Here is a 70,686-nt window from a genome sequence, read left to right on the forward strand (position 1 = left end):
TCCAGCACCACTGGCCGGGCCAAGGCTTTCAACACCTGTGCTTCACACCTGACCATAATCTCCATCTCCTGCAGCATCAGCATCTTCATCTATGTTACACCTTCCCAGAAAGAGACCTTGGAAGTTCACAAAGTGCCTGCCGTTCTCACCACTATCGTCTGCCCCTTTCTGAACCCATTTATCTTCACATTGAAAAATGACACTGTGAAGCAGGCACTGAAAGATGTGTTGAGGCAGTACAAGGTGTTGGTCACTCAAAAAGCTTGGGGCTCCTTGCAAAAGAAAAGGCCCATTTAAGTAAGTTTGGAGGTGATTCATAGGCACAAGCGGAAAATGGAAGAAGCTAAAACAACATCCAGTTGTTTTGTTTGGGAGTAACTGTGTAGTCACTGTGATTAAAGGGAGGAGAGGCAATGGCAGATGTAGATAAATTCTCTATTTTATTTGTGTAATTTTTTATTTTTTTATGCTTTATTGAAACTTCTCAGTGAGAAAATAAAGTGAATGAATAGAAAAGAAAAACGACAAAAAGAAAAAGAAGAAAACTTGAAATTGTGATAGGATACAAAACATAGGTTTATAAGTAATACTGTATATATACCATTTTGGGAGGGGATTTAAAATTCTCAGATATTATTATTTTAAACCATACACCTCTTATATGAAGTTTGACAGCATATAAATGTAGATGGATTCTCCATGCCCTAACTTCTGCCAAAAACTGATACTGATCATTGCAAGGGTTTGGACTAGATGAGACTTGGGCCCCTTTCAACTCTTCGAGTCTATGATTGGAAAGATAATACCATGGTCCCCTTTGAACAACGGACCAAAGATATGACAACTCTTGCAATGTATGAATGGATTGCTTTTAGATGCTGATGGTATATGGATAAATACAATGGTATTTGGAATGCATTTATTAAAAATATATAATGTCTTTCATATTGTTTGTAAATCTCTATTTCCTTTTAAAAATACCCCCCACTTTAAACATGGTGCATCTGTGTGAAATGCAGTACGTAACTCGAGAAAGGTGAACTTGTGGACTAGCTGACATTGCCTGGCACAAATTCTCATCAGTGATGGTCAATAAGGCCTCAGTGGTCAGGGATTGTGGGAGCAACATTTAGAGGGCCACATGTTCCCTGTCCCTGATATGAATAAACTGACTACAATCAGGCTTCTTCTGGGTTAGGGTGCTGAGGAAACATTGAAAAATGACACTGTGAAGCAGGAACTGAAAGATGTGTTGAGGCAATACAAGGTGTTGATTACAGTGGTACCTCGGGTTAAGAACTTAATTCGTTCTGGAGGTCCATTCTTAACCTGAAACTGTTCTTAACCTGAGGTACCACTTTAGCTAATGGGGCCTCCTGCTGCTGCCACCACCCCAAAATTTCTGTTCTCATCCTGAAGCAAAGTTCTTAACCCAAGGTACTATTTCTGGGGTTAGCGGAGTCTGTAACCTGAAGCATCTGTGACCCAAGGTACCACTGTACTCCACAAATTTGAGATCCATGGAGGGAAAAAAGGCCCTTTTCAACAAGTTTGGAGGTGACTTAGAGGATCAAGGAGAGAATGAAATGAAATGAAACAACATCCAGTTTTGCTTGGGAGTAAGTGTGTAATCACTGTGATTAAAAGGAGGAAAGGCAATAGCAGATGAAGTTAAATTCTCTATTTTTTATTAAAAAAACAAAACAAAACACTTTGACCATGATGCATGTGTGAAATGAGGTATATAAATTAAGGAAGCTGAACGTGTGGACCTGCTTACATTGCTGGACATGAGCTCTCATCAGTACCAGCCGGTTTGACCCAGTGGTCAGGGATTGCGGGAGCAACATTTTGGGGGTCACCAGTTCTCTATCCCTAATATAAATGAACTGACCATGACTGGGCTTCTCCTGGGCAAGGACACTGCTATAACACCGTAGGTCACCTTTTATTGGCTGGTAGCAGATTTAGAACATACCGGATAAAATACTTTCCCACAAAATACTAAACTTCTGGAGCTCACTGGTGTGACAAGTGGTTTTTAGATTGTTTCATAAGGATATGAGGGAGGGAAATCGCAGAACAACAAAAGAGTATTGTTGCTGAGGCAGAGTCCAGGGATGGTGAACCTCAGGCCCAATGACTGACAGCAGCGCTTCATGTCCCTTTCTGGCCCTTAGGACTATTTTCAGGCCACCCCCCTAACCAATCCTGCTTCACAACCTTCTTGAGTGTTTCCCCCCAGCTACAATGTATCCCTGAACCCTGATAAAGTCTCTTGCTAAACTGGATGTAGGATGGAGGTGTCTGTGTGTACAGTGGTAAAATTAACATTCATGGCTCCATCCACTTAAAACTCTTAGCTGACGCATCATTGGTATGTGGCCCTGAGAGGGTTGCCCAGCATTGCATGTGACCTTTGGGCTGAAAAGGTCCCCCATCCCTGGACTACTCAGTGTAGGCCACAAGATTATGGGCTACACAGGAAGCTGTCTTATTCTGAGACAGGTCATTGGTCCATCTAGTTCAGAATTGTCTTCACTGACTGACAGGTGCTCACTGAAGACAACACTGAGCTTGATGGATCAATGTTCTAACACTGATCCATCAAGCCAGTGTGGAGAGCCAGTGTGGTGTAGTGCTTAAGAGCGGTAGTCTCATAATCTGGGGAACCGGGTTCGCGTCTCCGCTCCTCCACATGCAGCTGCTGGGTGACCTTGGGCTGGTCACACTTCCCTGAAGTCTCTCAGCCCCACTCACCTCACAGAGTGTTTGTTGTGGGGGAGGAAGGGAAAGGAGAATGTTAGCCGCGTTGTGACTCCTTCCGGTAGTGATAAAGCGGGATATCAAATCCAAACTCTTCTTCCTCTTCTAATGGGAATTTTGATTTGATGCAGCTGTATATAACTTTCTAGTTTTTGTGTTTTTTAAATCAAGGTCAATACCATATGAAGGCACATGATGCCACCACTGAAACTAAGTAGTGTCTGGTCAGTGGTTAGATGGATTACCACTTGAGAACTATATGCACACGCCACCTTGGATTCCATGATGGAAGAAAGGCAGAATGTACGCATAAGAAAGGAAATAATAAAATTCAGAATTTTTGTTATGTATAGACACAGTGCGGGAACCATGTAGATGCAAGCCTTGGCATGATGACTGGAAAATATACAGATTTGCTAAAAAGCATAGAAATATAGGGAACTGCCTTTCACCAAGTCAGATCCTTGGTCCATCTGGCTCAGTACTGTCCACAGCGATTGGAAAAAGATTCCCAAAGCTTCAGAAAGAGGTTTTCTCCTTGCTCCAATGCAACCATAACTCTAATGCCAGCCCTGTCAGGAGATCCCAAGGGGCAAAACCTGGGACCTTCAGCGTGCACAATATGTGCCCTACCACTGAACTTCTGTCCTGAAGTCTCATTAAATTCGGTGGTAGATGTGCTTCACCTTGTAGGGTGACAAATAATGGACTCCCTTAGCTTCCTGTTAACAAGTAAGCCTTGCCTTGGAATGTTCTTCTGATTGCATCCCTAGAGAAGATGAATAGAATCATCTTAGGAAAGTGAACACACAACGGATTGAGAAAGTAGGCTGCAGAAGGGGAGGAGGGATGAGATTTTGGGTGAGAAAAAGCTTCAGATTTTCCTGTAGAGTACAAATTGAACATTGACTTCTTGTTCAACTTGTGGACTCACCTCACTTCCCATTTTTCCTTTAAATACTTTTGGAATAATGTCTCTCCTGTCAGTAAGTGGACCTTTTTCTGTCTCATTCCCTTTCCTTCCAATCCATTCTGCCTATACATTTTCTATCAATCAACTCCACACAAACAGCATTTGTATTTTAGGAGGAAAACACCCCCAAATGTTGTGATCTCTTATTGAAGAGGATGTTCATTTAAGCTCCCAAAAATTCATGCTTAAAACACTAGTAAGAAGGGAAAGTGCGGACTGACCGTTTCATGCTGTCTCAGTTGTTTTCCTGGAACAACAATATTTCCATTTCTATATGCTTCCAAAATGGATTAAGCTAATGGTAGATTAAGCTAATACTACATGAAGTGGTTTGTGGGAAGTGTGACACTTCAGCCACAAGGGCTGAAGACCAAATGACCTTTGAGGTTCCTTCCTTTCAATGTAGTGATTCAGCAAAGTCATTTCGAACTCAGGGGGACTTACTTCTGAGTCTTACGAATGTGCTGTTAGACAATTAAAAAGAGGATAGATGGTCATTCACCACTAGATGGATACAGCAAAGAAGAAGAGCACCTAGGGTCTCTCATTAAATGAAATGGAACTAAAAGGAACATCACACTGCATCTTGTTCATATGCTAAAGTGAGTATTTTTACACAGCCGTTTTTCACTGTTGCCTTCCATTTATATTGTAGGATGAGGCTAGTCTTTCTTGTGTGAATAATCTGGAGGGTTCTACTAAACAAAAAAAAGTGTACAAACATGTTGATAATGGGAAAGAATGTGCACAAAAAGGGTATTACTTTGTTTTCAGGACAAATCAGAAGTCACTTTGTAAAGTTTGGATTATATGCCACAGTCCCCTCCTCCTGTTGTCCTCTCTAAGCCTCTTGGGTCAATTGTCTTACAGTTTTAAAACCACAATCAGTGAACAAATGCTGTAGATCAGTAGGGGTGCCACGTGTCTGAAATTCCCTGGACATATATGGAATATTGTAGTTGGTAGCATTGTCTGGGTGGAAATTGGCAGAAATATATGGCAAAATCTGGATGTATAGCAACCCATGTCAACAGTGTCATTTTTGCTGATTTCCCATAAAAATGGCTCAACAACTTTTCTGTCTGGATTTTCACTATTTAAAATATGGCAACCCTAAAATAAGGTTGATCAGGAGCTACTGGGAGTTGTGTAGCTGATTTGCAGTAGACCAGAAAGGGTTTCAAACTCCCAATCATTGGGCATTGAGAGCAACAAAATTGCTTCTTCTGCTGAATTGGACTGTGGAAATGAAGAAAGCTAACCAAGAGAGTACTTCTCAGTTTAGCTCAGTTCCACTCAGAGGCACCAAGGTCTCTCAGTCTATTTGGAAGTCTTTTCCACCTGGTTCTGCTTGGTAGATCTTAGGATTATAGTTCATCATCATCATCATCCAAAATAGATCTGACAAGTCAGAAATCTGCACACCCCTGCTGTAGATCATCAGGTTGTGGTTGTAGATGGGGGATGAGGAGGGAGGAAGAAGAAGTACAGTTTTCAATGCTGATATACAATCCTTAAAACTGTATTTGAAATTTAGGCAGCCGAATCTGTATATGATTCCATGGGCTCCCAGATTTCATTAGAAACTTTTAGGCAGATGCTGGATGGAAGCCTTTCAGGGATGGTGTAGCAACACATAGCCTACATCAGCAGGGAGTTGGTCTACAAGATTTCTGAGGTCCCTTCCAACTCTTTGAAACTCAAACCTGTGCTAGAAATTAATTCTATTGCATGCCAATTTATGGAGGCAAATTCTCTTTGTGTTTGTTTGTTTGTGTGTTTTGTTTTGTTTTGCAAGATTAGAGATGGGAAACCACACCGGATATGAAGACTTCATCCTGATAGGTTTTCTGATGCAACGTGAAGCAGAGATTCTGTTGGCAACAGTTCTCATAGCTGTGTACATCTTGACACTGTTGGGTAACATGGTCGTTCTGTTCATTACCTCCACCAACAGCAGCCTCCATACACCCATGTACTTCTTCCTTGGAAACCTCTCCATCCTGGACCTTGCTTTTTCGACTGTGACTGTTCCGAGCTTGCTAAGGGGCCTTCTTTCTGGAGCCAAGACCATTTCTTTTGCTAGCTGCATGGCCCAATCCTACTTCTATTTCTTTTTGGCCACAGTGGAGTACTTCCTCTTGACGTCCATGTCCTATGACCGTTACGTGGCCATATGCAACCCATTACGTTACCCCATCATTATGAATGGCCAGGTTTGTGTCCAATTGGTATTGGTCTGCTGGCTGGGTGGGTTCATCTCTGTCCTCTATCCAACCATCATGATCACCAAGTTCTCCTATTGCAAGTCCCATGTCATTGACCACTTCTTCTGTGACAGTGAGCCTCTACTGAAACTATCCTGTACCGATATAGGCTTGATACAGATAATCACTTTTCTGCTGTCAACAATGGTCATCCTCTGCTCCTTGGTTCTAACTCTCATCTCCTATGTGTACATTGTCTCCACCATTTTGGCCATACCCACTGGCACTGGGAGGAAGAAGGCCTTCAACACATGCGCCTCTCATCTCACCTTGTTCCTAATGGCTGTAAGCATCTCCATCTTACTGTATGTGATCCCATCTAAGAAATCTGCTTTGGGAGCTCGCAAGGTTCCGGCATTACTGAGTAGTATAGTCAACCCATTCCTGAGTCCTTTCGTGTATACACTGAGAAATGATTTGGTCAAGGGCATCTTGCAAGGGATTTTTGGTCAGGGTAAAGCTTCAGGGACTCAGAAGCTTCGGAAGCTGCTCGTGAATCATGCTTAATTTTGTGGGCAAAGCACTGACTTCAGTACATAGCTGGAACTTTCCAATGACCCTCATGTTCAATTCCGCAATATTCTGTCTTCAGCTACACTTTTTCAATGTAAGCTCTTGTTCGCTTGTGAGAAGATCACCAGAAACTTTGTATGATAGAAAGAATTGTGGTGATTTTACCTGCACTTATACCTTACAGTTGAACTAAATGTACTGTAGTGGACCATAACGTCATTCTCTGAGATGAAGAGGGAACTATATAGTCCTAAGACAGGTGCATTTTGTTTAGCAGGGGTGAGCTACCTCAGGCTTGGGAGACAAATGTAGTTCTCCTGGCCTCTCTTTTTGATTTTCAGGACTTTCTCCAAACCACACACCATGTATGAGTGGAACATATCATTGAACTATGATAATGCCTTTTCAGTAGCCAGATTTAGAAGGTGGAGGAGATTTTTAACTGGTGTTATTTTCAGACAGTTGAGAGTCAGAAACTTTTCCTGATCCACTACAAATCAACCAGAGATTTAACAGTAGTTATTCTAATATATCTTCTGCCCATCCCTGGAATTTAATACTATTTATTGATCTATATAATGAATCAACATTAGAATGCACACAGAGAGGTGACAAAATGTACACAGTAATGGAATGCATTTCCTAGACCTTGCAGCTAAGTGCTGCCCTTCTGCTTTGTAAAGTAGCACACACACACACGGTTTCAGGCTTAAATATAGCCTGGTTGAAGGAGAATGATTATTGGCATGTAGTTTAAAGTGGATTTGTGTGTTGAAGGGGTAAGAGTCCAGCTAAGCATGGGGAGACTTGCGATCATATCCCTACTCAGCCATAAGTTAATGAAGTGATTTGTGGATTTCTGCTTCACTCCTTGGAGTAAAAGGAGAATAAAGTAAATTAATGAAATGAAATGCAAAATCAAATGCACCTGAAATACATTTTTGTTCAAGTGCTTGGAATATATTGTGAATTGCACCCAGAAAACTGGTTTTTCCAGCAGTTTGTTGAAACTACTTATTTGGTTGGTAGTACAAACTATGTATTTCGTTGGTAGTACTCAAACCAATGGCTCCAAGTTACAAGAAAGGAGATTCAAACTAAACACCAGGAGGAACTTTCTGAGGGTAAGAGCTGTTCTACAGTGAAATGAACTCCCTTGGAAGGTTGTGGACTCTCCTTCATGGAAAGTTCTATCAAGAACTGTACTCGCAGGAAAGCATGGTTGCTGACACAGCCATTGACGGCATCCAGACTCTGCCTATCTTGGAAGAGTTAGATGTCCTTCCTTCCTCTGATGAGCTGAAGAACACCATCAACTCCCAGGATAAGACAGAATCCCAACAGAAGTGTTGAAGGCCTGCCTCAACTCTTCCCTCAGGGTGCACCTCCACACCTTTTCTTGCAACGTTGGGAAACAGGATCCATGCCACAAGACATGCATGACCCCATGTCAGGGGCTGGACTGAGGAGGAATGGTGGAGGCCAACTCCCTTTCTCCTGAACCTTCCTGAGAACAGGAGGACAGTATAGATTTAGAACAGTATTTAGAAAAAACGCTGCAAAGGGCAGAAGCTGGGAAATATTGGAAGAGGAACAGCAGGAAGAAGAAGCACCAGGAGAGAGACAGCTGACAGACTCAGTGTCCTTGGAAAGCATACCTGACCCCCTCTCCCAGGACCAGGCGTGCATTGAAGGTAGTAAAACAGAGAGCTCAGAGACAGAAAGCTCAGATTAGCCAATGCAGGGATGATGTAGAATAGGGAAGACGCAGGGGGCTGGGACTTTATTTGGAGCAACACCATTCTTAGGGAAGGCTGCATTCCTCTCTGTGAATTGTTGAATAAATTGCTTGGTAAGAACTATCATTTCTCTGATTCTTGGCTGACAACGCAGCCTGACACCGCAGCACGATCAGTCATGATTAAAAACATAGCTTTTTTAAGTGCCCCATTCTTTAACTTGGTAATTTTAGAAAAACTGGAAAGTAATCCCATAAGATTCAAGGAAAGAACTCACTATGAGTTAATTGTTTTTTTGTTGATTTTAAAAAGCAACCTCCCTCCGGCTTTATTTTTTTAAAACCAAATTTATTAATCAGCAAAGGCAAAAGAGATAACTAGATTGAGATATCCAAATAAATACAAAATAGCAAGGGATCCAATACAAACAAATTCAAAGAGGTGCAAATTTCAAAGAATGGCAATGTTTTGGTTCTCACATTATTTCAGAAAGTGTGAATTAGGTTGGCTCATCATGAAATGTGAACTGAAAAACTCTTTCCCCATCACTAATTCTGTTGAGCACATACGATATCCATTCAGAAAAAGCTCCCAGTACATATTGATAATGTGTAGAGAAGACCTGATTCTTCCAAAGATTACAACAGAAAATATCCACAACTGATAAATGTGAGGACTTCCATTAGTATATAGAGTCCCTTATATAACAGCTCTCAAACAGGCTCATCCCTCACTTCCTGGGTTAGGAAAGGAGATTGGTTGTTAAACCACTCCGGAAGGGAAATAGGGGTCTCCTAATGTCAGGCTTCAAGGAATTGGCTTCTTCCTCGCGTGGCAGTAGATAAGCAAAACAAAGAGAGCAGAGTCTCCTTACCAGTTTGAATTCCTATAATAATCACAGCAAGGGATAACAAACATTTCCCTCTAAGAATGGCGGTGCTTCCAATTAAGGCTACCCCCCCATCCCTCCCAATCCATGTCACCCCTACGTCTGGCAACCTGAGCTTGTAGTCGCTGTACTTTCTGTTCGGCAACTTTCTCAGCTCTCCTAGAATGGGGGCGGGGGGATGCTATCCAACAACTGTGAATCTGTTAACTCTCTCTCTTCCAGTGTTTCTTCTCCAAGCTGCTCTTCATCCATTTTCCTAGCTTTTCCCTTCTGAACTATGCCCCTCTGCAAACCACTGTTCTACATCTATACTGTCCTCCTGCTCCTGGGGAGATTCAGGGTCAGGGGGAGGCCGCGGCTCCCACCATGCCTCCTCATTGTAGCCCTCCTCAGCACGGTCCCTGACACCTAACAACTCTAAGAACCCTTAATAAACTACAGTTCCTGGGATACTTTGAGGGGAAGCCATGGGAGTTTAAAGAGGCGCAACACTGCTTTAAATGCATGGTGTGAATGTGACCCATTCCACAAAACAGAATTTAATGGAAATGGTTGCCTATTGCAGCCGGCACCCAAAGGTTCCTGATTTTGATGCCAAATCCTACCCAAAATCAACTTGGAGTCTTACAAAACCTACCAACAAATTGCTTAGTTGTTCCTCTTAAGGCATCCTGGACCTGTCTATTCCTAAGGCAATATATGAAAGGGACGAGAAGAGGGGCCACCACAGTGTTCAGAAGAGCCACCCCTTTGTTGAAAATTAATTCATTGGCGCCTTTTGGTTTTATGTACATGAAAATGCAACTGCCGTAGCCGATAGAGACCACGATGCTGTGAGAAGCGCAAGTGGAGAAAGCCTTTTGCCTCCCTGCTGTTGACGGGATGCGCATGATGGTGGAAATAATATTGATGTAGGATACAATGTTTATAGCCAAGGTCCCGAGGAGAGAAAGAACAGCAATGAGGAGAACCATGAGTTCCAGAAGACTTGTATCTGTGCATGCCAGTTTAATCAGAGGCCCAATGTCACAGAAAAAATGGTCCATGGCATTTGGACCACAAAAGGGCATTTGAAATAATGTAATTGCTGGAGCCATGATAAGCAAAAATCCCCCAGCCCAAGAGCAGAGCACCATCAATGAGCAGGTTCGGCCATTCATTATGGTTGAGTAGTGAAGAGGGTGGCAGATAGCCACATATCTGTCAATGGACATGGCCGCCAGCAGAATAAACTCTGTGGTTCCCACAACCAGGAATAGATACACCTGCGTGAAACAACCAGGTAGGGAGATAGTCCGTTGGCCATTGGCCATGTTGGTCAAAGCTTTTGGAAGGACGGTGCTGGTGAAACCAATGTCCACAATTGCAAGATGTCGGAGGAAGAAATACATTGGGGTGTAGAGCTGGTTATTCACCAGCGTGATCAGAATAATCACTGTGTTTCCCAATATGGTCAGAAAATACGTGATGGAGAGCAGGAGAAAGATCAAGATTTCAAGCCAGCATTTGTCACTGAAGCCCAGGAGTATGAATTCCCTCACAACAGTGTTGTTCCTCATTTCTGGGCACTTCTCTGAAAACAAAGTGAAAGAAAATGAGTCAATAAAGCTGGCCTCTCCAAAAGCAGAAGTCATTTAGTATTGATTCACTCCGATTAAATCAATACTGTAATTCCTCATATATTTAAGAATGGACTTGCTGAAACCAATCAAGGTCTCTATGTGTCAGGGACTGGCTGGATGAGGAAGAGTTTGGATTTGATATCCCGCCTTTCACTCCCCCTTCAGGAGTCTCAAAGCGGCTAACAATCTCCTTTCCCTTCCTCCACCACAACAAACACTCTGTGAGGTGAGTGGGGCTGAGAGACTTCAAAGAAGTGTGACTGGCCCAAGGTCACCCAGCAGCTGCATGTGGAGGAGCGGAGACACGAACCCGGTTCCCCAGATTACGTGACTACCGCTCTTAACCACTACACCACACTGGAGGAGTGGTGGAGACCGCCTGACCAAGAGGCTTCCAGGGAGAGCACAGAAGTAGGTAATATGGACCCAAGTTCATGGTGGTAGAAAACAGGACACACCCCAGAAGAAAGGAACTGGGACATATTGGAGGGTGAGTGTGGCGATCACACAGGGCCCCCGGACGTTTGACGGTCTATTAACCCTGTGCCACCACTGTGATTGCTTTCTTCGCTGCCACCACCCCACTTCTCACCGGGACACACGGAGTCCAGACAGTTGTTAACATTAACACATAATCAAGTTTATTTTTAAATGCAGGAACAAGCATATGGATTCTGTTTATTTTTCTCTTGTCAGTTTCTTAATCTTAGTTCCTAACAACTCCAAACTGATTATTCCAACTATCTATCTGACTCAACCTAACAATTCCTCTCACTCTCTCACAATACAACTCGACCAATGCATTGCCTATTCCTCCCTCTTCCTTCTCCAACTCCCAAATCTCAACTCTCAACTCCCAAACCTCAACTGACTTTCAAAACCTCCCACTCTAACTTTTACTCCCCCCTTGCATTCTCACTGGCCAATCACATCACACCCATTTTAACCCTTTCCTTATGACCCATCCTAGGAGGCAAACGCCACAGTGAGGAACAGGGGGAAGCCAGCAGGTGCACCGGCTCTGAACAGAGGCATTAACCAGATGTGAAAGAGACAGTACCGGAGTCAGTTGATAGTATGTCCCTTGAGAGCCTGCCACATCCCTCTCCTTTCCTAAGACCAGGTGTTTCATCCATGTCACAGAGCAGAAAACCAGGCAGAGACAGAAACAGTCCTTTGGCAACAGCCATAGGCAGCCTGAGGGGGCTAACACATAGAAAGTGATCTGGTGAGGACAGGACACTCTGGGCAACAGCTCAAGCTTTGAGGGAGTAGACTCCATGCGTTTCTGCTTGATACTAATAAATGAACTGAAGAAGAAGCTCGCTGCATGCCTGGTTTCTCTTGACTGTTCACTAAGTGTGTTGCCTGTCAGCTCCCTCGCGACACTAAGCAATCCATCATTTCTTTTCTCCCACAGTGGCAAACCAGATGTCTGAGGACCGTGACCCTCAGTTGTTTGTCTCTAAATTTTTGGTTGTCTCCATGTATCAGTGAATTTTGGTGCCAGTGTAAAGTTATGAGGTCCCCATTTTTCAGTAGTCCAATATGAATTATTTTGGCATGGATGCTTCAAACACAGCTGAATTGTTTGAGGAAGGAGGAAGAAATATGGGCACTGTAAATCTGGAATTTATGTAAATAATATTGTGCGAATATGTAATAATATTACAGAAACTAAGGTAAACTAATAAGTAGTAAATGTGTAGGTAACAATAATATATGAATTGGGGTATGAGTTTGGTTGGGAGAGGAAGAGAGTCTGCTTGGAATGTGGGAAGTGAGTGGTGATTGGGGAAGAATTTGAAAGGGAGTGTGAATAATGGGAAACAGTTCAGAGAAACAATTGTGTGGTAATTGCAGTGAGATATGGGAAGAGAGTGTTTGGGTGGTGGGAGAATTAGTTTAATAAAGGAGGCCCAGCATTTTTATTAGTCACTGTGCTGTATGTAACCAATAAGACACTGTAAAACTAGAAGCATACACTTCTGTAACACTAATCAATCATCATACCTTTTAATATTTGTATCTCAATAAATTATTTTATCATACACACTTGCCTTTTGATTGGTAATGATAGTGGTGGGAAATATATACAGGTACAGTGGTACCTCAGGTTACATACACATCAGGTTACATATGCTTCAGGCTACATACTCCGCTAACCCAGAAATAGTGATTCAAGGTTAAGAACTTTGCTTCAGGATAAGAATAGAAATCAGGCTCTGTTGGCGTGGCGGCAGCAGGAGGCCCCATTAGCTAAAGTGGTGCTTCAGGTTAAGAACAGTTTCAGGTTAAGAACAGACCTCCAGAACGAATTAAGTACTTAACCCGAGGTACCACTGTACTTACTATCTGTTGTAGCAGACGTGGTTGGTGGATGGATGGCAGCTAATAGATTGAGGTTGAATTCTGACAAGACAGAAGTACTGTTCTTGGGGGACGGGGGTGGGTGAGTGTGGAGGACTCCTTGGTCCTGAACGGGATAACCGTGACCCTGAAAGACCAGGTGTGTAGCCTGGGAATCATTTTGGACTCATAGCTGTCCATGGAGGCGCAGGTCAATTCTATGTCCAGGGCAGCTGTTTACCAGTTCCATCTGGTTCACAGGCTGAGACCCTTCGTGCCCGCAGACTGTCTTGCCAGAGTGGTACATGCTCTGGTTATCTTCCACTTGGACTACTGCAATGTGCTGTATGTAGGGCTACCTTTGAAGGTGACTGGGAGTGGCCGCCAGGACCATATAATACCTGTTCTAAAGGATCTTCACTGACTCCCAGTACGTTTCCAAGCACAATTCAAAGTGTTGGTGCTGACCTTTAAAGCCCTAAACGGCCTTGGCCCAGTATACCTGAAGGAGTGTCTTCACCCCCATCGTTTAGCCTAGACACTGAGGTCCGGAGCTGAGGGTCTTCTGGCAGTTCCCTTACTGCGAGGTTATAGGGAACCAGGCAGAGGGCATTCTCAGTAGGGGCGCCCTCCTTGTGGAACGCCCTCCCATCAGATGTCAAGGAAATAAACAACTATCTGTTCTTCTAAAAGGCAGCCCTGTTTAGGGAACTTTTTACCTTATTATGTTGTAAGCTGATGATGATGATGATGATGATGATGATGATGATGATGATGATAATAATAATAATAATAATAATAATAATAAAATTCACATGTAACTCTCAGAAACCTAGCCCCAAGCTGCGTACCTTACAGAGAGAAGGAGAAGCTGCTAGAAGAGAGTTGCTGTGTTATATTATTTATAACACAGCCATTCACCATCCAGATATGAGTTCTCTGCAAAGTACTAACCAGTTACAACCCACACTCACCAGAGGGCTTCAGCATATTCTCCTTGGTCCTCTGCAGAATGGTGCCTGGACCCTGATTTCTGCAGATGGCAAATGAGTGCCTAGAACTTACAAGCTGCAGCTGTTAAAGGATCTTAAATGCAAGACTCAGTTGTGCTGAAGCTGATTTCCTGCTTGCTTCCCAAGCAAAGATAAAGGCTAAAAACTGCTCACTCTAACAGAGCAAGGCTCAGTATTATAGGGGATTTACTCCCAGTTTAGAACACATAGGTTTCCCAGTTCCCATTGTTCTCAGTTGACTATGCCTCCCTGAATATTCTTTGCTTCCTTGCTTCATATAAGCTTATCAGCATGACTGTATGTATTTCTACATCTCTTTGCATCAGGACTGAATCAGCCTCTCAGACATAGTGGTGCATGCTGACATCCCTAAGCACAAAGCATAAGAGATATTGGGTCTTTACTAGGTAGGCTACACAAGAGACGTTTGTTCTAATTCTCTGAGGAGCAGGAAACCTACTGTACAACTGATGAATAAAGCTAATTTTGTAACATATTAGTCTGTAAGGGTCATAGGTTGTAGATGTGCATTCCATGTGCATTGGCAAGTTCTTTTTAGTTATTTCATCGTATTATTTTTGTAGATGCAAACCAATATGCTCAACCTTTACTTACCTCCTTGATAGTTTATTATCTGTTCCCTTTAGGAGTCTTTTGGTGTGTGCTTATTTTGTTGCTTTTTCATTTTGTAGTTTTAATCTTTGTATTAGCTTGCTGGAAAGCAATGTGTGCAAAGCCTAGAGTGAATTGTATCATGTGAAAAGTTACTCATACAACTTAAAATCTTCATTGGTTTACATGAGAATTACATATACAGTGGTACCTCAGTTTACAGCCATAATCCGTTCCGGAGGTCCGTTTGTAAACCAAAACAGGTTGTAACCCAAGGTGCGCTTTCGCCAATGAGGCCTCCCCCCCAAATTGTTCGTAGTCCAGAAAAAAGAAAAAAGAAAAAAAGGGTTGTAATCCAAAAAAAAAGGTTCCAAACCCAGACATGCACTTCCGGGTTTGACGTGTTTGTAATCCAAAACGTATGCAAACCAAGACGTATGCAAACCGAGGTACCACTGTATATTGGCAGTAACTAACAAAAGAAAACCATTTTCTCCCAAAACTTTGCTTTCTTCCTTCTTTTACCCTCCTTTTTATTTTATTATTTCAGCAATTTTCAAGTTTTTTTGCCAACCATTCACACTGAATGCCTTTGCGTATGTTGCCAGAATATCAGTTGAACTGAATGCCATTGGGAAACAATGAGAATTCATTCTGCTGGTAACAAGTTCAAACCTGAGACTGGATGCTCTTTACCTACATTGTTTTAGTCACTGATACTATGTAATGAACACTGTTGCTGTTTGATTCAGAGGGGAGTGAATAGAAGGAGCAGAAAGAGGAAAAGGAAGGATCACCATTAGCAAAATAATAACAGGGTTTGTCTGGGCAGAACATCCACCTTTTGTGTGGTGGTAGCATGCATTCGACTGAGCACACAAAAGGTCACTGGTTCAATCCCTTGCATCTCCAGATAGGATTAGGAATGTCCTCTGTCTGAACCCTTGGCAAGCCTCTACCCATCAGTATAGAAAATACAGGGCCAGATGCACTAAAGGTCTCTCTCAGTACAAGACACCCTCCCATGTTTCTAAAACCTTTCTACAGTCCCTTTTCAAATCATCAGTGCTTGGAAATCCCAGAAAACTTAATTCTCTGACCAATGACATCTTTCAGGGCCTCCTTGACCTGCTTGTTCCTCAAGCTGTAGATGAACGGGTTGAGTAGCGGAGACACCACATTGTTCAGAACACCCACCGTTCTGCTGAGGTCCAGTCCCCCACTCTGCCTTGGTTTGACATACATAAAAATGCAGCTTCCATAGGTGATGAAGACAACCAGAAGGTGGGAGGCACAAGTTGAGAAGGCTTTCTGCCGCCCTGCCTTTGAAGGGATGTACATGATAGTAGAAATAATCTTAAAATATGAAACTATGGTCACAGTTAAAGTTCCCAGGACACTAAAAGTGGCCAGTAGAAAATCAAGCAATTCTAGGGACTGAGTATCAGTGCAAGCAAGCTTTACCAATGGCAGATTATCACAGAAGAAGTGATTGATGACATTTGGGCCACAGAAGGGTAAACGGAACAACAAAATAAGAGGAACAATAAGGTATAGGAAACTGAATATCCAAGAACCCAACACTAAGTGGGTACAGAGACGACTGTTCATGATGGTTGTATAGCGAAGTGGATTACAGATGGCCACGTATCTGTCAAAGGACATAGTAGCCAAGAGGAAGAATTCAGTGGTCCCCAGTATGAAATAGAAAAAGGACTGAGTGAAACAGCCTGCAACAGAAATGGTTTTGTCATCAAAGGCCAGGTTGAGCAAAACCTTGGGGATGGTGGAAGAGGTGAAACCAATTTCCAAGAGAGAGAAATTTCTGAGGAAGAAATACATGGGGGTCTGGAGACGATGGTCAAGCAAGGTGATGGAGATGATGAGGACGTTCCCACCAATGGTCAAGAAGTAGATGATGAGGAGAAGTACGAACAGGAGAAGTTGTAGCCACCGGACACTGGTGAAGCCCACAAGGATGAATTCCGCAACTATGGTAGACTTGTTTTCCATTGTAGGCATTCATCATTCATTTGTAGGGAAGGTTTTCTAGAAAAGAAAAGAAATCCAATTGGTAATGGAAAACTCAAGATGTCTCCAGTCATTGTTATAATGTCTAAAGGCAGCATTGACAGCAATCTGTAGGAAATGCTGAAATATGAGCAACCAAGAATAAAGCAATTTCGAAAATGAAACAATGGGAGGAATTAATCAGTGTATGTTAAGTTAAACATTTATATCTTTCTCAAATAGTCAACACATTGACCTTCAATCTTTACAGATCCAGGATCTGCTTTTAAGGCAAATATACATTTATGGACCTATTTCTTAATATTTGCCATATATTTTCTCCTGTTGCAATCCACCTTGGAACAGGTCATGATCTATTAGTGGGTACTGACCCACTAGCTGAAGATTGGTTGATTATTTAATTTATTCTCCACTTAATATATTAAAAATATCTCTAAGCAGTGTACAAAAATCTCAAGCAACCACAGACAACTTAAACAAAATATTACAAAAATATACAGTTGCATATAACAATGTTACATTAATATAACTCTCAGCCCCCAGGTTTTCACCCAGGGTCGAAACAAACTCTCACCTCACCCACAAAAGTTCCACAATGATAAGAGTTCCAGGAAACAGCAGGCATTGCCCTGGTCTCTCACTCTAGACTTGTTTCTTATAGGCAGGCCCAAGGTGGATGGCTCTTCCTCAAGCTGCCCAGAGCAGTGTCCCATTCAGGCCAGTGGAACACACAGAAAGAAGGAAAGAGCGGCAAGAGGAAAATTTGTGGAGACTGGGGTGGGAAAGAAAAGGAGAGATAAATCTTTCAAGCTGCTTCTTGTGCCTGTATAAATAATGATCATCTTTCTTGGTTCAATAAGAATGACATCATCATGCTTGCCAAAGTTTTTCCTCCTTTGCTCTTGTAACTATTCCCATTGAGGTTAATTGGTGAATACCATAACTAAATTCACTAGAGAATTCACTTTGTGTACGGGGATGTGGGAGGCAGGGACTGTTTTACTTCAAAGCTGGGATTCATTTAGTTTATTTTACCCCTATTCATGAATCACTGCCTATAAAATATCTAGAATATATTTTATAATAAAAGCACTGATGATAAAACAATTACAACAGTTTTGTATGTAAAACATTTTTTTAAATGCCATATATAGAGACAATTTCAAATTCAATGTAGATACAGCCAGGGATGATAAAAATCTCCACTTAAATGCCTTGAAAAAGAAGGTCATCAGTTGGTGCTTTGAAAACAACACAGGTGGTCTCTGTCAGGCATGAAATGGGAGAGAGGAGTGCCACCACACTAAAGACCTAATTTCTACATCACACGGAACTGACATCTTGTTAGGGTGGTATCAGTTGGCTATCTAAGGAATGCAAAATTTTTGTTGGGATGCTTTGTTAATTTTGTTTGATTTGGCCAATGGACCAATGGACAGTGCTGGCCCTACCATTGGCTAGAATGAGAGGGCCACTTCATGCAAGGATGGTGAGCAGCAGGGAGCAATGATGTCAGAGACCAGGCTGAGGAATACTGCTCTGATGAGGAATGGTGGGAGCCGCCCCCTGCTCCTGACCAGGACTGTGCAGCTGCCCAGGAGCAGTGGAGCAGTATAGATTTGAAGCAGTGGTTTGCAGAGGGGCATAGTTCTGAAGACAAAAGTTGGGACGAACTGGGGGTGGTGGTGGTGGTGAACAGCTAGGAGAAGAAGAACTGGGAGAGAGAGAGAGTTATCTGACTCTCTCGCTTGAAAGCCCACATCCGCCCAGCCCCAGATCACAGTGAGCAGATAAGGTGGCAGCCCAGAAAGCGAAGCAGTTGCAAGGCGCGGAAGTGACTAGAGAGGAAGTGGGTGGAAACCTTAATTGGAAACACCATCATTCTGAGAATGGCTGCTTTGTTCTTTTGCTGTGATCATTCAAGACTCTTTAAATGGTACGCAACTCTTTTTGCTTTGTTCTGCTTATCTCCAGCCAAAGCGGGGAGGAAGCCGAGTCCCCAAAGCCTGACAAATGGTGAGGTGTTGAAGGACTAAACTTTGTGTGCCACATGGTCTTTCCTTTAACCTCCTAAACTAGCACAGTGCCCTCAGGTGACTGAACAGACATTTCTAACAAATGCTCCATTCATAACAATTGAACAAATAGTCAGCCTTGTTTTCTATGTTGTCCTTCAACTTAGGGAAGGTGTTTTTCAGCAAATACTGTATCGTGTTTCTCTTCTAGCTCCCAACATCATGTCTCATGCTGTTCCACAGGGTCTTCCAACCTTCTAGAGCAGACTTGAAGGGAAGTATGGGACAATGTAGAGAGAAGGAAAGAACAGGAATTACCTTCTCCTCCCCTTTGATGAAATATTCCTCAAAATCAATAAGCCTTCTGCAAGCAAAGACGCATCAGTATGTTTGTGGAACTCAAGTGACCATTCAAGTATCACTTTTCCCACACAGCATCAAACCCCAAAAAGTGTCCACTGTCTCACGCCTATGAATTATGTATGCACATATGTAACTATGTATGTATGCATTTTCTGTCTTTCTTCATGGAGCTCAAGGCGATATATGTTGATTCTCCTCCACACTTTATCCTCGCAAGAAGTCTGTGAAGTAGGTAAGGCTAAGAAAGATTGACTGGCCTAAGGGTCACACAGGGATCTTACAAGTTGAGTGCAGATTTAAGCCTGAGCTATCCAGTCCCAGTCCAATACTCTTAATTACTAAACCACACTCCTTACAAACTTCATACCATAACTTCCTGAATTCCTGTTTTGGAATGTAGGCTAGTGGGGAGTTCTGTGTCCAGATTATCTGTATTTGCTCTTTTCTTGAAAATGTCTCACATTTCCTGAATACAGTGTTGGTGAATCAGTGCTCTCTCTCTCTCTCTCTCTCTCTCTCTCTCTCTCTCTCACACACACACACACACACACACACACACACACACACATTTCCCACATACATGTTGGTGGCAAGGAAAAAAATATGGTATTAAAAGGAGAATTCCTTCAATGCCAATATCCAGATTTGGGGCAAGTACTCTTTGGTGAGAGAACCGCAGCAGAGATTTAAAATTGCAAACTGTGCAGCAAAGTAAAGAGTGGAAATATAGGCCATTAGACCTTTAAAATATGCCCTTGTGAGTTCCTTCCAAAATTTCCCTCTTCCATTATGATAGAAAAAGACCCTGCGTCTGGTAAGTTAAAGAAATTGTTTAATTACAAACTTTCCAAAGGTCAGGTTCATGTGCTTTTCCATACAGCATTAAAAAAAAATGTAGCACAGGCAGTAAAACTTGGCTTAGTTACAGTGGTGAAGTTTCTTAAATAATTGGTATAGGAACACAAGAATGTCTCGTAAGAGCCACACAGTCTGAACTTGGAGAAACTAGTTCAGACCTCTTTCACCACTGAACTTCTCTGGTTGACTGAAGTACAACAGTAGGCCTGTGTGAGGTGGAGGGAACTAAGACTGGCAGGACAGCTTACACCATGGCATTAACCCCTTCATGCATTAATTTAACTTAAGCATATTGCTTATATGAAGCTGGTTATCCCACAATATATTACCAGCATATAAATGACATTGAGTTCCTAGAAGTTGACAAAAGAAAGTTAGTTTCTAAGTACAGCTTCAGCAACCATATGTATCAATACTTACTGTTTAGTATTATTTTTTTGCTCTGATATACCTGAATCACCCTTCCAAAATGAAACAAGCTGTCTAATTGTTGCTCTCAAAGCATCTTGAACCTGTTTATTCCTCAGGCAGTATATGAATGGGATCAGAAGAGGAGAGACAACAGTGTTTAGAACAGCCACCCCTTTCCTGAAGCCTAAATCACTGGTCCCTCTTGGTTTTATGTACAAGAAAATGCAACTGCCATAAGTGATGGAGACCACAGTGAAGTGAGAAGCACAAGTGGAGAAAGCCTTTTGCCTCCCTGTGGTTGACGGGATGCGCATGATGGTGCAGATAATATTGATGTAGGACACAATGTTTATGGCTAAGGTCCCAAGGAGAGAAAGAACAGCAATGAGGAAACTGAGGAGCTCCAGCAGACTTGTGTCGGCACATGCAAGTTTCATCAGTGGTCCATTGTCACAGAAAAAATGGTTGATGGTGTTTGGGCCGCAAAAGGGCATCCGAAATAATACAACTGCAGGAACGATGATCAGCAACAATGCCCCAGCCCAAGACCAGAGCACTAGCAATGAGCAGATCCGATTGTTCATGATGGTAGAGTAGCGAAGAGGGTTGCAGATGGCCACATACCTGTCAATGGACATTGCTGCCAGCAGAAGGAACTCTGTGGTTCCCAGGACAAAGTACAGAAAGAACTGTGTGAAGCAACCAGCTAGAGAGATAGTCTTCTGGCCAATGGCTATGTTGGCCAAAGCTTTAGGAACAATGGCACTGGTAAACCCAATCTCCACAAATGCAACATGTCGTAGGAAGAAATACATTGGGGTGTAGAGCTGTTGATTTGCCAGTGTTATTAGAACAATCAGTATGTTTCCCATTATTGTCAAAAGGTATATCCCCATTAGCAGTAGGAAAAGGATAATTTCAAGTTCATGGTTGCCCGTCAAGCCCAAGAGTGTCAATTCTCTCACCATGGTGTTGTTCCTCATTTTAGGCACATCTCTGTAAGTAAAGGGACACCATTCATTTCAATACTGACCATTTAAAATAAGGACAAGTTGTTCAGCTTTGATTCTTGCATTGCCACTAATATCATGAAGTATTGGATCATCTCAGGGGTTGCAGCAATGGACTTTGGGCTTTCAAATTTCAGCAGCACCCTGTGTGATGCTGAAATTTGGCACCCCACAACCTCTGGCCTTCATTATAAGTTATTGCTGTGGTGCCCTCTGTGCCATCCTCTCAGCTCAGCATCCAATGTGGATGAACTGGTCGTGCTCCCCTGAATCCACCTCTGTTGGTTGTCAGATACAGGCAAGCTGATGGCTGTTCTCTGTTGTGTCTTTCCCTCCACCCACCCCATATCTGGTAGTCAATGATCTGCTGTCTCTGTCCAAAAGGACTCATAAATACCATGTAAACCAGCCTTCACCAATGTGGTGTCCTCCAGACTTTTTGGACTACAGCTCCCATTATATCCGGCAAGCACATAAATGTACCATAAAGCCTTAATCAGTTTCTCTTCTCATTTATTCTTCCAGCTAAAGATGCAGGTTGTTTTTGTTTTGTATCATGCCATTCAGCATTTATTTATATACCATATATTTCAGAAGAGTCTCTCTCATATAGAATGTGACAGTCCTTCAGATACTTTGCTCTCAGGCTATTAAGAATGGTATGGATTAGGGATGGGGAACCTGTGACTCTCTCAATAATGTTAAGACTCCCGCTCCAATCTTCCATGACTATTGGCCATGCTGGGTGAGGCTGATGGCAGTTGGAGTGCAGCAACATCTGGAGAAAAACAGGTTTCCCTTACCTGGAATCCAAAGCAGAAGATTTTTATTGCACATGGGGGGGTCCTGTAAATATTAAAAGTTGATGTTCCATCCCCAGCAGACCAATGAATTAGTGCAGGACCCTCTTGGTCACCATCCAAAGGCTCATCATAATCAATTCCACACATGATCTAATCTAAATGATGTTGTAAATATGCACGCATGTACAATCAGTTCCCTTTTTAATTTTTTTGCAATACTTTGCAACACTTCTTGGACTGCCAAAACATGAGGTTGTAGTGAAATACTCACCAATTAGCAGTAAAATCAAATTAGGGAGCAGAGACTGTGCTCTTATTTTCACAAATGCAAACCAAGTTGTTGGAACCTGCAGGTTGTGATGGTGAAGAGTAAACCATCCATTGTGATGGTGGCAATGTTCTCCTGATAACTAAGTAAATGGAGCTTCGGCTCCCACTCCCTGTTTCCACAACCCATTAACATGCCACATCCTTAACGCTTTGTGGAGGATTACTTGCTTTCTTTCTGCACAAACTAGTTACCTTAGTAATATTTTGCTGCAGGGGTGAAGACTGAAGCAATCTCTAGGTGCTGGTTCATGTTCCTAAACACATGATGCAAGAGGTATTCACTCTTTGCTTGTTAGGATACACAAGGGACATGCATATTGCTTCTCTAAAGAGCAACAGACTTATTGTACGTTGTATGAAAATTGCTCAGGAGGGCTTCCCATAGGCACCTGGTTGGACTAGATGGGACTTTGGCCAAATCCATCACATGCTCTAATGTTCTGCAAATGACATGTAGTGTAATGGCTTGGGTCTCTCTGACACACGCAAGACGACTCTGGCAGTTCATTATTTCAGATTTATTAATCAAATAACAAACCCTGGGTCAGAGCTCAGCTAGGCTTCAGCGTCATCCGATGGCACAGTTGCCGGAACTAAGCTCTGCCCCCTTTTCACCCAACAGGAAAACCCCCACCTTCTCTTCCTTTCCTTTTTGCGCTTCTCGTAAAGTCTCGTGACCATAAGAGATTTTGGAGAGAGCATTGCTGGTGTTCTTGTGTCCAAGTCCATGTCTGAGCTGACAAGCTGCATTCTTTCACTCTGGCTCTCCCTTCCGTTATCTCTGTGCTCAAGAACAAGTTACTGCTGCTCTCTGCGGATTCTCCCCCCCCGTACATTCCATTCCTAGCTGCTCTCTCTCTCTCTCTGTTATCTTCCTCATTCCCTGTCAGCGAAGGAGCGTAGCTGACATGTAGGTTGCCTGCCTAAGCTTCAATTACCTATACTGAGCTTGTACAATACGACATGATTCCATGAATATTGTCATAACCAGGCCTTCTATGGCCCATTGCGTTCAGTTTTATAATCCTCCTCCAGCCCAGAAGTAAAATAGACATTAACAAAAATAAAAATAAAAAAAATAAGATGAATCTGTTAGAATTCCTGCTCCATGATTGCAGTCATGGGATTGTTGTCTTTCACATGACGTTATATGTTTTGACTTCACAGAGTGGGAAGTGACGGAGACAGGATGTTTGTGTTACTGTGTTCTATGAAGTGGGACTATTGTCCTTTGTTCTTTTTTCTCTCACTTTGCTGTCTGATGCTAGAGAGAGAGAGGGAGCTTTGTTGCGAACACGACCTGACATTGTCTATGATAGAATTACAGAGACGAGAGAAATTTGAGAATTGGGGAGCATCTGAAAGTGAGAAAGACAACCTGATAGATTTCCTTACAAAGGAACTAACAGACTTTTGGCAACAGGACTTGGAGAAAGAAGAATTTAAGATAGTGAATGCATTTAGACTTGGTAAAAGACAAGGAAAGAATAAGGCAAGAGACTGTTTGATTACCTTAAGAACGAAAGAAGAAAGAGACAAAATTTTAAATCTACACTATCAGAGAACGCTGGAAATTGAAGGAACATCTGTGGAGATCTTCAAGGATATACCTAAATATATTTTGGATGCAAGGGCCTACTATAGAGATCTGGTGGCTCTATTGAGAAGAAACAAAATACTCTTCAGGTGGGAATTTCCCCAAGGTTTGTCTTTTAAATATAGAGGAAAGAAAATAAGAATAAGGACAGTAAACGATAAAGACAAGTTCTTGAAAGACCACGAGGAAGACCTACAGAAGGAAGTGGAGTCTGGTGAGGAGTCATACGCACCAGGAAAAGGAATTTTAGACATAGCAAACCTATCATTTGGACTTTCTAGTCCAGGGAGAGACAAACCACCAACAGAAGAACAACAACTTGGAGCAGTTGGAGGGAAAATTAAGTAACTTACAATGGCGCTGCAACTCTTAAGTTGGAATTGTAATGGACTGAACTCTCCTCGAAAAAGAAAGTGTTTTTCACATTTTAAGAAAAGAGCAATTGGACTTGATATGTTTACAGGAAACACATGTAATGAGGCTTCACAGGAAAATACTTATTAACAAAAGATTGGGACAAGAGTTTATTTCGTCTGACAAGGTAAAAAAGAGAGGAGTGGTGATTTATGCAAAGGAGAAATTTTCACCGAAATTAATCTTTAAAGATGAACAAGGAAGATATTTGGCAATTGAAATTCAACATCAAGGAGAGAAATTTTTGATTGTAGGGGTATATGCACCGAACGAGGGGAAATCTGACTTTTTTAAGAAGCTGCATGAGACTCTTTTGGACTATATGGACTACAATGTAATCCTGATGGGGGATATGAATGGAGTGGTATCTACAAACATGGACAAGGCACAAAAACAGGTAGTTACTAAAGATGGTAGACTACCAAAAACTTTTTTCGAAATGACTGACAATATGGACTTGATTGATATTTGGAGAACTAAGAACCCCCTGGAGAGAGAGGGAACTTTTTTCTCTGAAGCCAAGTTGACATGGACTAGAATTGACCAAATTTGGATTACTAGAGGAATGGCACCAAAGATAAAAAAAGTGGAAATCTGCCCTAAAACTTGCTCTGACCATAATGCTGTAAAGATGGAGATGAAGCAAACAACAACCGGCACCTTTAGATGGAGGATGAATGACGCTTTGTTTAGAGATGAAGAAGTATACAGGAAGGCCCCAAAAACTTTGAAAGACTATTTTGAAATAAATATGTCAATAGATGTTGAAAAAAGAGTAATCTGGGACGCAAGTAAAGCTGTGATGAGAGGGTTTCTGATACAACAGAATGCAATAAAGAAGAGAAGTCGAAATGAGAAAAAAGATAAAATTTTGGAAAAAATAAAAGAAGGGGAGAAAAAAATTGAGAGTAAAGCCAAAGTTGCAGGAGATTTTGAGAGAAATAAAACTTTATCAAGTACAATATATGGAATTAATGAACCAGGAAATAGAATGGAAAATTAAACAAATGAAACAGAAGACATTTGAATCAGCGAACAAATGTGGGAAACTTTTGGCTTGGCAACTGAAAAAAAGACAAAAACTAAACACCATCACAAATTTGGAAGTAGAAGGAAAAGATATACATAACCCAAATGAGATTAGAAATTGCTTCCAGAAGTACTTCAAACAACTATATGCACAAGGGCCACAGAATGAAATGGACATTGACTGTTTTTTGAAAACAAATGGATTACAAAAAATTTCGCAAGAAAGTAAAATAATGTTGAACTGTAAAATATCAGACCAGGAGATAGAAGGCGCCATTCAAAATATGCAACTAGGCAAGTCTCCAGGGCCGGATGGGCTGACCTCCAGATACTATAGATCTTTGAAAGAGTGGTTATTGCAACCATTGAAGGAAGTCTGTAATGAGATTTTGGAAGGAAAAAGGGCACCAGAATCGTGGGAAGAGGCTTATATTACACTAATACCGAAAACAGAAACTGAAAAGACTCAACTTAAGAACTACCGTCCGATATCCTTATTAAATGTGGATTACAAAATTTTTGCTGATATCTTGGCCAAGAGATTGAAAAAAGTTTTGATGAAAGAGATTCACAAGGACCAAGCGGGCTTTCTCCCAGGAAGACACTTGTCAGACAACTTGAGGAACGTTATTGATATTTTGGAAAAATTAGAAGTGAATATAAACACCAAAGCAGTTCTGATGTTTGTGGATGCGGAGAAAGCCTTTGACAATATTTCTTGGAGTTTTATGAAAAAGAATTTACAGGGTATGGGGGTAGGCCAAGGTTTTGAGAATGGTATAGGTGCAATATATTCTGAACAAAAGGCTAAACTAATTGTAAATAATGTGGTTACGGAACAATTTAAGATAGAGAAAGGGACACGACAGGGATGCCCAATTTCCCCATTGCTTTTTATTTCGGTCCTGGAGGTCCTGCTAAACATGATTAGAAAGGACCGGTTGGTTAAAGGTATACAGGTCGGAGCTAAACAGTATAAGTTGAGAGCATTTGCAGATGAATGGGCACAAGACATTGGTCATGACATCATGTTTGCTGACTGGGAACAGTTATGGACCACCGGTATAAAGTTTACGGCATGTAATGCCTTAAGAGAGAATATTATGAAAATGATTTATAGGTGGTACATGACCCCAGTCAAGCTTGCAAAAATCTATCATTTGTCCAATAATAAATGCTGGAAATGTAATGAAACTGAAGGTACTTTCTACCACCTTTGGTGGACGTGCCCAAGGATTAAGGTCTTCTGGGAAATGATCTATAATGAAATTAAGAAGGTCCTCAAGTGTCCCTTTCATAAGAAACCAGAGGCCTTTCTCCTGGGCATGGTAGGCCAATTGGTGTCAAGGAAAGATAGGACGTTCTTTATGTATGCTACAACAGCAGCAAGAGTTCTTTTAGCAAAGTATTGGAAGACACAAGAACTACCCACGCTGGAAGAGTGGCAGACGAAGGTGATAGACTATATGGGACTGGCTGAGATGACTGGCAGAATCCGCGACCAAGGAAAAGAGACGGTGGAAGAAGATTGGAAGAAATTTAAAGTTTATCTTAAGAACTGTTGTAAAATCAATGAGTGCTAAAATGTCATGGGTAACGTAAAACAGAATTGCAGCGATAAATGATTGGGTAAGAGAAAAAGGATTAAAGAAAGTGAATCATAAGTAATTGAAATTAGGGGTTGCTGAAAAAGTTTAAAACAGGGATGCAGAAAAGGGAGGTATGGGGAAGTCGTTGAAATAAGGCTTAAGAAAAAGAGGTTATGAAATTATACGTGTTTATATGTTTGTTTGTCTATGTATTGTTAGTTGTAATGTGTTTTAATTCATGTTGGAAAATCAATAAAAATTTATAAAAAAAAGAAAAAGAGAGCATTTGCAGATGACCTAGTTTTGACCTTACAGGAGCCTGAATCTAGTACGAAAAGAGTTTTGGAACTAATTCAAGAATTTGGCCAAGTGGCAGGATTTAAATTGAATAAGTAAAAAACTAAGGTTTTAGAGAAAAACCTAACACCGATTGAAAGAGAGAAGTATCAGAACGAAACAGGTTTAACAGTTGTGAATAAAGTGAAATACCTGGGGATGAATATGACAGCTAAAAATGGGAATCTATTTAAAGATAATTATGAAAAATGTTGGATGGAAGTGAAAAAAGATCTAGAAATCTGGTCAAATTTGAAGCTTTCCTTGTTGGGTCGAATTGCAGTTATAAAGATGAATGTATTGCCTAGAATGTTGTGACAAGGTTAAAGCACATAAAGCATTAAAAAACCATATCGTCAGGAGAGCATTGTTCAATGTTTGGATAAGATACAAAGATTTATTGGAAAATAAAACCCCAAGGTGGTTGTCACCAATGGAAGCGAAAGCTCAGAAAAAGCTCAATATGGAGGCCAAATGGCCGAAATATTGGGAGATTTTGGAACAAGAAGGAGATAGATGGAAACTTCAGAGTTTTGAGAAATTAAAAAATAAAGTGCGAGACTGGTTACATTATTTTCAGATAATGGAGGCTTTTAATTTGGACAAGAAAATCGGCTTCCAGGTGGAAAAATCAAAATTAGAAACAGAACTGTTAGAACCCAAAACTAAGATTATGTCAAAGATGTATAACTTGCTGTTGAAATGGAATACTCAGGATGAAACGGTGAAATCTGCTATGATTAAATGGGCACAAGATGTTGGACATAACATTATGTTTGCTGACTGGGAACAGTTGTGGACCACAGGTATGAAATTTACGGCATGTAATGCCTTAAGAGAAAATATTATGAAAATGATATACAGGTGGTACATGACCCCAGTCAAGCTTGCAAAAATATATCATTTGCCCGATAATAAATGTTGGAAATGTAAAGAAAATGAAGGTACATTTTTTCACCTTTGGTGGACGTGCCCTAGGATTAAGGCTTTCTGGGAAATGATTTATAATGAATTGAAAAAGGTATTTAAATATACCTTTGTGAAGAAACCAGAGGCCTTTCTCTTAGGCATGGTCGGCCAATTGGTGTTAAAAAAGGATAGAACTTTCTTTATGTATGCCACAACAGCAGCAGGAATACTCATCGCAAAGTATTGGAAGACGCAAGATCTACCCACTCTGGAAGAATGGCAAACGAAGTTGATTGACTTTATGGGACTGGCAGAAATGACTGGCAGAATCCGTGACCAGGGAGAAGAGTCGGCAGAAGAAGAATGGAAGAAATTCAAGGACTATCTACAAAAATATTGCAATATTAATGAATGTTGAATGATGCAGGATTGAAATTAATTGGTTTCTAGCTGTAATGGCAACAAGATTATGAAAAAATGGTCCCTTTTTTCTTTGTATATAACCAAGAGTTTAAGTTACAATAATATAAGAAGATGGATAGAAAATAAGGGGTTTAATTGTAATGCTGGGAGATAAGGATTTGCTGGATAAACAATTCGAACTGGAATACAAGAAGGGGAGGTATGAGGAGGTCAGTGAAAGATGTTATTGAAAAATAAGCTTTGAACTTTATGTGTTTTTATTATTTTTTCTTTTTAATCTTTTCTTTTGTTGTTTGTATAAAATGGAAAATGCTAATAAATATCTTATAAAAAAAACAAAGCCTAGAGTGAATTGCATTATGTGAGATGTTACTCATACAACTTAAAATCTTCATTGGTTTACATGAGAATTACATATACAGTGGTACCTCGGTTTACAGCCATAATCCGTTCCGGAGGTCCGTTTGTAAACCAAAACAGGTTGTAACCCAAGGTGCGCTTTCACCAATGAGGCCTCCCCCCCCCCCAATTGTTCGTAGTCCAAAAAAAAGAAAAAAGAAAAAAAGGGTTGTAATCCAAAAAAAAAAAAGGTTCCAAACCCGGACATGCACTTCCGGGTTTGACGTGTTTGTAATCCAAAACGTATGCAAACCAAGACGTATGCAAACCGAGGTACCACTGTATATTGGCAGTAACTAACAAAAGAAAACCATTTTCTTCCAAAACTTTGCTTTCTTCCTTCTTTTACCCTCCTTTTTATTTTATTATCTCAGCAATTTTCGATTTTTTGCCAAACCATTCACACTGAATGCTTTTGCGTACGTTGCCAGAAAATCCGTAGAACTGAATGCCATTGGGAAACAATGAGAATTCATTCTGCTGGTAACAAGTTCAAACCTGAACCTGGATGCTCTTTACCTAAATTGTTTTAGTCACTGATACTATGTAATGAACACTGTTGCTGTTTGATTCAGAGGGGAGTGAATAGAAGGAGCAGAAAGAGGAAAAGGAAGGATCACCATTAGCAAAATAATAACAGGGTTTGTCTGGGCAGAACATCCACCTTTTGTGTGGTGGTAGCATGTATTTGACTGAGCACACAAAAGGTCACTGGTTCAATCCCTTGCATCTCCAGATGGGATTAGGAATGTCCTCTGTCTGAACCCTTGGCAAGCCTCTACCCATCAGTATAGAAAATACAGGGCCAGATGCACCAAAGGTCTCTCTCAGTACAAGACACCTTCCCATGTTTCTAAATCCTTTCTACAGTCCCATTTCAAATCATCAGTGCTTGAAAATCCCAGAAAACTTAATTCTCTGACCAGTGACATCTTTCAGGGCCTCCTTGACCTGCTTGTTCCTCAAGCTGTAGATGAACGGGTTGAGTAGCGGAGACACCACATTGTTCAGAACACCCACCGTTCTGCTGAGGGCCAGTCCCCCACTCTGCCTTGGTTTGACATACATAAAAATGCAGCTTCCATAGGAGATGAAGACAACCAGAAGGTGGGAGGCACAGGTTGAGAAGGCTTTCTGCCGCCCTGCCTTTGAAGGGATGTACATGATAGTAGAAATAATCTTAAAATATGAAACTATGGTCACAGTTAAAGTTCCCAGGACACTGAAAGTGGCCAGGAGAAAATCAAGCAATTCTAGGGACTGAGTATCAGTGCAAGCAAGCTTTAACAATGGCAGATTAACACAGAAGAAGTGATTGATGACATTTGGGCCACAGAAGGGTAAACGGAACAACAAAATAAGAGGAACAATAAGGTATAGGAAACTGAATATCCAAGAACCCAACACTAAGTGGGTACAGAGACGACTGTTCATGATGGTTGTATAGCGAAGTGGATTACAGATGGCCACGTATCGGTCAAAGGACATAGTAGCCAAGAGAAAGAATTCAGTGGTCCCCAGTATGAAATAGAAAAAGGACTGAGTGAAACAGCCTGCAACAGAAATGGTTTTGTCATCAAAGGCCAGGTTGAGCAAAACCTTGGGGATGGTGGAAGAGGTGAAACCAATTTCCAAGAGAGAGAAATTTCTGAGGAAGAAATACATGGGGGTCTGGAGACGATGGTCAAGCAAGGTGATGGAGATGATGAGGACGTTCCCACCAATGGTCAAGAAGTAGATGATGAGGAGAAGTACGAACAGGAGAAGTTGTAGCCACCGGACACTGGTGAAGCCCACAAGGATGAATTCCGCAACTATGGTAGACTTGTTTTCCATTGTAGGCATTCATCATTCATTTGTAGGGAAGGTTTTCTAGAAAAGAAAAGAAATCCAATTGGTAATGGAAAACTCAAGATGTCTCCAGTCATTGTTATAATGTCTAAAGGCAGCATTGATAGCAATCTGTAGGAAATGCTGAAATATGAGCAACCAAGAATAAAGCAATTTGGAAAATGAAACAATGGGAGGAATTAATCAGTGTATGTTAAGTTAAACATTTATATCTTTCTCAAATAGTCAACACATTGACCTTCAATCTTTACAGATCCAGGATCTGCTTTTAAGGCAAATATACATTTATGGACCTATTTCTTAATATTTGCCATATATTTTCTCCTGTTGCAATCCACCTTGGAACAGGTCATGATCTATTAGTGGGTACTGACCCACTAGCTGAAGATTGGTTGATTATTTAATTTATTCTCCACTTAATATATTAAAAATATCTCTAAGCAGTGTACAAAAATCTCAAGCAACCACAGACAACTTAAACAAAATATTACAAAAATATACAGTTGCATATAAAAATGTTACATTAATACAACTCTCAGCCCCCAGGTTTTCACCCAGGGTCGAAACAAACTCTCACCTCACCCACAAAAGTTCTACAATGATAACAGTTCCAGGTCTCTCACTCTAGACTTGTTTCTTATAGGCAGGCCCAAGGTAGATGGTTCTTCCTCAAGCTGCCCACAGCAGTGTCCCATTCAGGCCAGTGGAACACACAGAAAGAAGGAAAGAGCGGCGAGAGGAAAATTTGTGGGGACTGGGGTGGGGAAAAGAAGGAGAGATAAATCTTTCAAGCTGCTTCTCGTGCCTGTATAAATAATGATCATCTTTCTTGGTTCAATAAGAATGACATCATCATGCTTGCCAAAGTTTTTCCTCCTTTGCTCTTGTAACTATTCCCATTGAGGTTAATTGGTGAATACCATAACTAAATTCACTAGAGAATTCACTTTGTGTACGGGGATGTGGGAGGCAGGGACTGTTTTACTTCAAAGCTGGGATTCATTTAGTTTATTTTACCCCTATTCATGAATCACTGCCTATAAAATATCTAGAATATATTTTATAATAAAAGCACTGATGATAAAACAATTACAACAGTTTTGTATGTAAAACATTTTTTTAAATGCCATATATAGAGACAATTTCAAATTCAATGTAGATACAGCCAGGGATGATAAAAATCTCCACTTAAATGCCTTGAAAAAGAAGGTCATCAGTTGGTGCTTTGAAAACAACACAGGTGGTCTCTGTCAGGCATGAAATGGGAGAGAGGAGTGCCACCACACTAAAGACCTAATTTCTACATCACACGGAACTGACATCTTGTTAGGGTGGTATCAGTTGGCTATCTAAGGAATGCAAAATTTTTGTTGGGATGCTTTGTTAATTTTGTTTGATTTGGCCAATGGACCAATGGACAGTGCTGGCCCTACCATTGGCTAGAATGAGAGGGCCACTTCATGCAAGGATGGTGAGCAGCAGGGAGCAATGATGTCAGAGACCAGGCTGAGGAATACTGCTCTGATGAGGAATGGTGGGAGCCGCCCCCTGCTCCTGACCAGGACTGTGCAGCTGCCCAGGAGCAGTGGAGCAGTATAGATTTGAAGCAGTGGTTTGCAGAGGGGCATAGTTCTGAAGACAAAAGTTGGGACGAACTGGGGGTGGTGGTGGTGGTGAACAGCTAGGAGAAGAAGAACTGGGAGAGAGAGAGAGTTATCTGACTCTCTCGCTTGAAAGCCCACATCCGCCCAGCCCCAGATCACAGTGAGCAGATAAGGTGGCAGCCCAGAAAGCGAAGCAGTTGCAAGGCGCGGAAGTGACTAGAGAGGAAGTGGGTGGAAACCTTAATTGGAAACACCATCATTCTGAGAATGGCTGCTTTGTTCTTTTGCTGTGATCATTCAAGACTCTTTAAATGGTACGCAACTCTTTTTGCTTTGTTCTGCTTATCTCCAGCCAAAGCGGGGAGGAAGCCGAGTCCCCAAAGCCTGACAAATGGTGAGGTGTTGAAGGACTAAACTTTGTGTGCCACATGGTCTTTCCTTTAACCTCCTAAACTAGCACAGTGCCCTCAGGTGACTGAACAGACATTTCTAACAAATGCTCCATTCATAACAATTGAACAAATAGTCAGCCTTGTTTTCTATGTTGTCCTTCAACTTAGGGAAGGTGTTTTTCAGCAAATACTGTATCGTGTTTCTCTTCTAGCTCCCAACATCATGTCTCATGCTGGTCCACAGGGTCTTCCAACCTTCTAGAGCAGACTTGAAGGGAAGTATGGGACAATGTAGAGAGAAGGAAAGAACAGGAATTACCTTCTCCTCCCCTTTGATGAAATATTCCTCAAAATCAATAAGCCTTCTGCAAGCAAAGACGCATCAGTATGTTTGTGGAACTCAAGTGACCATTCAAGTATCACTTTTCCCACACAGCATCAAACCCCAAAAAGTGTCCACTGTCTCACGCCTATGAATTATGTATGCACATATGTAACTATGTATGTATGCATTTTCTGTCTTTCTTTATGGAGCTCAAGGCGATATATGTTGATTCTCCTCCACACTTTATCCTCGCAAGAAGTCTGTGAAGTAGGTAAGGCTAAGAAAGATTGACTGGCCTAAGGGTCACACAGGGATCTTACAAGTTGAGTGCAGATTTAAGCCTGAGCTATCCAGTCCCAGTCCAATACTCTTAACTACTAAACCACACTCCTTACAAACTTCATACCATAACTTCCTGAATTCCTGTTTTGGAATGTAGGCTAGTGGGGAGTTCTGTGTCCAGATTATCTGTATTTGCTCTTTTCTTGAAAATGTCTCACATTTCCTGAATACAGTGTTGGTGAATCAGTGCTCTCTCGCTCTCTCTCTCTCTCTCACTCACTCACTCACACACACACACATTTCCCACATACATGTTGGTGGCAAGGAAAAAAATATGGTATTAAAAGGAGAATTCCTTCAATGCCAATATCCAGATTTGGGGCAAGTACTCTTTGGTGAGAGAACCGCAGCAGAGATTTAAAATTGCAAACTGTGCAGCAAAGTAAAGAGTGGAAATATAGGCCATTAGACCTTTAAAATATGCCCTTGTGAGTTCCTTCCAAAATTTCCCTCTTCCATTATGATAGAAAAAGACCCTGCGTCTGGTAAGTTAAAGAAATTGTTTACTTACAAACTTTCCAAAGGTCAGGTTCATGTGCTTTTCCATACAGCATTAAAAAAAAATGTAGCACAGGCAGTAAAACTTGGCTTAGTTACAGTGGTGAAGTTTCTTAAATAATTGGTATAGGAACACAAGAATGTCTCGTAAGAGCCACACAGTCTGAACTTGGAGAAACTAGTTCAGACCTCTTTCACCACTGAACTTCTCTGGTTGACTGAAGTACAACAGTAGGCCTGTGTGAGGTGGAGGGAACTAAGACTGGCAGGACAGCTTACACCATGGCATTAACCCCTTCATGCATTAATTTAACTTAAGCATATTGCTTATATGAAGCTGGTTATCCCACAATATATTACCAGAATATAAATGACATTGAGTTCCTAGAAGTTGACAAAAGAAAGTTAGTTTCTAAGTACAGCTTCAGCAACCATATGTATCAATACTTACTGTTTAGTATTATTTTTTTGCTCTGATATACCTGAATCACCCTTCCAAAATGAAACAAGCTGTCTAATTGTTGCTCTCAGAGCATCTTGAACCTGTTTATTCCTCAGGCAGTATATGAATGGGATCAGAAGAGGAGAGACAACAGTGTTTAGAACAGCCACCCCTTTCCTGAAGCCTAACTCACTGGTCCCTCTTGGTTTTATGTACAAGAAAATGCAACTGCCATAAGTGATGGAGACCACAGTAAAGTGAGAAGCACAAGTGGAGAAAGCCTTTTGCCTCCCTGTGGTTGACGGGATGCGCATGATGGTGCAGATAATATTGATGTAGGACACAATGTTTATGGCTAAGGGCCCAAGGAGAGAAAGAACAGCAATGAAGAAACTGAGGAGCTCCAGCAGACTTGTGTCGGCACATACAAGTTTCATCAGTGGTCCATTGTCACAGAAAAAATGGTTGATGGTGTTTGGGCCACAAAAGGGCATCCGGAATAATACAACTGCAGGAACGATGATCAGCAACAATGCCCCAGCCCAAGACCAGAGCACTAGCAATGAACAGATCCGATTGTTCATGATGGTAGAGTAGCGAAGAGGGTTGCAGATAGCCACATACCTGTCAATGGACATTGCTGCCAGCAGAAGGGACCCTGTGGTTCCCAGGACAAAGTACAGAAAGGACTGTGTGAAGCAACCAGCTAGAGAGATAGTCTTCTGGCCAATGGCTATGTTGGCCAAAGCTTTAGGAACAATGGCACTGGTATACCCAATCTCCACAAATGCAACATGTCGTAGGAAGAAATACATTGGGGTGTAGAGCTGTTGATTTACCAGTGTTATTAGAATAATCAGTATGTTTCCCATTATTATCAAAAGGTATATCCCCATTAGCAGTAGGAAAAGGATAATTTCAAGTTCATGGTTGCCCGTCAAGCCCAAGAGTATTAATTCTCTCACCATGGTGTTGTTCCTCATTTTAGGCACATCTCTGTAAGTAAAGGGACACCATTCATTTCAATACTGACCATTTAAAATAAGGACAAGTTGTTCAGCTTTGATTCTTGCATTGCCACTAATATCATGAAGTATTGGATCATCTCAGGGGTTGCAGCAATGGACTTTGGGCTTTCAAATTTCAGCAGCACCCTGTGTGATGCTGAAATTTGGCACCCCACCACCTCTGGCCTTCATTATAAGTTATTGCTGTGGTGCCCTCTGTGCCATCCTCTCAGCTCAGCATCCAATGCGGATGAACTGGCAGTGCTCCCCTGAATCCACCTCTGTTGGTTGTCAGCCACAGGCAAGCTGATGGCTGTTCTCTGTTGTGTCTTTCCCTCCACCCACCCCATATCTGGTAGTCAATGATCTGCTGTCTCTGTCCAAAAGGACTCATAACTACCATGTAAACCAGCCTTCACCAATGTGGTGTCCTCCAGATTTTTTGGACTACAACTCCCATTATATCCGGCAAGCGCATAAATGTACCATAAAGCCTTAATCAGTTTCTCTTCTCATTTATTCTTCCAGGTAAAGGTGCAGGTTGTTTTTGTTCTGTTTTGTATCATGCATTTATTTATATAACATATATTTCAGAACAGTCTCTCTCATATAGCATGTGACAGTCCTTCAAAGACTTTGCTCTCAGGCTATTTAGAATGGTATGGATTAGGGATGGGGAACCTGTGACTCTCTCGATAATGTTAAGACTCCCGCTCCAATCTTCCATGACTATTGGCCATGCTGGATGAGGCTGATGGCAGTTGGAGTGCAGCAACATCCGGAGAAAAACAGGTTTCCCTTACCTGGAATCCAAAGCAGAAGATTTTTATTGCACATGGGGGGGGGGTCCTGTAAATATTAAAAGTTGATGTTCCATCCCCAGCAGACCAATGAATTAGTGCAGGACCTTCTTGGTCACCATCCAAAGGCTCATCATAATCAATTCCATACATGATCTAATCTAAATGATGTTGTAAATATGCACGCATGTACAATCAGTTCCCTTTTTAATTTTTTTGCAATACTTTGCAACACTTCTTGCACTGCCAAAACATGAGGTTGTAGTGAAATACTCACCAATTAGCAGTAAAATCAAATTAGGGAGCAGAGACTGTGCTCTTATTTTCACAAATGCAAACCAAGTTGTTGGAACCTGTAGGTTGTGATGGTGAAGAGTAAACCATCCGTTGTGATGGTGGCAATGTTCTCCTGATAACTAAGTAAATGGAGCTTAGGCTCCCACTCCCTGTTTCCACAACCCATTAACATGCCACATCCTTAACGCTTTGTGGAGGATTATTTGCTTTCTTTCTGCACAAACTAGTTACCTTAGTAATATTTTGCTGCAGGGGTGAAGACTGAAGCAATCTCTAGGTGCTGGTTCATTTTCCTAAACACATGATGCAAGAGGTATTCACTCTTTGCTTGTTAGGATACACAAGGGACATGCATATTGCTTCTCTAAAGAGCAACAGACTTTTTGTACGTTGTATGAAAATTGCTCAGGAGGGCTTCCCATAGGCACCTGGTTGGACTAGATGGGACTTTGGCCGAATCCATCACATGCTCTAATGTTCTGCAAATGACATGTAGTGTAATGGCTTGGGTCTCTCCGACACACGCAAGACGACTCTGGCAGTTCATTATTTCGGATTTATTAATCAAATAACAAACCCTGGGTCAGAGCTCAGCTAGGCTTCAGCATCATCCGATGGCACAGTTGCCGGAACTAAGCTCTGCCCCCTTTTCGCCCAACAGGAAAACCCCCACCTTCTCTTCCTTTCCTTTTCGCGCTTCTCGTAAAGTCTCGTGACCATAAGAGATTTTGGAGAGAGCATTGCTGGTGTTCTTGTGTCCAAGTCCATGTCTGAGCTGACAAGCTGCATTCTTTCACTCTGGCTCTCCCTTCCGTTATCTCTGTGCTCAAGATCAAGTTACTGCTGCTCTCTGCGGATTCTCCCCCCCCGTACATTCCATTCCTAGCTGCTCTCTCTCTGTTATCTTCCTCATTCCCTGTCAGCGAAGGAGCGTAGCTGACATGTAGGTTGCCTGCCTAAGCTTCACTTACCTATACTGAGCTTGTACAATATGACATGATTCCATGAATATTGTCATAACCAGGCCTTCTATGGCCCATTGCGTTCAGTTTTATAATCCTCCTCCAGCCCAGAAGTAAAATAGACATTAACAAAAATAAAAATAAAAAAATAAGATGAATCTGTTAGAATTCCTGCTCCATGATTGCAGTCATGGGATTGTTGTCTTTCACATGACGTTATATGTTTTGACTTCACAGAGTGGGAAGTGACGGAGACAGGATGTTTGTGTTACTGTGTTCTATGAAGTGGGACTATTGTCCTTTGTTCTTTTTTCTCTCACTTTGCTGTCTGATGCTAGAGAGAGAGAGGGAGCTATGTTGCAGTGCTCCGTGTGTGTTTATATGTAAATAAAGTAGATTAGCCAAAACGCTAAATTGCTGAGGTCTGTCACACGAAATGCGCAAACTCTGCGGATCCCTAAGTGTGCCGGTGTTGGTTGGCATCGGTCGCTGTGATGTTTGGGCTGAAGAAAGCTTATGAAGCTCCCGAATGATTGACCAGCAGGGAGGGAACATGCCAGTCGGGCATGTGTCTCTGCCAGGGTCCTACTCAAGTGTTGGCTGAACTCCTGACAGAATCTACCCCACACAGAGGGACAAATTTGGTGGTGGAGGATATGAATGTCACCAGTAGGTGTGAATGTCATGAGGAGAAGGGCTTATGCTTTTGGGCACACTGAAATGGATTGGCTGTACCTGAATGTTCATTAAATAATGGCGGGGGTGGGGAAGCTGGTTATCCATAGGCAGGAAAGGACTGAATGGGCAATGAATGGAGAAGGAGAAACACAAGGGAATGTTTAGTGACTGAAGAGAAGGCTGGATTGGGAAGAAGTAGGGAACTAATGGAGCAAGAGACCAAGAAGAGAGGGAAATCTGAGGGAAGCTCACAGCACTTAATGTCTGTAGGCATTGTATGCTAAGGTATTTAGTTGTGAGAGGCAAGCATATCAGAGCTTCCTAAGGCCACTCAAAGTGAGTGAGGTTAACTGGGACACAATGCATTGTGCATAAAAAGCAAGGAATTCCACAAATTTACACATTTTCCTGTCTGAGAAAAGGAGAAGATGGGCCAACCAGATTCCACACACAGAACCTTATCAGATCTATTTCAACATTATATATGGGACAGCAACCTCCACTGTGTCCAAGTACAGCCATCTAGGTTAGCAAATGAAGAGCAGGCTAACGTCTGGGACTCCGGGGGAATGATGGATGGACTACACAAGCACCCAGCATCTGGTACCTGAGGCAGATTCCTCACACTGTCTAGTAGTAGGGCCAGCTCTGAATGGTTTGAAATATCTTACTAGTTCTTTAGCTGCAAACTCCGGTTTAATAGATTTTGCTGGCTTTCGACATCATGCCTCAATGCTTCTCCTTTGGAGTCTAATTCTGATAAACTTCTGATTATTTTTCATGACTACATGGCTCACTTTTCCAGTTGACATTGCTGGAGTAAGATTTCAAAATCAATTCTGTACCTGTGGGAAATTATTTATTTGTTTGTCTTTAATATACAAAATCAAATATATATAATACCATAATAATGTATTTTGTTACATAGAATCAAAAGACAGAAAAAGAATTTTAGTTTATTATTTACTTATCATTTGCTATTTAAAGCCTTATCCTAATTCTGGCTGCATAAAGTTCCTTACAAAATATACAGGTCAATGTTATCTTGCAGTTTGTTCCACCCATAGTTAACAAAAAGGGTTCAATTTTTCAATAAATTGATTACTGTGTTGTCTTCTTCCTCACATGTTAACCAGATCTGTCAATTTAACCATATGAACATCCTCTCATAACAGCATTAATCTATCAGCCAGTGTCAGAAAACAAAGATTATTCTCACTGCAGCTGATTATTGTACAGGCAGCTTCTTGTAAATGAATGGCCATCTCTCAATGCAGTAAAATAAGTCAATAATAAACATAACCAAAAGGGATTAGTTGGCAAAACATAGTCTCTCATTTCATTTATTACATGAATTATCACCTTCCAAAAAGAATGTATGTTTTGCATTTGCAAAAAATTATATTGAATTTCATCTGATTTTTCTTATTTGATTTTTCTAAACAAAGGTATATATTTTATTCATGTATGGTACTAGAATATAACTGGCATTCAGATATTGAAAGAAATCTAGTATTCCGATTTCGAATGGGTGTCTCCATGATCAGTGCTTAATATTAATGTTTATTCTGGTGTCAATTGAACCCCAAATCAACTTGAGTCCTTCCTAATGGCAACAAGCTGTCTACATGCTCCTCTCAAGGCATCTTGGACTTGTGTGTTCCTAAGGCAGTATATGAATGGGACAAGCAGAGGAGCCAGCACAGTGTTCAGAAGAGCCACCGCTTTGCTGTAGTCCGATTCACTGTCATGGTTGGGTTTTATGTACATGAAAATGCAACTGCTGTAAGTGATGGAGACCACCGTGATGTGAGAAGCGCAAGTGGAGAAAGCCTTCTGCCTCCCTGAAGTGGATCGGATGCGCATGATGGTAGAGATAATGTGGACATAAGACACAGTATTTACAGACAAGGTCCCAAGGAGGGAGAGGGTAGCAGTGATGAAATTGAGGAGATTCAGCAGACTGGTGTCAGTGCATGCAAGTTTGACCAATGGCCCATTGTCACAGAAAAAATGGTTGATGACGTTTGGGCCACAAAAGGGCATCCGGAATAATACAACTGCAGGGACGATGATCAGCAACAATGCCCCAGCCCAACACCAGAGCACCAGCAATGAGCAGACCCGATTGTTCATGACGGTTGAGTAGCGAAGAGGGTTGCAGATGGCAACATACCTGTCAATGGACATTGCCGCCAGCAAGAGGAACTCTGTAGTTCCCAGGACAAAGTGCACAAAGGACTGTGTGAAGCAACCAGCTAGAGAGATAGTCTTCTGGCCAGTAGCCATGTTGTCCAGTGTTTTAGGAACAATGGCACTGGTATACCCAATCTCCACAAATGCAATGTGTCGTAGGAAGAAATACATTGGGGTGTAGAGCTGTTGATTCACCAGTGTTATTACAATAATCAGTATGTTTCCCATTATCGTCAAAAGGTATACCCCAATTAGCAAGATGAAAAGTATAATTTTAAGTTGATGGTTGTCCGTCAAACCCAACAGTATAAACTCTCTCACCATAGAGTTGTTCATCGTTGTTGGCACTTCCCTAAAATGAATGGGAAATCAAACCTTAGAGCTGTGTTAGCCTTTAAAAATTCAATTTTAACTCTCTGCAATTGCCTGAGTGTGACTGTTACTGATATCATGAAGAATTGGATCAGACCAGTAGATCTGTTTCAGTCCTTTAGAGACCCTACTCCCAGACTATTTAGATCAGAGATGGCCTTCCAAATATTATTGGACTTAAACCCCCATCAGCCCTGGGTTGGAGTCCAGTGACATGTGAATAATCACGCTTACCATCCCTGGAACAGAACCAAAGCAACATATTTTCATTGAACTTGGATGGGTGGGTGGGACATGGGGATTGTCTGCAGTGATATTTCCACCAAAGCAGGCCCTTGCCAATTCCCATCCAAATGCTCTTCAAAGACATCTCCATATATGATGCATCACAATAACAATAACCATAGCTAAATCTAAATGATTCTGTGAATAAGCATCTCATATGCAAAATCATTTTATTTTACAAAAGCAAATACTTTGTATCACCAAAGGCTGTAGCAAAGTACTCACCTCTTAACATCAACTTAGAAAAGGGGGTGGTGTTATCATTTGTATAGATGCAAAGTTGGTTGCTAGAACTTTCAGGCCATGGTGATGATGCTGACATTCTTCCACTAACCAGGGAGATTGAACAATTGTAAAGATTTCACTCCTTAAGCCTATTTTTCTGTGTGGCCTCTGAACATGCAACGTCCTTAACACTTTGCCAAAGAGTCTTTGCTGTCTTGGCTCACAGACTAGTGACCTCGGCGATATTTTGCTACACACATTTCTCCTTCTCTTTGCCCCAGGAGTGAACACCAAAGCAACCTGGCTCATGTCCTTAAGTGCTAGTTTGTGTCCCTAAGCATATCTCACAAGAGATATTCAGCCTTTGCTCGCTAACAATACACAGTAGACATGAATGCTGCTTCTCTAAGGTGCAACAAACTTATTGTGCGTCATATGAAATAGGCTCAGGCTGAAACCAATTTTGTGTGTGGGCTTCACATAGGAACCTGGTTGGCTGTTGTGGGAACAAGATACTGGGCCACAGGGGACTTTGGCCTAATCCGGCATTGTTCTTCATAGAACTGTCATATTTTGGAAAGCCAGATACAGGGCATGACCCCATAAATAATAAATAATAAATGATGATGATGATGATGTGGTGTTGTGGCCTGCTATCGCCAATTGCAGCCCAAGGGAATCAAGAGACCTGAGAACTCTCTTGCCGGCTGGAGGACTTGAATTTGGCCCACCTGCCATTGGCATCTTGCTGGGGAAGGGGCTGTCACATGGTGTTGGTGAGTGGGGAACCAAACATAATGGATACATAGACAAAATTGACACCACCTCCCCAGCACTGTGATGGATCCTGCTCCTACAGGGTGACTGTGGTGGGTCATCTGCATCCCTGATTCCTATTGGTTGGGTAGTGGACAGGGGCATGAAAATAACATAATTGGAAATTTAAAACAAAAGTCTATATGCCAGATCTGCAGTATCTGCAGTGGCCTCAAAGGGACGAGACACACTCCCCAAAACAAATCTATGTTCAATGGACCCTTTGCATGGGGCGGGGGTAGGAACCACACAGCACGACTCCATACATCCAAATGCGTAACGTATATATGGTAGACCCCCACCCGCAGGCATGGCTTACACAATAACATAAAACAAACAAAAAACAATATAAAATTTATTTATGAGAAATTGATATCAAGTGATATCAAATTTATATCAATATGTAAGATTTCAAGGAAAACGGGTGGGGCTTCTGCTACTTTAAGTCTGATGACTGGTAATCCCTTTATTTTGCTTGCCATCCCTGCTGTAGATAAGATAAAAAAAAGATCAAATGTTAAGTGGCTTTTCTGCTCCTTCAGGGACCAAAGCAAAGGTCCTTAGAGCATCATAATGAACTAAGAGCTAATATCTGTTGCGCTAAATGCTTGCTTAGGAACATGAAGCTGCACCATTGCCTATAAGATGTTGCGTCTGAGAAGTAAAGACTGAATATCCTTTGCACTATCTGCTCAAGGATCTGAATGGGTACAATGGAGATAGCCAGGCAATAACATTGCAGAGATTGCTGGAATGCAGATTGCTGAGAATATAGTTATGGTCCTTTGGTTTTGCTTAGACAGAAAGAGAAGGTCTCTCCTCCATTGGACCTGAGAGGTCATAGCTCATATTGCATGCAGAAGGTCCCAGGTAGGCATAGATGGGCCTTTTTTCTTTCCATGTTGAATTTGGACATATTGCCCTGATCCTGTAGGCTATTCTTACATTGTTATGGTTTTATGTTCCTATGTTCTTAAGTCATTGCTTTTATTTTGCAGAGAGAAGAATGTAGATGCAAAACTTTTGGAAACCAGGAAAAGATGGATGTGAACATTTCAATTAGGTCAGTTGGTTAGAAGGTAAAGGTAAAAGGTAAAGGACCCCTGGATGGTTAAGTCCAATCAAAGGTGACTATGGGGTTGTGGCACTCATCTTGTTTTCAGGCCGAGGGAGTTGGCATTTGTCCACAGACAGCTTTCTGGGTCATGTGGCCAGCATGACTAAGCCACTTCTGGCACAACAGAACACCTTGATGGAAACCAGAGCCCCCAGAAACGCCATGGACCTTACTGCTGCCTATTTATCTACTTGCACTGGCATGCTTTCGAACTGCTAGGTTGGCAGGAGCTGGGACAGAGCAACAGGAGCTCAGTCCATTGCGAGGAATATGGCCATGGGTTCAATGTCCATATGGGCCTCCTGCATTGCAGAGGATTGGACAAGATGACCCTCTGGGTCAATTCCAACTCTACAATTCTATGATTCTATCATCTTCCAGTTCTATGATTCTATGATCTTCCCGTTAATGTGAAGTGCAAGAGGTGTGTAGTTTACTCTGGTTTCTCTTCAGATTGTATAAATCTTTGGCCTTTGCTGATAATTTACTATTGAGTGTCAATGGAGATGACTTTAAACTTGTATTTAAATATTGTGATCCAAAATCAGTTACTGCATAGAAAATAGGACATTCTTGTTTTCTTTCTTGGTAACTAATTGTGAAGCGTATGATTATTTAAAGCACTGTTTAAAAGAGGCATTTTTGTGTCTGCACTGTGTCTTTTGCTATCAAATTGCATGAGATGAGCCAGGTTATGGCCAAACTAGATGGCATGAGAGAGATGTGAGGAAAGCATTCTGATTCTGACTTAACTGAAAAGCAGGTTGAGAGGTTGTGGTCGGGGGAGAACAGTGGTGTAGACAGAGGCATCACAATTCTGGTTACAAAGTTCTAGAGGCTAACTAAGAATGGACATGACTTAGCATCTAAACTATAGATGGATCTAGGTCTGTTCCAGCAATCACCTATTCAATCTCCTAGCAACTGTACAGCAGAGACCTGATGGCAAAACAAACAAACAAACAGCTACTTGAATTTAAAATGACTTATAGACATTGAATCCAGACTCTTCATTTCTCTTCATTTTACTTCTAGGAAAGTGCCAACAATGAGGAACAACACCATGGTGAGAGAATTCACACTTTTGGGATTTACAGACAGCCGACGAGTTGAAATTTCCCTTTTTACCCTCCTGCTTGGCATGTACTTTTTGACAATAATGTGGAACACTGTGATTATCACAATCACACTTGTGAATCAACAGCTCAAAATCCCAATGTACTTCTTCCTAAGACACTTTGCAGTCTTGGAGATTGGATTTACCAGCACTGTCCTCCCCAAAGCATTGGGCAATATGGCCAATGGCCAACAGACTATCTCTCTACCTGGTTGTTTCCTACAGCTGTATCTATACCTGAGTGTGGGAACCACAGAGTTCCTTATGCTATCAGTCATGTCCATTGACAGATATGTGGCGATCTGCAATCCTCTTCGCTACTCAACCATAATGAATCATCAAACTTGCTCATTGCTGGTGCTCTTCTCTTGGGCTGGAGGATTTTTGCTCATGATGGCTCCTGCAATTACATTATTTCAATTGTCCTTTTGTGGCCCACATGCTATAGATCATTTTTTCTGCGACATTGAACCACTGATTAAACTTGCATGCGGGGACACAAGTCTCCTGGAACTCATATTTCTCCTCAGTGCTATACTCTGTCTCCTTGGCACCTTGGCCATAAATATTGTCACATATACCATTATTATTTTCACCGTTTTGTGCATCCCATCAACCACAAGGAGGCAGAAGGCCTTTTCCACTTGTGCTTCTCACATTATAGTGATCTCAATCACTTACGGCAGCTGCATTGTCATGTACATTAAACCCAGAGGCACAGATGAATTCGCATTTACCAAAGGGGTGGCTCTTCTTAACACAGTTGTGTCTCCTCTTCTGAATCCCTTTGTTTACTGCCTGAGGAACAAACAGTTCCAGGATGCCCTGAAGGCTGGATTTAAGGCGCTTGTTGGATTTTCTAGGACAAGGGAATAGAACCAACCTCAAATCACACATGAAAATCAGAGATCAACTTTGGAGGAAATTGGAAATGCTTGAATTCCCTGGATTTCTTTCAGGGGTGAATATCAATTGGAGACTGATGTTGTGTGTCAGAGAATGTGTGATATGGTCCATGCAGAGGTGGATTTAGGGGAGCACGACTTGCTCAGTCACAATTGGTGCAGAGCCTCAGCGGCTTCACAGTGGGACATGGCAACAATGATGTAGAATGGAATGATGTGAGAGATGGAAGAACACAGAATTTTGGCATCACACTGGGTGCTACTGAAATTTGAGAGCCTAGGGTCCACCACTAGTCCATGTCAGCTGTTTCAATTTACACTGGTGTTTAAGAGGATCCTATTTATCTGCCATCTGAGAAGCTTTAAAATATGGAATTTTTGTAATCTTTCTTTGCATTTTTGTAACATTTTTTGAAAGTAAATCACATAGAACAGATTTTTTGAAGTATGAAAAATGCGAAATAAATAAAACAAGTAAAGCTATGTAGCCTGACTGTATTGTATTTATTACAGAAGGGCCCTAACTCAGGGGTGGAGCACTTGTTCTGTATGAAAAAGGTCTGAAGTTCAACCTCAGACATCTCTTTTTGATTTTTTTTACTGATTTCCCCAAAATTTTACAAATTTACTTAAATTTCAATATATATTTTTCTTAAAATTTTAACTTCCCATCCTTAACTCCATGTTTTTATTCCCACCTTATACCTACTGCTTTATATAACATACTTTTATCTAATACAATTATTCTCTGTTTCACTTATCAATATTTTCATTCCACTGCTCATAATTCTCATATATATATATATATATATATATATATATATATATATATATTCATTCTGTTTTATAATTTAGAATATTCATTTAAACAACCTTAAAATATCCATGACTTCCCTTCTTCTCTTTCCATGGTTTATTTTGCATATCATAAATCCCTGCATATTTTACATGAACTAAACCATTCAGTATTCCATTATTACATCCATCAAAACTTACCGTATTTTTTGCTCTATAAGACTCACCTTTTCTCTCCTAAAAAGTAAGGGGAAATGTGTGTGCGTCTTATGGAGTGAATGCAGGCTGCGCAGCTATCCCAGAAGCCAGAATAGCAAGAGGGATTGCTGCTTTTGCTGCGCAGCGACCCCTCTTGTTGTTCTGGCTTCTGAGATTCAGAATATTTTTTTTATTGTTTTCCTCTTCCAAAAATTAGGTGTGTCTTATGGTCTGGTGCGTATTATAGAGCGAAAAAATATGGTATTTACACTGTTGGATTTATCTTAATGCTGCCCATGTTTTCAAGTGTACACAATTTCCTCTCATATATTCAATAAACATTTTCCAGTCTTCTTTAAACAAATGTTCTTCTTGTCCTCTTATTCTATATGTTAGGTCCACAAGCTGCGCATATTCCATCAGTTTAAGTTGCCATTCGTCTTTAGTTGGGACCTCACTTGTTTTCCATTTTTGGCCTAGCAAAATGTGGCCTGTAGTATGGCCTACATAAATAAACTTTTTTTGACACTTGGGAATTTCTGTCTGAATTATCCCCAGCACTCTGGGTTTTTTTGGGGGAAAGTACTTTTAAGCATTTTTTTTCCAATTTGTTATGGATCATTTCCCAATCCTCTTTTACCTGTTGCTCATAATTCAAACCCTGCCTTCATTTTAATTTGACTGTAACAGTTCTTCAAATACTCCCCAAAGGGTCTCCACCCTTCCGTGAACAGTTCTGCTCTTTTATCTCTTATTGTTGCTGTCAATCTTGCCATTTCCACACAGTGCATTAACTTTTGAAGCCATTCCTCCTTGGTTGGTTCTTCTCCTTCTTTCCATTTCTGCGTGTACAGGATTCTGGCTGCTGTTGTTTCATACATAATTACAACCTCGGGTGTCTCCAGTTTGGGCTGAAAGAAAAACCCCTGCCTGAAATCCTAGAGGGTTCATTGCTACTCAGTACATTGCTACTCATTACAGTGGTACCTCGGGTTAAGAACTTAATTCGTTCTGGAGGTCCGTTCTTAACCTGAAACTGTTCTTTATCTGAGGTACCACTTTAGCTAATGGGGCCTCCCGCTGCCGCAGCGCGATTTCTGTTCTCACCCTGAAGCAAAGTTCTTAACCCGAGGCACTATTTCTGGGTTAGCGGAGTCTGTAACTTGAAGCGTCTGTAACCTGAAGCGTCTGTAACCCGAGGTATCACGGTATAGAATACTGAGCTGGATGGACCAATCTTACCAGATAGGGAAGTTGGTACCTTCTGTATCCAGAACAGATGCTCTGCTACTGAAAAGATGCTTGAAAACTGCCTCAATTTTACAAAGGGGTTTGGGGCATCAAATGCTTACATATTCCTCAAAGTGTGGTTGACGGTTGGCTACTCTGAATGGGATGGTGGTGGTACACATACGACAGCTACAGACAGATTCAGGTCTACCTGACTGTAGAGCATTTTGAAGCTCTAACAATCAGATACCTATTCAGCACAAGTTGGCACAATTCAGACTGAGCCTTTTTTATATTCAGACAAATTATGAACTAGTGTTCCATGGTGGCTGTCAAACTCTGTCAAGCACCAAATGGCAGCTAACAGATATGCAAACTAATTCATTGGCTAAAAAGCACACCTGTGGCATGGTGTGGTGGTTAGAATGTTTAGACTGTTGGACTAGGACCTGAAAGTTCAGGGTTCAAATCCCACTTAGCGATGAAACTCCCTGGGTTCCTTGGTACAGAAAATTAACCTCAGCCTGCTCGACCTCACAGGGTTATTAGGAAGACAATTTGGGAAGGTTAGAACCATGTGCACCATCTTGAGCTTCTTGAAAGAAAGGTGAGGCAGAAAGGCAATAAATATATAAATAAATGCTCAGTGAACCTTCGGCAAAATATTCATGGGATATCCCAGCCAATACCCGAGATCGAAACTCAGAGGAGAAAGGAGACGGTGAGAAGGAGCAAAGTGATTTCAACTCTAGATCACAGAATAATAATCAGCCACATAGTAGCCACATAGGCATACCTTGTCCCTTATGGTCTAGTTTGTGGTCGTGTGATGTGAGCCTCTTGCATCAGATGTTTTTTAATGCTCTTCTGGGAAGCAAAGCTAAAGTCCTCCTTGGTGTATTCTGACAAAATTAGAGCTAATCGATCTTGTGGTGAATGCTGGCTTGGGGATCACTATTGCCTAGAAAAGGCCACCCTCAAGCATCAAATCTGCACTATCTGCTTAAGGAACAGAATGGGTACCATTGCATATCATAAGATTCTTCATTGTAGTGAAGGTGGAGAAATGCATGACATAAAATTTGCAGGGCTTGTTTTATGAGGTACGGAAGGGGGGATTTTCTTGAAAGCATGGAGGGTATAGGCACCACTCACTGGAAAATTTATATTCCGTATTGTAATGTATTTTGTACTGTGGTTCTAACTTTATTTGAATGTTTCATTTTTAGTTGCTAGCCTCCATATGCTCATGAGAGAGGAAGGGGAGACAATAAGAATTCTTAGTTAAAAGCGGAGTCCAAAAAGTTATACTCCTAGGACAAGTACTTCTGCCTGTGCAAAATATCCATCTTGTGCTTTAAACTGAAAATGTATCGCAGAATTCAGAGAAGTGTGTCCTCTGATCAATAATTCCCCATGAATTAGATTGCAGAATTTCCCTACATCCGCAGCCCCAGATTCAATAGTCAGCACTTCCTAATAAAAGGATCAGGAAGCAGATGACGTTAAAGACCCCCAGATAAGAGCTTTGAGGGCCATTGCCCTCCAACTTGCAAAGCACTGGGCTAGATGGAGAAAAAGTCTGACCTTGTATAGGGCAGCTCCCTGATCTGCTTCTATAAACGTAAAACACTTTACTGGAATAGATGTGCATGGTTGGAGGCAGTAATATTTTTGCCAGTTGCCATTGAGGGCCATTGGCCTGATTCATCAGGGCTCTTCTTGTGTAGTTAAGACCTTGTTTTTATTCCACAGAAGGAATAAAGTAGATGCAAAACTTCCAGAAACCGGGGGTGGGAAGAAAATACAGTAATGTGAATATCCTCCGGTTAATGTGAAATTCAAGAGGTGTGTATTTAACTCAGAACTGACTTTTGAGTTTGAATGTAGATGGCTTGAAACCTGTATTCCATATCTTGCGCTCCTAATTTTTTTATTGTTTTCCTGTTTGCATATGTGCCTATAAGCTTATCCACCTTTGATTCCCACTCTGCCCTCGGCTCACCTGTGGCTCCTATAAGGGAAATGGTTTCTACTGGCTGGCTTAACAAGGGAGGGTAGCCAGTGGTCTTCAACCTCAACGAGTTAGAAATTTCCCCTTCATGTGAAGACAGGTTCTGGTAGATTGAGCAGATAAGACCAACAGTGGATCCAAAAGTCAAGAAGGTGGTGACTGCATGTGTTGTAGAGGGAACTGAGTGGCAGATGGGGCTCATCCACCTGGGAAGGTAGCCCAATCAGAAGAAGGAAAACTCTGGTCCTAAACCTCCACTGTCTTGTGGCTACATACGCATTCATGAGAAAGGCTTTGGGAATAAAACCAGCGGAAATATTCATACCTGCTGCTTTGATGGACATCACTGGGCGATCCAAAGGTACCTTTGCCATTCTTTATGCTTTTGATGTTTGAATATTATTAGCAACTCAGTCTGCCTTACTATTTCCACCTTATGATCACAGCCAGCATATCTTACCTCACAAGAAATTCTTTTCCATTGCTGGAGTAATGGTTGGTTTACTTTCAGTTCTTTCATCTCTTTAGTGGCAAGCAACAGGAAAATGGTTAAAGATTTTTCACGCAGCGGATTCCCTCATCTGTTTATAATTTTTATTGTCAATCATAAATCAGGCATTTTGCTCTACCTTAGACACTTCAATGTCCACTTTTCCATTGTGTACTTCTTAATGACAGAATGTGGCAGATACAAATTTTCAGACTGTAAGTTTTCACTAGCAGGTAGAGGGGTCTCTCCAAGTTATACTTTTCCTTGTCCCAGAAGTGCTTAAAGAAGGGAGGGTGTGCGTATTTCTACCTAGAGAAGGTGTTTATGTGACTCCTCAGCTTGCCAGCTCATTCTAACTTCTGTCCGAGCCACCAGGCACAGACAGCATAAAAAGCCTCAATCAAAGCATTTGAGGTTGCTCACAAATCCCTTCTCTTTCTGAGTGATTAAAGGTCAGCCCATCTCTCTATTATCAATCACCACAAAATTATCTTCTGTCAGGGGTGAGCTAACAGACAGACAGCTGAACCGCAATTCTTCTCTCTTGAAGTCGCCACCTGGAACTGATTGTATGTGAGGCATATTATTATTCACAACAGTTTTGACCTGATTTTTTTTTAATCAAAATGGAGTAGCAAAATATATTTAAAGTGGATTTGAAAATTTTGTTCCTATTGGTTGATTTTTATTCACTTTAGTTGCAGGAATGTGCCCAAAATGTGGAACCATAGCATGGTGAGAGAATTCGTACTTTCGGGCTTTACAGACAACCGAAGAGTTGAAATCTTGCTTTTTACCTTCATATTTAGCACGTACCTTTTGACAATAACGGGGAACGCTGCGATTGTTATAATCACTTGGCTGAATCACCAGCTCAACACCCCAATGTATTTCTTCCTCCGACACTTTGCCTTCATGGAAATTGGATTCACCACCTCTATCATTCCTAAAACATTGGCCAGCATGGCCGCTGGCCAGAAAACCATCTCTCTACCTGGTTGCTTCACACAGACCTTTTTGTACTTTGTGTTTGGAGCCACAGAGTTCCTTCTTTTGGCAGTCATGTCCATTGACAGGTACATGGCCATATGCAAACCCCTTCACTACTCCACCATGATGAATGCTCGGGTCTGCAAACTGCTGGTGGTCTGCTCCTGGGTTGGGGGGTTGCTGTTTACTATGGTCCCAACAGCTGTGCTGTTTCAGATGCCCTATTGTGGCCCAAACACCATCAATCATTTTTTCTGTGACAGTGGACCACTGATGAAGCTTGCGTGTGCAAACACGAGCCTCCTGGAACTCAGATTTCTTCTCATCGCTGCACTCTGTCTCCTTGGGACCTTGACCATAAACATTGTTTCCTACATCAACATTGTCCTCACGATCCTGCGCATCCCTTCGACCACTGGGAGGCAGAAAGCTTTCTCCACCTGTGCTTCTCACATCACCGTGGTCTCCATCACTTATGGTAGTTGCATTTTCATTTACATAAAACCAAAAGGTGTTGGTACTTTGGACTTCAGCAAAGGGGTGGCTGTTCTTAACACGATTGTGTCCCCTCTTCTGAATCCATTCATTTACTGCCTGAGAAATAGACAGGTCCAGGATGCTCTGAAAGCTGGATTTAGACAGTGTGTTGGGTTTCATTAGAAGCCAAGATGATTGCCATCAGCTGAAACCTTAAAATCAGATATTAACTGTGACAACACTGTGTTAGGAAAACATCAAACGTCAAACAAATTAGATCAAATTTGTTGTCAAAGAGCATAGAATGTTCACATCAGAGAGTATAGAACGTTCACATCACAGAGGAGTTTCAGCTATACATAAACAGGATACCAAGTGTTAAATGTCAGGTGCTATTCAGTAACCTAGACTGAGGTTGGGAGATTCGTTTAAGCATGGAGTCCACATTACATTCTGGGTACCTTACCAGTGGTTGGTGGAGCCGAATGGTTGGTAGGTGGAGCAATCAATGAAAATGTTACCTTTGTGCAGGAGACTAGTTTCTACACTTACTCCCACATCTAAACATCCATATCCAGGCAAGCAAGAGGCATTATCAGAGTTCAAGTATGCCTCCCAGATAGGCAGATACACTCATGAAATGTGTGAAGCAGGGACAGTGAAGGATGTGGCCCAAGGAAAAGATCTGTGACTGGGGAGAGCCCTGGGGACCAGCTAGAGAGGCATGGAGGGCTACATCTGACCCTCAAATCTGAGTGCCCCCGACTTGCACAACTCCAGCCCTTAGCAAAGGCAAATCAAGCAGGATGATCAGAGCTGAGGAATAAACTTGCCCTTTAGTGGCAAACGCCTTAGAAATCACAGAATTGTAGAGCTTCAAGAGACCATGAGGGTCATCTAGTCCAACCCCCTGCAATGCAAGAATCTTTTGACGAATGTGGGGCTTGAATCCAGAACTCTGAGTTTAAGAGTCTTATGCTCTACTGATGATGAGATGTGCTTAGATCTGAGATTCTAATGGTTGGGTTTAATTAAGTAAGTAATCATTGTATATTTACATCTCACTTTTCCTCCAGGGAGCCCAAGGTGGCACACATGGTTTTCCTCTCTCCCATTTTGCCATCACAACAACCCTGTGAGGTAGGGTTAGGCTGAGAGCCAATGAATGGCTCAATATCACACAATGGGTTTCATGGTTGAGTGGAAATTTGAACCCTCATCTTCCAGGATCAAGTGAAACCATTTTAGTATGAACCCATGGCTGTCCTCCAAAAATATGAATCTTCATGAACCATTGATCAAAATGAGAACCCACAAATTGAATAGTGGGCTGGATATTTCAAAGCAGTGGTTGACATAGTTCCATAGACTACAGATGCCCTTGGCTCAGAGTATGCAACTCTGATCTGTAACCACAATTAAATTTCACTCATTTCCATTCTAACTGAGCAGGACAGGGGCATTTGGGAGACGTTAGCAGGGACCTCCAGGGTTGGGATGTCTGTTATTTTGTCCATCCTGTCAAATGTATGAATGCATATTTGGTGGGTGAGGATGATTTTCTATGTTGTGTTTCTGAGTTTTAGTCTGGTGCTATATAAGAGGACATCTGACTTGCCATTAGTACGTGTGAAAAGGATCTAAGGATCTTAGTAGACCACAAGTTTAATATGAGTCAACAATGTGATGCAGCAGCAAAAAAAAAGGTAATGCTATCCTAGGCTACAGCAACAGAAGTGTAGTGTCCTGATCAAGAGAAGTAATAGTAACACTCAGTCTTGCTTTGATCAGACCATGCCTGGAGTCCTGTGTCCAGTTCTGGGTGCCACAATTTAAGAAGGATTTTGACAAGCTGCAACATGTGCATAGGAGGGCAACTGATCCTGGGTCTGGAAACCAAGCCTTACGAGGAACAGTTGAAGGAGCTGGGTATATTTAGCCTAGAAAAGAGGAGAGTGAGAGGAGATATGATAGTCATCTTCCAATATCTTAAGGGCTGTCACGTGGAAGACAGAGCAATATTGTGTGCCTCCCCCTCCAGCTCTGGAGGCTAGGACTCAAGCCATTGGCTTCAAGTTACAAGAAAGGAGATTCTGACTAAACAGCAGGAAGAACGTTCTGACAGTAAGAGCTGTTTGATAGCGGAATGGACTCCCTTTGAAGGTGGTGGACTCTCCTTCATTGGAGGTTTCTAAGCAGAGGCTGAACGGCATTCCTGCATTCCAAGGGGTAGGGCTAGATGCACCTTAGGGTCCTTCGAATTGTACATATTTTATGATTCTATGAAATTATAGACAGGTATCTTCAAGTTTGTTGTTCTAAACACACACACACACACACACACACACACACACTTAGAACTGCACTTGTAATGTCACACTGCATTTGTAGTGTTTGTACACTGAGCATATAATATACTGGGCTGCGTACACTGCACTCACACAGACCCACATACAGACCCACAAACCCACAGCCACACATGGAAGTTCTAATGACAATAGGAAAAGAACAGTGAACAAAACTGGAAATAAAATGCAAAGCTGCTGTCAAAATGTGGTGGAAAGGAGGTTAGGAAAATGCCACTATCTGACAGGACCATACCAGGAGTAAATCAGACTGAGCAAGTTGGAGTTAACTCTTTATAAGCAAAAACAAGATCTGCACAGGAGTGTCAGGCCTACTGAGCACAGCAACTCATCTCTGGCAGGTCTTGCCCCATGAAGCAGTTGCTGGAGGTCCCCATCTCCTCACCTAAGTCTCTTCTTCTCCATTGTTTTACCCAAGCAACTTGAGACTATGCTGGCATGAAGCTAACTTCTCCTCTGCCCTCTTCATGCCTTTCCTGGATCTGGGAGACCAGTTGGGAGGGGAACTTGTTGCAGCAGGAGGGGGAGACACCTGTGCCTCTTCACCAGCCTGACTCATCTCTGCCTCTTGGCTTCCCTCTTCCCTTGTTTCTGCTTCTGTCACAGATTCCCCACATAGACCACAGAGGTAGCACTTCTTGCCTGTCCGTAATGTTCTTCTGCGGCAAGTGAGTTCATGTCTAGCAAGGTCTGAAGGCCACCAGAAGTTCTTTTCACATAGACCACAGAAGTAGGAATTCTTGCCTGTCCTTAATGTTCTTCTGTGGTAAGCAAGTTCATGCCTAGCTTCTGACACCTCCTCCCAGTCTGCTGCCTCTTCTCCCTCTGACTACTCATCATCTTCCCACCACCAATCCCCTGGTTCGGAGCCTTCTTCCCTGTGTCCAACCAGTCCGTGACACTATCTAAGACACAAACAACAAATTATTGTTTGATTATTTATTTATTCAATATATGGATGGGAGTGGCAGGGCTGGTGAGAGAGGGTTTGTGGCCTTGTTGGGGGGGGAAATGGGGGGGGGCAGCAGGAGCAGATCAGCCAAAGACCTTTTCATGGGAGTTGTATTGATGTGCAAGAAACAAAAAAACAAAAACAAATATGCACGATAAATTTGGTGTCTTACTTTATTATAATGTGGGACGCAGGTGGTGCTGTGGTCTAAACCACTGAGCCTCTTGGGCTTGCCGATCAGAAGGTCGGTGGTTCGAATCCCCACAATGGGGTGAGCTCCCGTTGCTCGGTCCCAGCTTCTGCCAACCTAGCAGTTTGAAAGCACGCCAAAAAGTGCAAGTAGATAAATAGGTACTGCTCTAGCGGGAAGGTAAACAGCGTTTCCGTGCGCTGTTCTGGTTTTGGTGTTCTGTTGCGCCAGAAGTGGCTTAGTCATGCTGGCCACATGACCCGGAAAACTGTCTGCGGACAAACGCCGGCTCCCTCAGCCTGTGAAGCGAGATGAGCACTGCAACCCCAGAGTTGTCTGCGACTGGACTTAACTGTCCTTTACCTTTACCTTTACATTATTATTATTTCCACTATCATACACATCAACCACAAGGAGGAGGGAGACTTTTTCCACTTGTGCTTCTCACATCATCGTGATCTCAAACACTCACAGCAGTTGCATTCCCAGTTATATAAAACCCAAAGGCACAGGCGAATTAGCATTTACCAAGGGGGTTTCTCTTCTTGACATGGTTTTGCCTCCCCTTCTGAACCCATTTGTTTACTACCTGAGGAACAGACTGGGTGCCTTGTAATCTGGCTTTGGACAGCGTGTTGGGTTTTGTAGCAACTCAAGGTGCTTGAGCTCAAACATCAGCTCAAACATCAAAAACATATGTCAACCTTGCAGCCAACTGAATAAACCTTGCCTTTCAGTAACACAGGATTTCCTTCAAGGAAATCCTTCAAGTTAATGATGTCAAGTACTGAATATTCTGTGTTGATTGTCAAGACCTATTCAATGACAGAAATCAGGGTTGAGGGACCATGAAACTCACCAGGTGCTCATGGGCCAGTCACTGCCTTTCATCCTACCTCACCTGACAGGCTTGTTGTGTGAAAAGTGAGGAAAAAAACCAAAAGGCACTGGTACGTTAGACTTCAGCAAAGGGGTGGCTCTCCTGAACACTGTTGTGTCTCCCCTCCTGAATCCATTCATTTACTGCAGATGATCTGGTTCTAACTTTACAGGAGCCGGAATCTAGTATGAAAAGAGCTTTGGAATTGATTAAAGAATTTGGTCATGTGGCGGGATTTAGATTAAACAGGGTAAAAACTAAAGTATTAGAGAAGAACTTAACTCCAATGGAAAAGGATAGGTTTCAGAATGAAACAGGTTTAATGGTGGTTAAGAAAGTGAAATACCTAGGGATAAATATGACTGCGAAAAATATGAACTTATTTAAAGAGAACTATGAGAAATGTTGGTCAGAAGTTAAAAAAGACTTAGAAATTTGGTCTAACTTGAAGCTTTCCTTGTTGGGTCGAATTGCAGCTATAAAAATGAATGTATTGCCAAAAATGTTATTTTTGTTTCAATCCTTGCAAATTTTGGACAAGATGGACTGTTTCAAGAAGTGGCAGAGAGACATTTCTAGATTTGTCTGGCAGGGCAAGAAACCTAGAATAAAGTTTAAAATTTTAACTGACGTAAAAGAAAGAGGTGGATTTGCCCTGCCAGACCTTAAATTGTATTATGAATCAGCAGCATTCTGCTGGTTGAAAGACTGGCTGCTTCTTGAGAACACGGACATTTTGGATTTGGAAGGTTTCAACAATGTTTTTGGGTGGCATGCATATCTGTGGTACGACAAGGTTAAAGCTCATAAGGCATTTAAAAACCATATTGTCAGGAAATCTCTGTTTAATGTCTGGATAAGATATAAAGACTTGCTAGAAAGTAAAACCCCAAGGTGGTTGTCACCTATGGAAGCTAAGGCTCAGAAAAAGCTCAATATGGAGGCCAAATGGCCAAAATATTGGGAAATTCTGGAACAAGAAGGTGACAGATTGAAACTGCAGAGTTTTGAAAAATTAAAAGACAAAGTGCGAGATTGGCTTCATTATTATCAAATAAGAGAGGCCTATAATTTGGACAAAAAAATTGGCTTCCAGGTGGAGAAATCTAAATTGGAAACAGAACTGTTAGAACCAAAAACTAAGATTTTGTCAAAAATGTATAACTTGCTGTTGAAATGGAACACGCAGGATGAAACGGTAAAATCAGCAATGATTAAATGGGCGCAGGATTTAGGTCATAACATTATGTTTGCTGACTGGGAGCAGTTGTGGACCACCGGTATGAAGTTTACGGCATGCATTGCCTTAAAGGAGAATATTATGAAAATGATTTATAGGTGGTACATGACCCCAGTCAAGCTTGCAAAAATTTATCACCTGCCTGACAACAAGTGTTGGAAATGTAAAGAAGCTGAGGGAACATTCTTTCACCTTTGGTAGACATGCCCAAGGGTCAAGGCTTACTGGGAGATGATATATAATGAACTCAAGAAGGTATTCAAAAGTACCTTTCCTAAGAAACCAGAGGCTTTTCTCTTGGCCATAGTTGGCCAATGGGTGCCAAAGAAAGACAGAACATTTTTTATGTATGCAACAACAGCAGCAAGAATACTTCTCGCCAAGTATTGGAAGACACAAGATTTACCCACCGTGGAGGAATGGCAGACGCAAGTGATCGACTACATGGAGATGGCTGAAATGACTGGCAGAATCCGCGATCAGGGAGAAGATTTGATTGAACAGGACTGGAAAAAGTTTAAGGACTATCTACAGAAATATTGTAAAATCTTGGAGTGTTAATATGATGTGGGAAGTGAAGGTAACAGGGTTTGTGTGACTTGGTTAAAGGTGATTTAAAAGAAGAATGTTAAAAAGGATAGGGGGTTATGAACAGAACATTATTATGTCATAGTATATAAGAGGAGATATGGATTAAAAACAAAGACATAATAACTAGAAGAATGTAAAATTAAGTATGGCTCAAATAAGGTTTTGAATTTGCTGAATTGGATTGGAATAAAGAGGAACACAAAAAAGGGGGATGTGAGGAGGTCAAGACAGAGGGGTATGGAACTTTGGAAATTTAAGAAAAAGGGTTTTTCATTTTTCTTTTCTTTTTTCTATTTTTTTATTCTCTGCTATATATTTTTGTTTTTATACTGTTTTTGCTTTTTATATGAATCTTATTTATGGAAATGATACATTTTGAAATGATGAATTTTTTGTTTTGTAAAATCTTAATAAAAATTTATTATAAAAAAAATAAAATAAAAAAAAGAAAAGTGAGGAAGACAAAACCACATGCACCACCTTTAGTTCCTTGGAAGAAAGGTGGGGGTAGATATATAAGAAGGGGGGGGGGGAGGAGCACAATAGTTTCAACTCATGACCCCAGGATAGTAACCAGCCACGTAGAAGCCCTATGTACCATGACTCTTCCATCGAAGCTTGCAGTAGTATGACAGTAGCCTCTTACATCAAATGTTCTGTAGTTTTTTTCTGCTCCTCTGGGAAGCAAAGCTCAATTCCCTGTTGCGAGAAAACAAACTAATATCTCTCATGCTAAATGCTGCCTCAGGAAAAAGAAGCTGCATTCTTGCTTAGGAGAGGTTGCAACCAAGAATCAAATAGCTCATGTTCTGTCTCCCTTAAAGAACAGAGTGGGTACCATCGCTTCTCATAGGGTGTTTCCCTTTTGCAAAGAAATGCATGTCCTAGATTGCAGAGTTTTATGTGGTAAAGAAGGGGGGAAAACTTTCTAGAGACCACTGAGGCTACAGACATCACTGTCTGAGATATTGTATGCTTTGTTTTATTTTATTCCATTATTTCAACTGTGCTTTAAAATTGCATTCCAAATGATGTGCTATAAAATTACATCCTGTTTCAAAAATGGGAGAATTATATTAAAAGAATTTTTTGCCTTTTTCCATCACAAATATGTTTATGTTCCTGTTTATGGAATATTAAATAAAATTCCTTTTTAATGTACCATTTTCTACTTGGGACCTGAATGTGAAGTATACAACACACCTTATTATTCACAGCACTGTGGACTTGATTGCCAGAAAAGGAAAAACAACACTTGCTTAGTATAGTTTATAAAACATTGATACTAATGAATGATTTCTATTCACTTTAGTTGTAGGAATGTGCCCAAAATGAGGAACAGCACCACGGTGAGAGAATTCATACTTCGGGGCTTTACGGACAACCGGCAAGTTGAAATCTTGCTTTTCACCCTTCTGTTTCCCATGTATCTTTTGACAATAACAGGGAACACTGTGATTGTTATAATCACTCGGGTGAGTCCCCAGCTCAACACACCAATGTATTTCTTCCTTCGACACTTTGCAGTCCTGGAGATTGGATTCACCACCTCTGTCATTCCTAAGACATTGATCAACATGGCCATTGGCCAGAAGACCATCTCTTTGCCTGCTTGCTTCACACAGTGCTTTCTGTATTTTGTCCTGGGTACCACAGAGTTCCTTCTGCTGACAGTTATGTCTATTGACAGGTATGTGGCCATCTGCAACCCTCTTCACTACCCAACCATCATGAATGATCACTTGTGCTCACTACTGGTACTCTGCTCTTGGCTAGGGGGGTTGTCACTCATTATGGTTCCAATAGTTGTCCTTTTTCAGATGCCCTTTTGTGGTCCAAACACCATCAACCATTTTTTCTGTGATAGTGGGCCACTGATGAAACTTTCATGTGCAAACACATCTCTATTTGAACTCCTCAGTTTCCTCATTGCTTTGCTCTCTGTCCTTGGGACCTTGGCCATAACAATTGTGTCCTATATACGCATTGTCTCAACCATCATGCTCATCCCTTCAACCACAGGGAGGCAGAAGGCATTCTCTACTTGTGCTTCTCACATCATAGTGATCTCCCTCACTTATGGCAGCTGCATTTTCATGTACATAAAACCAAAAGGCACTGGTACGTTAGACTTCAGCAAAGGGGTGGCTCTCCTGAACACTGTTGTGTCTCCCCTCCTGAATCCATTCATTTACTGCCTGAGGAACAGGCAGGTCCAGGATGCCTTGAGAGCTGGATTTAGACAGTGTGTTGGACTTTGCAAGTCCCCAAGGTGATTTGGAATAGGACCTACATCAGCTTGAACATGAATATCAGGCCTTTGGTTTGCCTCCCAGTAACACTGCAAGGATGGGATACTATCTATGGGTGAATACAGTGTGTGAATAATGTCAAATAAATGCCAAATCAATTTTTGCATCAGAGAGCATAAAGTTCTGAAATCAGTGGACTACCAGTTGTACATTCTTTGGTGATCACTGGTAGCTGAGTAAGATGGTCTTCCATGAAGATGGTCTTAACGGTGTGTCCATAAGTGACTGCGGATGTTGATTCTGGTTGTGAGAGTGGGGAAATGTATATTATATATTTACACACACACACACACACACACACACACACACACACACACACTCACACACACTATTATAGGGTTTCATTTTCACCCTCTGCACACAGCACCAGTGAGGCTGAGTTATTGATTACTTGGGCCAGATATCAGACAGCAATGTTCAAGGCCATGTTATGGAGGAATGTGTGTATGTGGTCTGGGAGGAAGCAAGCTCATCATCATCATCATCATTATCAATCTTTATTACAGTCCAGAGACCCAACAAATCATTACAAAGCAATGCACAATTCAGACAGACTACCTCCAGGGAAAACAAGCATTTTGTTCAGACTTAAAGATAGGGATCTTGCAACCACCGATAAAAACTTTGCCACTGCTAATGTTCTAGCACTTGTCTGGTTTTCCAATAGGAACATGACATAGTGAGCCTCTGATTTTCCTGAGAAATGTACCAGCAAGGGTAATATCTGTTCAGCCCTGGTTTGCTCATATTTCGCACAGTGCAGTAAAATATGTTTTATAGAATTGATGTCTTGGGCACACGAGCAAAGTCTGTCCTGGTAGGGAACTCCTCTCAACCTGCCATCCAACACTGCAGAAGGAAAAACGTTTAGTCTGGCTTTGGTGAATAACCTTCGGTAATTTGTTACTGTCGGGTTTTTAATGTAAGGTGTTAACTTAAAGATATGCCCATATTGTACTCCTACTGCCAGTGGACTACAGACTGCGTGTGATTGAGAATGGTTGGGGAAACTTTGCGAGTACCTGGAATTAGCAAAACTTACAGATATAATAAGGAGAAAATCCAAAACTATGGTTATGAAGCAATGGGAGTTCTTAAATGATTATTTACAAAACCAGGGCTCAGCTACAAAAATCTGGTTGTGTTTAGAATAATCTTGTGCGTAATATAAAAAATACAAAGTGAGACATTAAGGAAATCCAAAGGGAAAATAAGAAGAACAGAGGTTCTGACGAACGGATTATTAAAAACGCATGAGGTAAGCGGTGGAAGTCTTTTTTTAAAAAAACCCCAACAATTTATTTAAGGTAGATAAGGACAAGATGAAATTATACAATTGAATATAAATATAGATGGGAAACGGCTATGTATTGTGAGTACTTATCTACTTTTAAAAATGTTCACTTACGATCTTTTTCTTTTACTTCTTTATTCTTTCTTTGTTCTATTTTTCTTTTTCTGATATTTTATCTTTCATTTCACTGCTTTATTGTGAATAGCATTTTATAGAGGTATAAATAACTGTAAATATGAAAAGAGACAAAATATTCTCTAATTCTTTTTCCTTGGTTAGATGTATTTTCTTTTTCTTTTGTATTTTCTTTTGTTGTGAATATGTATGTTTTCTAATTTGTACTTAATAAAAATATTAATAATAATAAAAAGAGATCGCAAGTCACTGTGTGTATTATCTCATAATCTTTGCTTTAACGTCTTTAGGGTGCCTTCATAACCCAGGTAATAAAGTTGGGGGGGGTGACAGACCAATAAAGGTGGCTTTTCTAGCCATGGTTTTCTGCCATTTGCTGACAAACTCCTCATTGGCCAGATGTTGATACAAACCCTTCCCTAGTTCAAACACTGAAATCCTGAGCCAATATTTTAGGGCAGCCCACCATGCTTTAGTTGAAATTGGGCATTCACCAGCTTCTAACAGTTGGGTAACTGCAGCAGAGATCGTAGAAATTTTGCCAGAAAGCCATCTAGCTCAGGCAGACATTTGCAGCGTACAGGAGTTGGGAAATGGATTTTGCGTTGAAAACCCTTAAGGCTGCTGGAACATACTTGCCGCCCTTTCTGAAAAAGAATCTGAGTATGGCTAGCTTTGTGATCTCCACCTTTTTCAGGAAGGTTTGCCAGTGGTGTTTTGAATGATGGAATGTGAGCTCTAGATAACTGAAGTTCAAGGTTATGGCCATCCAGTACCCATTTAACTCAGGAGAAGCTTCTTTCGAATTCTAAAATTTTAGATTTTTCATAATTAATGGATAAACCATTTCCAGAACAGTAATCTGAACAAATGCAACCAAATTTCATCAAACTATTTTAAAGATACAACTTCTGGGGAGCAATCATTGAGGAATGAAGGTCTCTTGTCAGCTCTTTACTGGCTGTAAATTATTGTAATTATTGTATAGTGTAAATTATTGTTCCATGGCAGCTGTCAAACGCAGTCAGGCATCAGATATGCAGAATAATTCTTTGACTGTAAATTACAGCTATGGTTTAAGGTGTGATATAGTGGTTAGAGTGTCCAGGGTTCAAATCACCTCTGCGCCATGAAACTCACTGGATTCCTTGGAATAGTCAGTTCCCCGTAGAGTTGTTGTGAGGGAAAGGTTAGGACAGTGCTTTCCAAACTATGTGTCACAACATGTTAGTCTGTCGGCTACAGTATATACTGCAAGGGCTCCCTGCACTCCTCCGGGGACTGGAAAGGTGTTAGTTAACCTTCAGTTTGCTAGTAAAACTGAATTAAAAGGTAAAGGGACCCCTGACCATTAGGTCCAGTCGTGGCCAACTCTGGGGCTGCCATGCTCATCTCACTTTATTGGCTGAGGGAGCCGGCGTACAGCTTCCGGGTCATGTGGCCAGCATGACTAAGCCGCTTCTGGCCAACCAGAGCAGCGCATGGAAATGCCGTTTACCTTCCCGCCAGAGCGGTACCTATTTATCTACTTGCACTTTGATGTGCTTTCAAACTGTTAGGTTGGCAGGAGCAGGGACCGAGCAACAGGAGCTCACCCCGTCATGGGGATTCGAACCGCCGACCTTGGTTTAACCCACAGCGCCACCTGCGTCCCTCAAAACTGAATTACTGTGTCACAAAATGATGCATGTCTTAAAAAGTGTGTCACCAACATGAAAAGCTCTGGGTTAGAACTATGTACACAGTTTCGAGCTCCTTGAAAGAAACATGAGAAAGAATTGTAATCAAAATAAAAATTCAGTGAATCTTCAGCGAAATATACATAGAATATCCCAGCCAATATTCAACATCAAAATTCAAAGAAGAAAGAAGGCAGAGAGGAGCAAAGTGATTACAACTCTTGATCCCAAAATAGTAACCAGCCACTTAGAAGCCACATATACAGACTGTGAACTTCACAAACTAGTTTGTGGTAGTATGATATGAGCCTCTTGCACCAGATTTTTCTTTCTTTCTGCTCTTCTGGGAAGCAAAGCAAGGTTCTTGGTGTAGCATGAATAACTTGGCTTGGGGACAAGAAACTGCAGCAGTTCCGTAGCCGAGCCCCATACACAAGTATTCTTCCAGGTTAGTTTGCTGTAGTGGGAATCAAAGCTCATGTCTCTGGTGTATCCTAATAAAGTGAGAGCTATTATCTCTCATGCTAAATGCTGGCTTAGGAACAATAAGCTGCACCATTGTCTATGACGAGTGGTTGCCTCTTTAAGCTTCAGAGACTGAATAGCTCTCATGCAAGCTGCGCAAGGACCCGAATGGGTAATGTTGCATGCCGTAGGATTCTTTATGTTAGCAAAGAGATGGATAAATACATGGCATAAAATTTGCAGAGCTTGTTGGTTTGTGATGTAAGGAAGTGGGAAAAAATTATTTTAGAAAGAATGGAGGATATAGAAATTGCTGGCGGAGAAATTGTATGCTACATTGTATTTTCCTTTGTATGGTGGTTTTAATTTTGCTGGACTGACGCATTTTTAGTTGTTAGCCTCCACAAGACAGGAAAGGGAGGAGATACAATATCACAGTTTGGAGCTGGATCCAATAAAGCCATCCCATTAGCCTAAGCATTTCTGTCTCTGCACCAGGGTTTGTCTACTTGCTCTGTGCACCCTCCTGCTTTCCTAAATCTGTTTTGTGGGCTCCCCAATCCCTCTAGATCAGAATTGGACAGGTGCAGAGAGAGGAAATCCTGTTGTGCAGGCAGAAGTACTTCCACCATTGGGACAACTTGATTGGATACAATGTAGTGACAATAATACACAATGCATGTGAAATACACCTCTTGATGTGTTTGGTGTGGTGAAAATATATTGTGAAATTGTGTGTCCTCTAATCCACCACTGTGCTCAGATTCATATATACTTTTCTTCAATGTGGAAAGCACTGTTACGAAAAAGGAGCAATGCAGCTGCGAGTTCCAGATGGCTGGAAAGCCAAACAGGAAGCTGATGTATTGGGACTGTACCGTGGGAACAAGGGACAGCCTATTCTGTGCACTGAGCACCGGATGTTAGCTCAGAGTGTCACATGACCCTGTACTGAAAGTACATGGGTGGAGTTATTCTCTCTCTGCAGTTGGTGATGAGAGAGTACAGAGACGATTTCTCTGTACTGCTGGAAAGACAGGAATAAAGGCATGTAGATACATTTCTGTCTGTCTCTTTCCCCTCCCTGGGAATGGGAGGGGTGAAGTGGTGTGTTCTTCTTCACGTTGAGAAGGATCGCCGATAAAGACCTCGCCTTGATCTTGCCGGGAGTCGCAGACAGGGAGGTCAACAAGGATTCAAGCCGGGCACCTGGAGGGTGGCCAATTCCTCTGAACTTCGCTGGCTTGAATCAACAAGCACTAGTCCAAAAGGATGAAGTCTGAAATTGTATATGTTTCTTTAAACTCAAGATACTTTCTCAGTCCTGGCTTAAAGGTACATGACTGGAGGCAGTAAGACTTCTGAATGCCAGTGGCTGAGAACCACATGAGGGGGAGAATGTTCTTGTGCTTGGATCCAGTTTGTGGGTTTTCCAGAGGTATCCGAGTGGTCACTGTGAGAACAGGATGCTGGACCAGAGGAGCCATCAGCCTTATTTAAGTATGAGGGCCACAGTACATTTTGGGCAACTTTCCGAGGTCACATACCTATAGCTGGTGAGACCATACACAAAAGTTGGTAGAACAATTAAAATAATTTATACCTTTGCATAGTAGGCTAGTCTCCACACACACACACACACACACAAACACACTTCTGTCCATCTTCAATCCAGGCAAGGAAGATGCATTATCAGAGCTCAAACTTGCATCCCAGGCAGGAAAAGTTACTCGTGGGTGATTGTGAAGCAGGGGCAGTGAGGATGTGGCCAAGGGAATGGATGTGAGGATGGTGAGAGTGTTGAGGACTTGATAGAGGGGCCTGGAGTTCTGCATTTAAAACTGAAGCTCCCAACCCTTGGCTTAGACCAATTTCTGCCCTTAGCTAAGGCAGCTCAATCAGGGAGATGAAACTGAGGAATCAACTTGTCCTTTTGTGGGAAATCCATTCACAATGATTATACATGGCTTGGTTTGAGATTACCAAGGCTGAAAACATGAGGCAAAATGTTTAATTAAATAAGTAATCATTATAATTATAGGCCATCTCTCCTGCAAGTAGCTCCAGATGACACACATGGTGCTTCTCCGCTCTCATTTTATCCTCACAAGAACCCAGTGAGTAGGGCTTTTTTTCAGCCTGAGCTCGCAGGAACTTGGTTCTATCACCTCTCAGGTGGGTGCCATTGCCAGACTAAGAGGACAAGGGAGGCATTCATGGTGAGTTCCAACACCTCTTTTTCTAGCAAAATAGAACTGCCTGTGAGGTAGGTTAGGCTGAGAGTCAGTGATTGGCCTAAGGCCACCCAAGGCTTCAAGGCTGAGTAGAAATTTGAAGCCTCCTATCCTAGGTATTAATCTGGCTTTTTAAACATGAAACCATGCTTGTTCACTCAAAATCTGAATGGGAACCCTCAGGTAAAAATAATAATGAAATAGGCTAGATGTTTAGAAACAATTATTGTCCAACTCCCCTCAGTTATACCTGGCATGGTTCAGAATATCTGGACCTAATCCCTATTAAATTTATTTCCAGCCAAACCCTGTTTCCTGATCTTTTCCCCAACCTATGTAGCCCAGGCATTTCATTATCCCTTCCACCTGCCCATCAGAGTTCCTTTTAAGCCCACTCCCCAAATCTCTCCCTCTCCCTCCCAGCCCACCTCACAGGACTGAGAGAGACCCTTGTCTTGAAAGCCCCTGACTGAAATACCTTTTTGCGTTTGTTCACATCAGTGCATGAAATCTGGAGTCCTGATGGTCCCTGGAGAGGGGATTAACCCTGCTGAATTTCAGGCAGGTTGCTAGCCACCTAAACCATTTGTCCTCCAGGCTGTTGTTCTTTTAAAGTCTGTACTACACTGGTGTTTTTAATATTGCACTGTATTGTGTACTGGCTGTGTTCAATGTTCTAGATGGTCTCATTGTGTCCACAAGACCTAGTGACACACATACGGAAGTACTAATAAAGAAAGGATCAGAAAACAGAACACAGCTATTTAAAAAATTGCAGTCCTAACCTAACAAAAAAAAAAAGGCTGAAAATATTTTTTATTGAATTTTCCATAAAGTCCCATTTTATATTTGGAAGTATATAAAGCACATGGTACATATGATCATGAAGGGCATGGTGCATAAAAATATTTGCAGCACTGTTTAAAAGTAGCATTACTACACCTACACAATGTGTCTCTTGCTACCAAAATAGACAAGACAGGACAGATCATGGACAACCTCAATAACAGCAGAGAGATGTACTGATTTGGATTTTCTGGACAAAGAACATGAGAAGCTGACATCAGAACAGAGAGAGAGAGAGAGAACAATTGTGGTTACAAGGTTCTAGAGGTTAAGCAAGGATGGGCATGAGTTGGCACCTGATCCAGAGATTGCCCTAGGTCAGTTCCAGCAAATCACCTTTCACATCTCCTAGCAATGGTACTGCTAAAACTTAATGGTGAAAGAAAACAAATAAAAGAATAAAGTTGAATAGAAACCCATATTTACAGTGCTTTATAAACACTGAATATTGACTCTGGATACCTCTTCTGTTTACTTCTAGGAACATGTTAACAATGAGGAACAGCACCATGGTCAGTGGATTCATACTTTGGGGTTTAACAGATAACCGACAAGTTGAAATATTGCTTTTTAGCCTCCTGCTGGGCATGTATCTTTTGACAATAATATGGAATATAGTGATTATTACAGTTACACTCGTGAATCACTGTCTGAACACCCCAATGTACTTCTTTCTGCGACACTTTGCAGTCTTGGAGATAGGGCTCACCAGCACCGTCCTCCCCAAAACTTTGGCCAACCTGGTCAATGGCCAACAAACTATCTCTCTACCCGGTTGTTTCATGCAGATGTATCTATACCTGGTTGTGGGAACCACAGAGTTTGCTCTGCTGGCGGTGATGTCCATTGACAGATATGTGGCTATCTGCAACCCTCTTCACTACTCAACCATAATGAATGGCCGAACCTGCTCATTGATGGTGCTCTGCTCTTGGGCTGGGGGATTTTTGCTTATCATGGCTCCAGCAATTACATTATTTCAAATGCCCTTTTGTGGTCCAAATGCCATGGACCATTTTTTCTGTGACATTGGGCCTCTGATTAAACTGGCATGCACAGATACAAGTCTTCTGGAACTCTTGGTTCTCCTCACCGCTGCTCTTTCTCTTCTTGGGACCTTGACTATAAACATTGCATCCTATATCAATATTATTTCCACCATCATACACATCCCATCTACAATAGGGAGGAAAAAGTCTTTCTCTACTTGTGCTTCTCACATCATAGTGATCTCCATCACTTACGGTAGTTGCATTTTCATGTACATAAAACCAAAAGGCACCAGTGAATTAGACTTCAGTAAAGGGGTGGCCCTTCTGAACACTGTCGTGTCTCCTCTCCTGGATCCATTCATTTACTGTCTGAGGAACAGACAGGTCCAGGATGCCCTGAGAGCTGGATTTAGACAGTGTATCACATTTCACGAGAACCCAGTATGATTGGGGAGAGCATCAGCCAAACATAACTTCTGATGTGAAAATACGTTTAACAACCAGCTTAAAGGTTAAGGCTCAAGAGACTAATTTTAACACCTGGGACCAGAAACGATGAAACAAATATCTTCGCATTAAGACTTTTTAAAGATGGACATTCCTTCCCACTTGGTGAAAAGCATGAAAGACTTCTCTCAGAGCCACTTTCCCCTGTTGCATCAGAATGAGCTTCCCTAGCCAGACTCCCCATTTGCAACTCACCCCAGGGAAACAAGGTAGCAGCTATGTTAAAAAAAAGTCAAACACACACACACACACACACACACACACACACACACACGAAGGCACAAGAAGCTTAGAATTTTATTTAAATGCCTTTTGGGATGGCAAAGGAAACCCATGTAAAACTTCAACACAGCAGTACAACTAAAATTGATTATGTTAAACCTGTCAAAAGATCGCCTAATGTCTCCCAGTTTAAGGATGCCAGGATATATATTGAATCTTATTGGCAGGAAGGATTAAGTTGACATGAGGCCAGTGCTGGATTTATGTATAAACTAAATGAGCTATAGCTTAGGGCCCCACTCTCTTTGGGCCCGCCAAATAAATAAATAAATAAATAATCACTATTAATATACTTCTTAATTGTATTTCAGTTCAACAATTACTTTGTTAAAATACGTATTTTGTTAAGTGCAAATGGTTTTAGATACATATTAGGTCCGTAAATTACCATATACTATTCAACACAAAAAACAGCGACAATTTGTTGTTGACAAAGGACAGCTGGACATATAAAGGGCCCCATTACCTTTAGTAACTTAGGGCCTCATCAAACCTAAATCTGGCCCTGCAAGAGGCTGAATCAATCAGCTAGGAAATTCAAATGCTCCTCACATATCCCTTTGGTAATTAATCTTACAAATGTTCCTAGATGTGTTTCTTTGTAAAGTAGTGGGAGTTGATTGTTTTAGATATTAATATGTAAATAAAGCCAGGGAACTTCCCTGGCAGCAGAAAACATATATACAGTGGTACCTCTGGTTAAGAACTTAATTCGCTCTGAAGCTCCATTCTTAACCTGAAACTGTTCTTAACATGAGGTACCACTTTAGCTAATGGGGCCTCCCGCTGCCGCCGTGCCACCGCCATTTCTGTTCTCATCCTGAAGCAAAGTTCTTAACCCAAGGTACTATTTCTGGGTTAATGGAGTCTGTAACCTGAAGCGTCTGTAATCTGAAGCATCTGTAACCCAAGGTACCATTGTATAAACCCTGTGTGTGTTCGTACCATGAATCTACCTTTCTTTCCTGTAAGATTGATCCTGTGGCACTGGTATTAAAGATTCTCTAATCTTCTGGGGTTTTTCCTTTGAAATTGTGTATGTCTTTTTATTTTTGGTAAATTCCCCACCTGGAAAATGGACCTTCGGAAGTGATTTTTTCCCCCTCATGACACTTCTCAACTATGATCTTATTCCACCCCACTCCCTAGCCCTGCAATCTTCAATATAGGCAACACGTAAGTATTTTAGAACGGCTTTTATAACATGCAAAATTAATCAAATTAGCCAATAATAGAAATGACTTGCCATATTTATTGTTTATTTCTTTGAAAAAATTTAAACCCACGATTCAGTCAATAAGATAGTCATTGCCCTCAGACTTACAGTCTAAAAGTTACAACACACAAACACTGAGAGGGAGAATGAGGAAAGGACAATCAGCCACTAGTTCTTAGATACAAAGTCCTTATAACTATCAGCTGGAATGGAAATAGTTGGGAAAGAGGAGGGGCCAAAAGTTGAACGTTTCTTGGCTGAGTCAATGGAGTGCCCCCCTCCATCTGTTGTAGCCTTATGGAATGTCTGCTGCCAAGTGATAGTTGAGGGAGATGGAGAGCATTTCTCAGGAAAGCTGATGAAGTGGCTCTTCCTTCTATTACACATTGACTTATTATGCAGTAGGCTTCAAAAAACTTAAACTACCATTTGTAAATTGAATGTTTGGAATAAAATTCTCAAAACATCTGGGCGTTAGAATTCCTGCTCAATGATTGCAGTCATGGGGTTTTTGTCTATCACATGACGGTGTATGTTTTGACTCCACAGAGTGGAAGTGACGGAGACAGGATGTTTGTGTTACTGCGTTCCGTGAAGTGGGACTATTGTCCTTTGTTCCCCCCCCCTCTTTGCTGTCTGATGCTAGAGAGAGGGGGAGCCATGTTGCAGTGCTCCGTGTGTGTTTATATGTACTTAAAATAAAGTAGATTAGCCAAAATGCTGAGTTGCTGAGCTCTGTTACGGAAGCTGTGAAGAATCTGTGGATCCCTAAGTGTGCCGATGTCTGTTGGCATCGGTCGCTGTGATGTTCAGGCAGAAG

At 41.6% G+C, this 70,686-nt stretch overlaps 12 protein-coding genes across 12 annotated transcripts in view; 6 read left to right on the top strand and 6 right to left on the bottom strand.

The window, feature by feature from the left end:
• The window catches only part of LOC128399083 (olfactory receptor 6J1-like), a 972-nt gene extending 675 nt beyond the window's left edge, over positions 1-297 (top strand). Inside the window, exon 1 of the mRNA XM_053360345.1 lies at positions 1-297. This exon is cut by the window's left edge and continues 675 nt beyond it. Within this exon, the coding sequence (XP_053216320.1) occupies positions 1-297 (297 nt within the window).
• A 5,247-nt stretch (positions 298-5,544) lies between these two features.
• LOC128399084 (olfactory receptor 6J1-like) lies at positions 5,545-6,513 on the top strand. Its single transcript, XM_053360346.1, has one exon. The coding sequence runs from the start codon at positions 5,545-5,547 to the stop codon at positions 6,511-6,513; it is 969 nt and encodes a 322-aa protein (XP_053216321.1).
• Positions 6,514-9,758: 3,245 nt separating this feature from the next.
• Positions 9,759-10,706, bottom strand: LOC128399085 (olfactory receptor 6C74-like). The gene has a single exon (XM_053360347.1). It carries the CDS (start codon positions 10,704-10,706, stop codon positions 9,759-9,761), a length of 948 nt encoding a protein of 315 aa, XP_053216322.1.
• A 5,099-nt stretch (positions 10,707-15,805) lies between these two features.
• LOC128399086 (olfactory receptor 49-like) lies at positions 15,806-16,765 on the bottom strand. The gene has a single exon (XM_053360348.1). It carries the CDS (start codon positions 16,763-16,765, stop codon positions 15,806-15,808), a length of 960 nt encoding a protein of 319 aa, XP_053216323.1.
• Positions 16,766-20,426: 3,661 nt separating this feature from the next.
• Positions 20,427-21,404, bottom strand: LOC128399087 (olfactory receptor 49-like). Its single transcript, XM_053360349.1, has one exon. It carries the CDS (start codon positions 21,402-21,404, stop codon positions 20,427-20,429), a length of 978 nt encoding a protein of 325 aa, XP_053216324.1.
• Positions 21,405-30,145: 8,741 nt separating this feature from the next.
• LOC128399088 (olfactory receptor 49-like) lies at positions 30,146-31,105 on the bottom strand. The gene has a single exon (XM_053360350.1). It carries the CDS (start codon positions 31,103-31,105, stop codon positions 30,146-30,148), a length of 960 nt encoding a protein of 319 aa, XP_053216325.1.
• A 3,614-nt stretch (positions 31,106-34,719) lies between these two features.
• Positions 34,720-35,697, bottom strand: LOC128399089 (olfactory receptor 49-like). The gene has a single exon (XM_053360352.1). It carries the CDS (start codon positions 35,695-35,697, stop codon positions 34,720-34,722), a length of 978 nt encoding a protein of 325 aa, XP_053216327.1.
• A 4,351-nt stretch (positions 35,698-40,048) lies between these two features.
• Positions 40,049-40,990, bottom strand: LOC128399090 (olfactory receptor 49-like). The gene has a single exon (XM_053360353.1). The coding sequence runs from the start codon at positions 40,988-40,990 to the stop codon at positions 40,049-40,051; it is 942 nt and encodes a 313-aa protein (XP_053216328.1).
• Positions 40,991-44,517: 3,527 nt separating this feature from the next.
• LOC128399091 (olfactory receptor 6C74-like) lies at positions 44,518-45,462 on the top strand. The gene has a single exon (XM_053360354.1). It carries the CDS (start codon positions 44,518-44,520, stop codon positions 45,460-45,462), a length of 945 nt encoding a protein of 314 aa, XP_053216329.1.
• Positions 45,463-50,929: 5,467 nt separating this feature from the next.
• Positions 50,930-51,868, top strand: LOC128399092 (olfactory receptor 6C74-like). The gene has a single exon (XM_053360355.1). The coding sequence runs from the start codon at positions 50,936-50,938 to the stop codon at positions 51,866-51,868; it is 933 nt and encodes a 310-aa protein (XP_053216330.1). The 5' UTR covers positions 50,930-50,935.
• Positions 51,869-59,232: 7,364 nt separating this feature from the next.
• Positions 59,233-60,180, top strand: LOC128399093 (olfactory receptor 49-like). The gene has a single exon (XM_053360356.1). The coding sequence runs from the start codon at positions 59,236-59,238 to the stop codon at positions 60,178-60,180; it is 945 nt and encodes a 314-aa protein (XP_053216331.1). The 5' UTR covers positions 59,233-59,235.
• Positions 60,181-67,354: 7,174 nt separating this feature from the next.
• LOC128399094 (olfactory receptor 6C74-like) lies at positions 67,355-68,308 on the top strand. The gene has a single exon (XM_053360357.1). The coding sequence runs from the start codon at positions 67,355-67,357 to the stop codon at positions 68,306-68,308; it is 954 nt and encodes a 317-aa protein (XP_053216332.1).
• The last annotated feature ends 2,378 nt before the right edge of the window (positions 68,309-70,686 follow it).

This window comes from Podarcis raffonei, chromosome 13, assembly GCF_027172205.1.
Source record: "Podarcis raffonei isolate rPodRaf1 chromosome 13, rPodRaf1.pri, whole genome shotgun sequence".
NCBI classification, from domain to species: Eukaryota; Metazoa; Chordata; class Lepidosauria; order Squamata; family Lacertidae; genus Podarcis; species Podarcis raffonei.

Coding starts and splice junctions, on each gene's coding strand:
- LOC128399084 (XM_053360346.1), top strand. CDS start 5,545: ATGGGAAACCACACCGGATATGAAGACTTCATCCTGATAGGTTTTCTG.
- LOC128399088 (XM_053360350.1), bottom strand. CDS start 31,105: ATGCCTACAATGGAAAACAAGTCTACCATAGTTGCGGAATTCATCCTT.
- LOC128399091 (XM_053360354.1), top strand. CDS start 44,518: ATGAGGAACAACACCATGGTGAGAGAATTCACACTTTTGGGATTTACA.
- LOC128399094 (XM_053360357.1), top strand. CDS start 67,355: ATGTTAACAATGAGGAACAGCACCATGGTCAGTGGATTCATACTTTGG.
- LOC128399086 (XM_053360348.1), bottom strand. CDS start 16,765: ATGCCTACAATGGAAAACAAGTCTACCATAGTTGCGGAATTCATCCTT.
- LOC128399092 (XM_053360355.1), top strand. CDS start 50,936: ATGTGGAACCATAGCATGGTGAGAGAATTCGTACTTTCGGGCTTTACA.
- LOC128399090 (XM_053360353.1), bottom strand. CDS start 40,990: ATGAACAACTCTATGGTGAGAGAGTTTATACTGTTGGGTTTGACGGAC.
- LOC128399085 (XM_053360347.1), bottom strand. CDS start 10,706: ATGAGGAACAACACTGTTGTGAGGGAATTCATACTCCTGGGCTTCAGT.
- LOC128399089 (XM_053360352.1), bottom strand. CDS start 35,697: ATGAGGAACAACACCATGGTGAGAGAATTAATACTCTTGGGCTTGACG.
- LOC128399093 (XM_053360356.1), top strand. CDS start 59,236: ATGAGGAACAGCACCACGGTGAGAGAATTCATACTTCGGGGCTTTACG.
- LOC128399087 (XM_053360349.1), bottom strand. CDS start 21,404: ATGAGGAACAACACCATGGTGAGAGAATTGACACTCTTGGGCTTGACG.